Source organism: Ruditapes philippinarum, unplaced genomic scaffold (genome assembly GCF_026571515.1).
Source record: "Ruditapes philippinarum isolate M1 unplaced genomic scaffold, ASM2657151v2 ctg123_1_1_1_1, whole genome shotgun sequence".
In the NCBI taxonomy this organism is placed as follows: Eukaryota; Metazoa; Mollusca; class Bivalvia; order Venerida; family Veneridae; genus Ruditapes; species Ruditapes philippinarum.
This window is the reverse complement of record NW_026864861.1, coordinates 464,527-515,591: the sequence shown is the minus strand read 5'-3', so window position 1 is coordinate 515,591 and position 51,065 is coordinate 464,527. Positions and strand designations below refer to the sequence as shown.

Genomic DNA, 51,065 nt, shown 5'->3' with positions numbered 1-51,065 from the left:
CATGTCTTGATTGAATGCAGTGATAAAAATACTGACTTTGTCAAACTAATTTTATTTGCAATGTCATAATGAAATCCTTAAGTTATAGAAAGAGCATCGAAACACAAGGCTATTTGATTTGTATGAGGGGGCACAATAAGTAAACCAGATCAATGAGCATACTCTTTTTTTCTATATCTCCGACAGACACTGCGGTAACTGGAGTGTGGGTAACTAATACCTGCACCCAAGTTAATACACTGTGCATGTATGGGTATACGATTTAACTTTTGGCACATTACAATAGAAAAGTCTCTAAACTATGATAAAATTTAACATGCTAAATTAGTGTAACTGACTTGGATATGGCTATTATTATTTCTTTGGGTTATCAAAAGTTAGTCAACCAACAGTATAGAACCTTGTCAGACTACACGGATCATACAGGCTGACCTGTCTCTATACTGGTGGCAAAGGTTTATCGCATGATTCAAATAGGTTCAGGGTTTTAGAAAGGATGTTTTCGACAACATGATTTCGTGATTTTTTTTTATGAAAAAAATTATAAATATCATATGTAGAGTTTGGTTGTACAGGTACATGTGTAGTGCACAAGTTGAATTTGTGAATATGTTGGTATTTGAGCAATCTATGATTAATAGCTTATCATTTTGTTATTTGTTTGAAAAAACTTCTATCACAGTGTTCTGATATTTCATCTATGAACAATTTTTGTGAAAGAACATATTTTGTAAAATTGATACGTTTCTGTGTGTTTTCTTTTTTATCCCCATTATGGCCAACAAACTTTTTGATTAAAGTGAAATTATTGGTTTGAATATAATTAATGATTTATATGTTTTATAGGAGTTCATATAGGTGGCTTAATGGCTACGTGGTTAAGGTTGCTGAATAATAGAATTGCTTGCCCCTTACCATTGTGAGTTTGAAACCTTGGCAAGAACTTTGTATTAAATGATGGTGAGGAAGTAAGATACCATGCTAGTTTAGGTTGATGCTTCTTCTGAGGTACCGGCTCATGCCTGAAGGGGTCCTAGGACGAGAAGTTAACTTAAGGTTGCCAAATTAATTTGAGCCGTGTCATGACAAAACCAACATAATGGGTTTGCGACCAGCATGGATCCAGACCAGCCTGCGCATCCGCGCAGTCTGATCAGGATCCATGCTGTTCACTTACAAACCCTTTAACAAGTAGAGAAACTGATAGCGAACAGCATGAATCCTGATCAGACTGCACGGATGTGCAGGCTGGTCTGGATCCATGCTGGTCGCAAACCCATTCTGTTGGCTCATTACTTTTCCCTCTCACTGCTGAAGGTTTGATTCCTGTCAGAGACCTTGGATTCTTTTAAGTGTGGAAGCTGTCAGACTCGGTTCCAGAATTTTCGTGGTGGTTGTTCCAGCAAAAATAAAATAAAAAGGGCAGCTAAGGTCTTCATCCATCAGTAAATCTGGAATGTTGCTATAATATTAAGATCTTTACAGTGTTGGTGTCACATTCACAGAACAAAAGTCTTTTAAAATCTGAAATCCTGAATTACAAATTAATCCTAAAAACTTTCACTGTATACCACAGACATACTTCTTATGACTATTATTTCCTAGCCTAAAAAGGCTATTTTATATCATGGCAATGGTTTAAAAAGTAATTCATTATAATCCTTGTCCTTTCTTATGGCTGCCATTATGCTCATTGCACAATCCAGATACTCTGGAACTCAGAAAATCTGCGTATTTCCCAGCTAATCCCAGCAATACAAACTTTTACAGTTACAATTTGTTAAGTAAATCGATAATAAGTACAATGCCTTGACCACTCTAATGAGAACTGTTGCGCACTGTGGAGCTATAACGGTAATAGTTTGTACCTGAGATTAGATGTGAAACCCCACACTTGCTGAGTTCTAGATAATAATTTATTAATATCTATCTCGTCTAATCAAATGTTGTTTTTTTTCCGAAAAGCAAGAAAAACACAGAACATATCATGTATCGGTAATCACTTTTATCTATAAAACTTGTTACAATTTTAAACAAAATACAGCTGCTTTAACTCCTTATACATAATATTAACTCCATTTTGCTCATAGTTTGTAGCAACAAAAACATGTGTATGTATTCAATATTTATCTATAAAAATTAATAAATAAGTTTAAAAATAAATCCATTAACTATTATGACACGACATTAGTTTAATATATAAAATTTCTTTGCCTGATTTAATATAAATCAAAGCGGACATGACAAGACACATACAGTTTACAATGTACCAGTCAATCGTAACCGTGGCAACCCATCCCTGTAGAAGTGCTGGGGATAGCTTCGGAAAGTTAGCAAAGTTTTATCTGCCTTGTCAATACATTGCTTTTGTTTTGGTGTCAAAATGGACAGGGAATACAAAATGTATATCCAAAATGGCAGTGTCCTGAAAGCTTTTTATTATTTTTTATCCCCAATCTCCAGCATGGAAATCCAATGATCCAAGATTACTGTATTCGGACAGTGTTGTTTCAATTGACTAGTGCATAAACAAATACATGTACATTTGTACATTAAAGTGGTGCGCCACCAGATGAGCAAATTAAGATGGGAAAAAATCAAACTGAAGTTTACAAAAATACAAAGACATTGTATTAACAAACTTGCTTAAACATGTGATACAAACAAAACAATAGTGTTGAATTGAGTATTTGATCGCCACATTTCTACCCTAATACTAAGAGGTTTAATACTTGGCACTGTAAGGCCAGATGGTGATAACCTGTCTGCAAAATGAATCAAGGTTTCAAAAGCTTCAGCCAGAGGGCATCCTTCATTTCAAGGCCAATTATCACTTTCCAGCTAGTTTTACTCACATATAAAAGATTTTAATACACTCGATAGATTTAACAGTAGCACTTTTTTTAATCACGTTGATATTTCTGTAATTAAAATACCTATTTCGGCAGTTTCTACAGTAACTTCTACAGAGTTCCTTCCCTTATGTTTATGCAAAGTCCACTAGTAAATAAAATTGTCATATTCTTTAACATAAAATTTCAATAAATCCGTGTTTGTACAAATAACTGTTATATTCTCAAGCATTTCATACCATTTTACAGCTAGCTGTTTTGATGACATAAAATGTGATGTCACAAGACACACATAATCAGTTGAAATCATAGGCAATGTTGTAACTACATATTGCAACAAGCGCAAGCCAATATATTAAGCTTGCTCAAATAACTGTTAACTTGACACAATTTTCTTACTGTTTAAAACTAGTAAATTTCAAAGTCTGGAGATGTGATGCTTTAGGAGTCCACTATATGTCTGCACAAATATTATAGGCCATTGTATTGCTGACAAAAAAAAAACACAAGTTTGTCAGCTATTCCACATCCTTTAATAGATAATCTCTAATATTATGACTTTCAATGACCAGGCTCTCTGCTAAATGTTCATCAAGTTAGTCTGGGATGTAAAATGACATTATTATAAGATATTATGATCCAGAATTAATGAAAGGAAATTGTTTTCACCAAATTCAAAGTGGCATCAACCAATTGACAGTGTTTCGTAAACTACACCATGGAAATTTGACATGTGAAGGTCAAATGGTAAACCGTGGAAATTTGACATGTGAAGGTCAAATGGTAAACTGTGGAAATTTGACATGTGATGGTCAAAAGGTAAACAAATCTACACAATCTTATTTCTCCTCTTCAAAGGAGTGGGGGTTTCTTACTATGTAGAATTTATTACAAAAACTATTTTTTTAATTTAGCAGGAAAACGGTAAAAGACACAATACATATATAGATGATAAATAGAGCACATAGTTTGAACTCTGACCGGCTTGCACAGTTCTGTAGGGAGAGCTTCAGATTTGCAATCCAAGCTTAGGTGAGGAGGGACTTCACTGAGGTTTTTTCACATGACGGAACTAAAAATATTTTTTTTGAAATTATTACTCCATTTGATGTAGATCTATACTTAAAACTTATGTGCAAATTTCAGATCATTTGCGGGCTCTGTTTTTTCAGAATAATTAATATAATAGTGAAAAATGACCCAAAAATGAAAAGCGTTTAAATGTTTTTTTATCATCAAATCGGACTGAGAATAGCACAAACATATGATTTTCAATGTATTTCTTGTATATGTCTTGATTATATTTTATTGATATTTCTGTTTTAAGTGTTCCTGTTTTTCTATGTGAAAAAATAAAATTTAATGTTTTTAGGCTTATAAACCTCAGTGGAGTTCCTTTAAAATTCTCTTTGACAGCTGACCTTAGACGTCAAGTCATTTTTAGCTTGATTTTTTAAAAGAAAAATGTTTTAGCTATTACTACAGTCCTGGTGTCTGTTCTCAGTCCCATCCAGATATTTTTTTATTATTTCTTAATGATTTGTCTTCATACTTGGACACAACTACCCTTCAACTAAAAAAAACTAAATTTGACCTTGACTCATAAATGACCTTGACTTTTAAGGTCAAATTTTTTAATTTTGCATGAATTTGATAGACAAATAACACAGACTTGTAAGAAAAGTGTATACGATTTCCCAGTAACATTGCTACAGAAAAACTTCAACAAACTTAACTAAATACATATAGAATATAATGTAACAATTAATCCAATGAACTATGTTGGATTACACAAGACAACATCCCTTATATCCACTATTAAAATATTGACTAGGCCGATTTATAATTGAATCTCATCTCATACCCTTCGTGTTCAGCTAAATAAGCAGACCATATGTCTATGACTTTATCAAAGTATCAAATATTTTACCGAATGTCTACTGAATTTCTTACATAGAATTGTCCTGGTTCCATTTTTGGAACAGACCATTATCCATTTCGGGGATATCATTATGAAAATTTGAAATTGGTCAGTTGACGGTAAAAGTGCTAAGTCAGACTGCATTGACTGGCAAGCTGGTCTGGCTCTATAATGATTGCAAAGGATATCACTTTCAGTCCCTGCTGGTATTTGAGGCAAATTATTTTTCATGAACAATTCTGAGATAACAATTATTCACAATAATTGTATAAGTAGTGCTCAATACTCTAGCAACATTCCTTAACTGCCTGTCAATGTAAAAAATAAATACAGAACAACTTCTGCAGAACAGCACTCACTGAACAGCAAAGATTCTGGTTGTTGTTGACAGGTGTTACAATAGACAAGTTTAAAATATTATGAAGTATCACTTTGTACAAACATTGTAACTGTTGCTGTAAAAGGTTACATCATGTAGTTCAAAGTTGTTCTACAGAAGGCCACTCGGAATAGGTTTCACCGTACTACTGCAGGACAGGCATTCAGCAATAAATAACTTAATTTTATAAAACAGTGTTTTGATGCAGATTTCTTACAAAGTCTTTCTGCCAAGGAATTATCACATGTAAAATAAACCAAAGATTTTCTAATATTCTGGTTTTTACTCATCACAGTAGCTCAAGTCTGCTGGGTGATTTTATTCAACAATTTTCAGATTTTATTCATACTGCAATCTGATTATATTCATACAGGCCTCTGGTTTAATCCATACTGGTTCCACACTTTATTCATAGTATTTTCAGATTTTATTCATACTATTCATTTTGTTCATACTATTCTCAGATTTTATTCATTCTGTCCCCTGCTTTAATACATAGTGGTTCCAAAACTTTATCCAAAATATTGTCAGATTTTCTTCATATTATTCTCAGATTTTATTCATACAATCCTCAAGTTTATACTGGCTCCAAAGACTTTATTCATAATATTCTCAGAATTTCTTCATACATTTTCAGATTTTATTCATTCAGCACTGTGATTTATTCCATAATGGTTCTAAGACTTTATTTATATTATTTTCAGATTTTCTTCATACTTTTCTCATATTTTATTCGTTCTGTCCTCTAGTTTAATCCATAATGGTTTCAAGACTTTATCCATAGTATTCTCAGAATTTATTCATACTGACCACCAGTTTATTCTTTACTGACTTCCAAGATTTTATTCATAGTATTCTCACATTTTATTCATACTGTAATCTTACTTTATTCATTATCACCATAAAATATTAATTTTGCTGCAATAAGAAGTTGGTTGCCATGGAAACATCATTATTTGACATTTGAAGAGCATGTCTAACTTGATCCTGACTAAACCCCATCTCCACCATGTGTTGTACTTGTTCTTCTGATACTTCCATTTCCTCAACATCTTCTAAAAAGAGAGAATGGAAAAAAGAGAATGAAACTAAACTTAACATTATCTCAGATAATATTGGGAAACAAATTTTATTATTCATTTAATGACCTGCACCTTCCAACAAACAGATAGACGTATTTATTTTGCTGTCTTTTCTTTCGCACATTTCTCTGTATCTTTATGGACAAATGAAACTTTGGCCAGAATATGGATTTATCCTTAAGATAGTCTGACTGCAATGCTTTCCAGAAAAAAAATCTAACATCTGCCAATATCATAATAAATCAGTCATTTCCGGATCGTTATTTTTCACAATCTCAGTATTCAATAATCTTTAAACTTTTATAACTGGAATTTAGTACATAGCGATAAAGGATGAGCTATTGTAAATAATCTAATGCCCAAGATTTTGAAAAAATAACGTTCCAGAAATAATCGTAATGGTACAATATTGGCCGATGTTAATATTCTTTTTGGCGAGAAAGCATTACAGTAAGACTACCTTAAGGTATAAACTTCATAGTTAGATACAATACACCTTTGGTTGAAAGTTTCCTTTTGCCAACTTAATTAAACTTGAATTTTAAGATTTCAAAATTCATAAAATTTAACCATAAACATGTTATTTGACAAGAGTATTAGTGTTTTACAATTGTGCTTTTATTTTGTTTTGATCAGAAAAAAAAATACAATTTAAATACAAACAAAATGTCATAGTATAAAGAAACCAAAGTAATGTTAATAAAAATTTCTTCTGCGTGGTCACTGATTATTGAATTTTCTGTTGTTTTTTTTTTTGTAAAAACTGACCAAAACCTGTTATCAATTTTAATAAAATGATAACATGACACCTCTTATAAAGTATAAAATACCTTCTATTCTTTGCCGGAGGTCATCCTGATCATTGTTATTTATACCTCCAAATATACCGGGACCATTCACCAGGTTCTGAAAGTAGACAATAACACAAAATTGCTTGTTTTTACCTCAATTTAATCTTTATACATAAAACTAACACTTCAAAATTAAAATCTAGATGTTTCAAGTGTAAAGGAAGGATATGCAGTGGCATGTAGATTATATTATATATTGCAGCATACACATTTGAGGTAAGAATTCATTCAAAAACATGTCTCCAATTTCTATTAAGTCTCAGAGAATAACAATCATCTAAATTCTTGTCAATTTATAAGGAACCAGTGAATTGATTAGGAACCAGTCAAATCAAAAGGAACCAGTAAAGTTAACAAGTACCAGTCAAATTATTAGGAGCTGGTCAAATAACACTGGAATCAGTCAAATTATAAAAACAAGAGGGCCATGATGGCCCTGAAGTCGCTCACCTTTATATAGGCCCCCAGAGTGGGGTCAGTTTAAACCCAAGGGCTTTTATTTGAACAAACTTAGTAGACACCCAGTAGAAGATGTTTCATGCTAAACATCTAAGGTCTAGCTTGTTGGGTTTTTTAAAAGAAGATTTTTTTCAAGTTTTTTCTTTACACATATAGTTAAAAACAATGACATACCTGGGGCAGGGCCAGTTTTGACCCCAGGGCTTTTATTTGAACAATCTTTGTAGACACTTACTAGAAAATGTTTCATGCTTAATATCTAAACTCTAGCTATTCGGGTTTTTTCAAAGAAGATTTTTAAGTTTTTGCTATACACATAAAAAAAATTATAAGGAAAATCAATGTCCCCCGGGGCGGGGCCAATTTTGACCCCAGGGCTTTTATTTGAACAAACTTTGTAGATACTCACTAGAAGATGCTTCGTGCTTAATATCTAAACTCTAGCTATTTGAGTTTTTTCAAAGAAATTTTTTTAAGTTTTTGCTATACACATATAAGGAAAATCAATGACCCCTGGGGCGGGGCCAATTTTGTCCCCAGGGCTCTTATTTGAACAAACTTGGTAGACATCCATTAGAACATGTTTCATGCTAAATATCTTAGCTCTAGCTCTTTGGGTTCTTTAAAAGAAGATTTTTTAAGTTTTTACTATATGCATATAAGGAAAATCAATGACCCCCTAGGGCGGGGCCAATTTTGACCCTAGGGCTTTTATTTTAACAAACTTGGTAGACATCCATTAGAAGATGTTTCATGCTAAAAATCTTAGCTCTAGCTTTTTGGGTTCTTTAAAAGAAAATTTTTTAAGTTATTTCTATATGTATAAAGGGAAAATCAATGACCACCTGGGGCGGGGCCAATTTTGACCCCAGGGCTTTTATTTGAACAAACTTGGTAGACACTCACTAGCAGATGTTTCATGCCAAATATCTAAGCTCTAGCTCTTTGGGTTTTTTTAGAAGAAGATATTTAAAGTTTTTTCTTTTGGTTGGCATGGCAACCAGAGTTCTGCAACAAATTAAATTCTTTGAACAATTTTCAAAGGTGACCACCAAAGGAACATTCCTGTGAAGTTTGGATGAAATTGGCCTAGTGGTTTATGAGGAGATGTCATTTAAAGTTAAAGTTTACGGATGCTGGACGGCCGGACGCCGGACGAAAAGCGATCACAAAAGCTCACCCTGTCACTTTGTGACAGGTGAGCTAAAAACAGTCAAATGATTAGGAACCACTCAAACTATTAGGAACCAGTCAAATTAATAGGAACCAGTCATACCTGTGGCTGATGTCTGGAGTTCTGTAATGATCTCCATATAACTTGTTGTTCTAATCTTTCCATTGCTTCTTGTCTCTGTATTTCTACATTAAAAATATACAACAGTTGTGTTTTTTTTTTTCAGTTTTCAACTTTTTTTGCCTATCTTATACAACAGTACATGTATATAAATGTGAAAAACACCCACAACAAACAAACAAGCAAATATTGCGGAAGGTAATTTTAAGCAGTTCAATAAAAAGAAAATAGAAATGTTACAAGTGCCGAATACCCCCAACACACACTTGTCAGAAAATATGCTTTTCAGTTAATAATTTTGCACATAAGGAGAATGCAGTAGTTTATAGATAGTTTTCAAATGTTTTTGAATAATTTGTCCTACATCCATCAATAAAGTTTGGATTTGGAGTTTTCATGGCTTCTTATACCGTTAATACCTTCTATCTCCCTGAAATTTCTGCATTACTCTGTGAGATATATCTACGTACATAGTTTCATGTTGATACCTTTTATTCTTAGGTAATGTCATGGACAATGTTCAAAGTGTAAAAACGAACAAAGGGCAAGAACTCCAAAACAAGGGAAAGGAGAGTTACAGTACTTCTGCAATGCACTTCTTCAGTGAGAACTATCTACCTATAAAGTTTCAAAATGATATCTATTAAACATTCTGATTTATGTCCCGGACAAGAAATCTTCAACGGACTGCGCAACCAAGCAACCACCACCTGACGGTATACCCCCACAAACTTCGTATGCAGGGGTATAATAATACAATGTACAATGGAGTGTTATTCTACAGCCAACATAGTCAATACTGCTTAAATTTCTCTGTTTTGAGGCAAGAGATGATCAAACAGTTATCGGTATGTGGATTATCTTATCACAGTATATCATGATAATATATAGAGACTGCTTTACTAATTGCTAAATATGAGAAAAAGTTGCACAGATGTAGATTTAGTTTGCTCTCTTTTGTTAATAAGCTGATCTAACAAATCCACAAACGTAAAAGAGAAATATACAATTTGATAGTTGACTGAAAAGGCAGAGCTCACAGGTTGATACGTTACTCAAAACATGGGAGAAAACATAACAAGAGGGCCATGATGGCCCTGAGGTCGCTCACCTGCATATAGGCCCCCGGAGCAGGGCCAGTTTAAACCCCAGGGCTTTTATTTGAACAAACTTGGAAGACACTCATTAGAAGATGTTTCACAATGTTAAGCTTTTACTACACACATGTAATGAAAAACAATGATCTCATCCCCCTGTCCTCCCCTTCCCCCCCCCCCACCCCCCGGCAGGGCCAATTTTCACCCAAGGGCTTTTATTTGAACAAACTTGGTAGTCATCCATAAGAAGATATTTCATGCTAAACATCTAAGCTCTAGTTCATTGGGTTTTTTAAAAGAAGATTTTGTAAGTTTTTACTACACACATATAGTTAAAAACAGTGACACCCCTGGGGCGGGGCCAGTTTTGACCCCGGGGCTTTTATTTGAACAAACTTTGTAGACACTTATTAGAAGATGTTTCAAGCTTAATATCTAACTCTAGCTATTTGGGTTTTTTCAAAGAAGACTTTAAGTTTTTACTATATGCATATATAGGGAAAATCAAGACCCCCCGGGGCGGGGCCAATTTTGACCACAGGACTATTATTTGAACAAACTTTGTAGACACTCACTAGAAGATGTTTCATGCTTAATATCTAAACTCTAGCTATTTGGGTTTTTTCAAAGATTATTTAAGTTTTTGCTATACACATATAAGGAAAATCAATGTCCCCCTGGGCGGGGCCAATTTTGACCCCAGAGCTTTTATTTGAACAAACTAAGTAGACACACATTAGAAGATGTTTCCTGCTGAATATCTTAGCTCTAGCTCTTTGAGTTCTTTCAAAGAAGATTTTGTAAGTTTTTACTATATGCATATAGGGAAAATCAATGACCCCCTGGGGCGGGGCCAATTTTGACCCCAGGGCTTTTATTTGAACAAACTTGGTACACACTCATTAGAAGATGTTTCATGCTGAATATCTTAGCTCTAGCTCTTTGGGTTCTTTAAAAGAAGATTTTTTTAAGTTTTTACTATATGCATATAGGGAAAATCAATGACCCCCTGGGGCGGGGCCAATTTTGACCCCAGGGCTTTTATTTGAACAAACTTGGTAGACACTCATTAGAAGATGTTTCATGCTGAATATCTTAGCTCTAGCTCTTTGGGTTCTTTAAAAGAAGATTTTTTAAGTTTTTACTATATGCATATAGGGAAAATCAATGACCCCCTGGGGCGGGGCCAATTTTGACCCCAGGGCTTTTATTTGAACAAACTTGGTACACACTCATTAGAAAATGTTTCATGCTAAATATCTTAGCTCTAGCTCTTTGGGTTCTTTAAAAGAAGAATTTTTAAGTTTTTACTATATGCATATAGGGAAAATCAATGACCCCCTGGGGCGGGGCCAATTTTGACCCCAGGGCTTTTATTTGAACAAACTTGGTAGACACTCATTAGAAGATGTTTCATGCTGAATATCTTAGCTCTAGCTTTTTGGGTTCTTTAAAAGAAGAATTTTTAAGTTTTTACTATATGCATATAGGGAAAATCAATGACCCCCTGGGGCGGGGCCAATTTTGACCCCAGGGATTTTTTTGAACAAACTTGGTACACACTCATTAGAAAATGTTTCATGCTGAATATCTTAGCTCTAGCTCTTTGGGTTCTTTAAAAGAAGATTTTTAAAGTTTTTACTATATGCATATAGGGAAAATCAATGACCCCCCGGGGCGGGGCCAATTTTGACCCCAGGGCTTTTATTTGAACAAACTTGGTAGACACCCATTAGAACATGTTTCATGCTAAATATCTTAGCTCTAGCTTTTTGGGTTCTTTAAAAGAAGATTTTTTAAGTTTTTACTATATGCATATAGGGAAAATCAATGACCCCCTGGGGCGGGGCCAATTTTGACCCCAGGGCTTTTATTTGAACAAACTTGGTAGACACTCATTAGAAGATGTTTCATGCTAAATATCTTAGCTCTAGCTCTTTGGGTTCTTTAAAAGAAGAATTTTTAAGTTTTTACTATATGCATATAGGGAAAATCAATGACCCCCTGGGGCGGGGCCAATTTTGACCCCAGGGCTTTTATTTGAACAAACTTGGTAGACACCCATTAGAACATGTTTCATGCTAAATATCTTAGCTCTAGCTTTTTGGGTTCTTTAAAAGAAGATTTTTTAAGTTTTTACTATATGCATATAGGGAAAATCAATGACCCCCTGGGGCGGGGCCAATTTTGACCCCAGGGCTTTTATTTGAACAAACTTGGTAGACACTCACTAGAAGATGTTTCATGCCAAATATCTAAGCTCTAGCTCTTAGGGTTTTTTAAAAGAAGATATTTAAAGTTTTTTCTTTCGGTTGCCATGGCAACCAGAGTTCTGCATGGAATTAAATTCTTTGAACAATTTTTAAAGGTGACCACCAAAGGAACATTCCTGTTAAGTTTGGTTGAAATTGGCTTAGTGGTTTATGAGGAGATGTCATTTAAAGTAAAAGTTTACGGACGGACGGACGGACGAACACGGACGGACGGACGCCGGACGAAAAGCGATCACAAAAGCTCACCCTGTCACTTTGTGACAGGTGAGCTAAAAAGTAAAATAAACCATTGGATAGTAAACTCGAAAATGATTTATTTTTAAATCACTTATTTTATATTTTCTATAACTTTCAAAAGATTATGATTTACATGTATTCTAGGCCATGTAATTATCTACTTAAGAAATAATATATCAATAACATCAGTGTTTGGAGTTCGGATGTGTTAGAATGTACAATAAACAAGAGTTGCCAAAGGAGCAGTGTGGTGCAAGAGTGTTAAAAAAATATAGCAATAAGAGCAAGGGGCATAACTTTGAAAAAAAAATCGAGGATTGTCTCCCTTTTTGAAATGACATCCTTTATAACAACTAACATGTATACCAAGTTTGAAGTGTACAGCTTTTATAGTTTCTGAGAAATTGGACCTTAAAGAAAAGGTTAACCAACGCCGGACACCAAGGTCCTGACAATAGCTCCAGTTTCTTTCTTCAAAAAATCGGACCTAATACATAATTATAAGCTACTTTTTTTTTTTCAAAACAGACAAGCTAATAAAAAATGTTCTTATTCACATTAATAATGTATCTCTAAAATTACCAATTGTAGCTCCTATGTGTGTTGTATTTTCGTGTACATCTTTGGAGTTGAAAAGTCTGCCAATAGTATGATGACATAATCTCGCCAAACAATGTGGTACTTTAATAACTGATTGTAAGTGTAGAAAATTAACTCTCCATAAAATACCAGCCACCTGTTTGAAAGGAAATTACATACATGAAGTTAGCACAGTTTCTTGCTTTATAGTTCACTCTTGAAACAGCAAATATTCCCATTACAGCCTTTTCTGAATGTTTTGGGAAAAAGTGCTTACATGAAGCTTATAATATATCTGAAAAAATCATGTGGCATTTTTTGAATATAGAGAAATTAAAAAAAAAAAAAAAAATCATTATTATGTTTTGCACTGATGAAGGCATATTAAATTTAATTACTAAATGTTCGTGTTTGTGTGGCTTGTCTGATTATGAGAAATTAAAATTAGGATTACAACTACAGGTACTTTATACATGACATTTCAAGTTTAATTCTTGTGTATGAATATATTATGTGCCACTTCCTTGAACACTTAATTTTTCATATATAGTTGAATCAGTTTTGTTGTGTTTTTTTGCTTATGCCTGTCAGTCAGTGCCGTCTGACTAGGTTATATTTTCTCTATACTAGTAGCAGCTCAATTTAAGAACATGTCTTTTGTTTATTGAATCTCGTAAAATTCAAACAGAATGTTCCAAATTCAAAGCTGGGCAAATCCATTATACAAATTCAGCAGGTTAAGGAATATGGAAACTTTTTCAAGATACTGTCACTGCTCTTATCTCATTTACCAGTCATCTGTTTATTGACTTTTTCGTTCATCTTACCAGCTTACAAAAATGTATGCTTTACATAAGTTATTTGAAATGTGTGCATAACACCAGCCTATCATGTTAATAATTGTATTATTATTTAAAAGATGACAACATGATGTTAACTCACCAAGCCACAAATTGCCACTACTAATGACTCAGGTGAAGTACTGGCTGCCTGCAAGCCTAGGATATATGAAATAGATTTCCCCGTCATTGGCACACCCCATACATGTGAGAGTGCAACTCGTGGAATATCACAGAAAAATGGCACAAATAATGGATATATTATGCATAACCTGCAAATACATACAATTATAATAACATTGAGCATTAATTTTGTAATGACCCTTTTCATTGGATAATCATGGGGATTACATTAGCTATATACACAGCTACTGTCATGTTATGAAGTACATAATTCCATTCTTTCTCAAATAAAGGATGTTTTACATTATTATAAATTAATGAGCCGAGTCACGACAAGAGCATCATAGTGCGTTTGGGACCAGCATGGATCCAGACCAGTCTGCGCATCCGCGAAGTCTGATCAGGATCAATGCTGTTCGCTTACCAACTCTATTACAAGTATAGAAACTGATAGCGAACAGCATGGATCCTGATCAGATGTGCAGGTTGGTCTGGATCCATGCTGGTCGCAAACGCACTATGTTGCTTTTGTTGTGACGTGGCTCATTTGTTATAGAGATTATTGTCAGGTTATATGACCGTATATTAATGGCTGTTACAATAAATATGGAAACAATTATAATTTCTGCAAAAGAGAAATTTTCTATGCAAATTTAAACTTGAAACATGGGTCTTGATTTGTGACCTATAGTTATGACCCTGAAGATAGTGTTAATTTTCATTTAATTATGCATGGTACCCTAATTAGTTATGGAAATGAATGTTTAACCTAGAACATTGTAGGTTCACAAAAAAAAGTAATGTAGGAAAAAAACATGCTTGAGTTAATAATATACAAATATTTACTGACAGTAATGACAAAGAAAACAACATGAAAAATCGTGAAAAATATGTCAAACTTACGGTCCTGTTGGTAAAGGCTGTAAGGGTACTTCCAATTTCCGACACAAAAATACACACAACAACTCCAGTAATATTGTAAGCACTCCTGACCCTAGCAGATAAGACTGAAAATATTGTAATATCATTGAAACACTTTTTTATCATATTATTGAATCACTTTTTTATCAGTAAATTATTCCCCTTCAATACAATAATCTGCTAATATATTTTAAGTCTTTTCCCCATTAATATTACATTTTCAGGTCTCAATAAAAAGATTAAAATTTAACATGCTAGAACCGAAAGTGATCAGCTTTGCCCCCAGTACACAGACAGGCCAGCCTGCACATCCTTGTATCCTGATCACAGTTGATAAAAAAGGAAAGGCCTTAGCCTCTTGATTTCATGAAAAAATCATCTTTAAATTGCTAATTTGGGAAGTCAAAAAGCTGTGTAAGTTCAGATTTTTTGGGGGAAAACTGCATGGTTTTAAAGAAAATGTAAATTGGGAAAAAATCAGTGCCTCGGGCTCTATACTGGTGTTAGCACAATTACAAGTATTATGAAAAATTATCCTCATTACAAAACCAATATTTTCTTGTTATTTCAATTTATTTTTTTATCATATCAATTCTGATATTTTTAACTGGTAACTCTATTACAAAATAAAGTTTTGATATCTACATGTATAAATCTGATAAATTATAAGTGTAAAATAACAAAATAGAAAATTAAGAACTTACACTAAATTTTCTGGAACCAAATCTTTTTTCAAATACTCTAAAATAGTAGAGAAGAACAGAACAGACAAACAAATCTTTTAAATCCAAGAAAGCCAGCTTTGATGTCAACACACGCCATATCTGTAATCAAGTAAAACAGAAATTTGAAAAAAATCATCCAGGTATCATGTCAAATTATCAGAAGTCTAAAAATATTAAAATCTATAGTCTTCAATATAAATTTTACAGTAGTCTATGATGGTATTTATCTTTTGAAATACACAAGTAATTTATCTCAGCTAACAGTAAAATAAATGAGCATATTGTCACTTAGAGTCCTGATCATTTTTTATGGTTTTATATTATAATATAATGCTTAATGATTTATCAATGTTGTAAGTTCCATAAAGCATTATTTGTAAAGATATTACCGAATTTACATTTCATGTTAATAAATTATAAAGGGAGGTAATAAGAAATTTATTTTTATAAAGTCTAAGTCAAATTTTTCAATATGAAATGATTGAATGCATATATTTTAATGACGACATAGAATGTGGACAGATAATTGCAGTATATACTTTACATATTCATTGATGTTTATGCTGTTGTTAGGTATTAATGGAAATATTTCACAGCAGTAAAATCATTACTTTACCTGGTATTTATCAAACACTTGGCTGTGTGTATAGATAAAGTATGATTGGTGTTGTTTTAGTGGAAACTTCAGTAAAAATGACGAGCTGATTGCTGATCCTAGAAGAAACTTACACACTGGCGCATTGCCTGTAAAACAACAAATAATGATTTAAATGTTATAGATAATGCTACAGGAACATTTCTTCCTATAGTCATTTAAATTTTTCTGTTCACTTTATAATTATGGGAGAAAATGTGCAGTCAAGTAGCTCAGTTAAGTAGAGCTTCAAAAGACTTTTCAGAATTCTGAGAGCACAAGCTCTTGTATCTTTCAGGTTGAACATTTCTCACACCTTGAACAAGCCACCTTGATGGAATATAACTCTGATATTCCTGGGCATTTTCCCCTTCTATATAGCAGGGGACGTCATAGGGCTGCTTCCCTAAAGAAAAAAATTTAAAATCATGCAGTTTTCCCAAACAATTGAATTTACATCAAGTTTTTTCTCCCCCTTTTGGAAATATACTATGTAATTTCCCCAACAGATTAAGGGCAGGGCTGCTTCCCCAACCTGAGGAAAAAAAAGCCCTGTATTCTATCAAAGTTGCTTGTTAAGGTCCAAATGTCACAAGGTGATTATTAGCTAAATAATTTATAATTATTTTCAAATCGATTGAAATCAGTACCAATAAGAAATATGAGAACCCATTTTAAGATAGCATGTAAATATGAATTACTATCAGTGTAAATATGAATTACTTTCAGTCTAAATATGAATTACTATCAGTCTAAATATGAATTACTATTACTATTCAACTGTTTACTCATTGGGGAGAAAATTTCTCAGTACAGAGCTGAGTTTTCATTTTTTTATCTGAGACAACAGATGTGCTAACTTAAGCTATATCACCCAATTTTGCCCGGTCTGATCTGTTTTATTTCAGTGTTTTTTTCTTTATATAACTACTACCCTAAAACGGTACTGTTCCCAATAGAAAATAGACATTAAAATTCCCAATTTCCAATGTTTAAATTCCCAAAATGGCTGTTCAAAATTTCCCCAAGGCCAAGTGATTTCTCTGAAATCATTTAAATCTAACATATTCATAAAAATCATCACTCAAAAGTTCTACTTGGACAGTGGAAACTGTTACCTATCTTTATTCATGATGACTTATCTTATTTGTAGGTGAAAAAAATGCATTAAAAAAAAATCCCAATTTAAGTCAAAATAACACATTTTTTCCCAATCAGTCTGGTACCGGCACCATTCCCAAAGAAGAGAAAAAAAACGCTGTATTTAGGTCACGAAAATTGATGGAAAGTAACAAATCAATAAGAATACAGTCTAAGATTTTATCTACAATAAAATAAGAAGCTGAGTAAAATCTAGTCCTTCATTGAAAGACATCGCATTTTCTTTTTTTTACAGTTTGACGTTTATCGGAAAATGCGAATTTACAGCAGATTTGACCCATGTAAAATATAGCTTCATATCCGCTGTTACGTCTAATTATTTGGACTAGGTAAAATCATATTTGCCATATTAAAGGCCATGCCTAGTGTAACAGCACTAAACAATATGACTAGTGGATGGTGTAAACTGACATGCTATGATTAATCAACCATACTAATGTGCACTCAATCAACATTGTTAATACCAGCCACCTAACTGTAACTAGGCATGTTCTTAAGTAATGTCAAACTTTGATAATCACAGAGATGTCAACAACTAAGTTTACTAACAAGGAAAACATATAACCAAACTTAATGTACACGGTAACCTTAATTTTCAAAGTTAATTAATGTTGACAGTATGAGATCTTACTTTCTGTTACATTAAACACACGAAATACGATATGCTTTCGCAAATGGTAGAGAAAAGATAAAGAAAACTTACGAAATCCCACTGACACACTGCTGCTTGCAGACATTTTGGAAATTACCCGTAATATTAGCGTACTGTGAATGTTACTTTACTGAAAGCCTACTTGATTGGTAAATAGCATTACTCCGGACCTACGCGGCTCATCGAAAGAATCGTATACTGTATAGAAAAAGAATATTTTGCTCAAATTTGATTTTTACAGTGTTATCTTGCAATAAACATCAACAAAACTGCCAATATGAAAGACATTCAACCATTAAAGTTTCACCACATCAGATTATAAAAATATGACATTTAAGTAATCTCAGACTTCCCGGTTTCTTTAAACGAGTGCAACCGGTGTGCATATACATTCTCACGGAGCAAAACGTGAAAATGAATTTTTACAAAATGTGTGTCGCTGTTGGGTTATTAGCCCTTTTACACGCAGCATATTCAGCAGCGCAACGTAATGTATATTTATATCTCATAGTAGATTCATGTAGATTAATTTAGGGTATTAAAAAAATGGAACTGTAAATAATTTTTGAAACTTGAATTTTTATTGCAAACCCCTGGCCCGGCTGACCGGTGATTTAGCCTGTGCCCTTGTATCCCTATTTCCCTTGTTAGGAGGTGTATTATATGGAACTTCTTAGATCTACCTACAGACCACACATGTGGTTAATGTCCTGTCTACTGACTGGGGAGTGTTCTAGTCCTATAAATATGACGCCTGCAGGACAGGGCAGACCGTGAGACAGGGCGGACCGTGACTCGACACTAGGTGGACCATATTTTGGGACACGGCGGACCGTCACTCGAGACGAGGCGGACCTTGATTTAAAAAAGGTTTTTAATGTGTGGGTTAATGTAATAAAAGTATTAAATTATTGATGTTTTTGTTCTTCGTATTAACATTTCAATGCAAATATAAAGTAAAAATATAAAATAAGTTTTAAAATTCATGTGTAATTGTATATTAATTTGCTTTTGGTATTCTTTATAATATTTCAATCTAAACATTTCTATGTAACATATATATTAGAGTAGTTTAATACTTTTTTTTCAAGAAATTATTTGTAACTGCGTCAACTTACGCAGGTGATAATTGACCAATTATCGGGATATTACAATGTCATTGTTTGTATAAGGCGCTAACGCTGCTGATATTGATAAACTTTATTAAACAATAAGACACATAAAAACATATATTTTGTTGTAAAATACACGTTATAACAATGATAACGAATTACATCACATTAAAATTATTTTGCAATACAAAAAATAACAAAAAATGAAAGACATAACATTTTAAAGTCAACAATCAATTTATTAAAATTGACATAATAAACACAGACTTCCGTTATTAAAAAGGGAACACTGAAATATAAAATTTCTACGACAAAATGACACATCAAATTTTAAAACTTACTGTGTTTTTATTCCCCTTTGTATGCAGAAAATATTCAACGAAGAATGAAAATCTCAAGTAATTATTAATAATTTTTTTAAACAAAAAAGGCACAGTAAAAGAACCTTTTTAAATCAAAGCCCGGCCCGGGTCTCGGATTAGCCGTCCCCTTGTATCCCTATTCCTTGTTGGAGGTGTCCTATTGCTCTAGTCTGAGTCACAGACTCCCCATGGTAACGGTCCGTGTCTTCAGGGGGTGTCTGTCCAAATAAATATGACAACGCTTGAGATATTTTTGCTTCTGGGCTAGGGAGTGGTCCTACAAGTACAAATAAGATAGAATGATGAGCTCAAAATTTATCTCTTTGGCAAATACTCTGTGAAATTGCACAGAGGTAAATCATTATCACTTTGTGATTAAAAAATTAACCCTTCAAGTGTATGAGTGGCGAGGTGGCCTAGTGGTTAAGTTAACACACCAGACTAGTAATCTAAGGATTACTGACAGCGTAGATTCAACCCTGTGAGGGGCAGGCTTTTGTATCTTGAGCAAGGAACTTTTTAGTCATTGCTCAATACTGGTTGGTTCCAGAAACGGTTTCGTAAGTGTTTCAATAAGCTTAAAGCTTCCAACACAATCAAACTAAAATAAATTTGTATAAACTAAAGGCATGACTGGTGAAATGTTTGGGGTCCATACTTAACAGCGAAAGCTGAAAGCTGCTTATTGTGCCTTGATCTCATTAAACCTACATGTGCAGTCCGCCCAGGCTCTACTTTCAGCAGCTAAATTTTTTTCCATGTACATGTTAGGTTAATCCTTTAATAATGAACAAGTGTTAAAAATTTCATGTATGTTTTTTCTTTAATTTACAGATAGATCATACCTACGTCTCACAGAACAGGACTTTACTAGGTTACCATGGGATGTAAGTGTTTTTTAATTTTATCAATGTCCTTAATTTAAATATGTTTACCTTGGCCAAGGTCTTTCAATCTTCATGTACATGTATCTTCAAGTAGGGAAGTTTGACATCACTAGTAGATAGATTTAATGGGCAAGTCTTCTTGTATTTCAGTTGAATGAGAATTTAATGTGTGTAGAATTCATTTTTGTAAACTGTTACCTTGTATTAGATGTTATCCAGGACTCAGCAAAAGTGGGTTTTTCCCAGCTAAACTGTAGGTGCAAACAAACTTTTACTGATAAACTTCATGGTGCACTAGTCTACCCATCATAATAGATTAGTCAACCTGTAACGCTTATTTTCGAAGCTTTCAATGTAAAAGCTATTTGTACCTACGGATTAGCAGGGGAAAACTTGAATATTTCCGGAGTAAGTCTGTTGTTATCTTCTACTTTTGGCGAGTTGCTCTAGCTGCCCAGGCTTTATGAAGATACCAAAATACTCAAACCAAGATACAGTACTCTTCTAACAACCCATATTTATAAAAGTAAATACTGGCTGTTATGTAATAGGTTTATGTGTGTGAAATTTTGAATGATATTCTTCTTTTTTTTCAGATATTGATTCAGTGTATATTATCTCTTCTACTTGTTATACACGGTGTTGTACACATAGCTGGGTCTTTCAGAGAAATACGTGCCAGTGCTGACCTTGATCATAAGTATGATTTTGCCTCTTTGTCTTCAGTCTTTAGTTATTCAAAATATCTCTTATAATAAGAAATGTTTGTCATTCAAAATTCTTATCATTAAAGGGACTATTTTAACTTGTATGAATTGGCTCATTTTTGCTTTTGTTGGTTGAATATTATAAGAACAACAATAATGTGTAAGACAAAAGTATGTTCTATTTGATTTATTGTGATTGGAGTAATTTAACTTTCCATTTGAAGCATAGAATTTTGTTTTTTGTGGTTCTTTCTTTGAAATACTGCATTGTAGTGTTTTTAAAAAAGATAACGTATTTTGCTTAAGTTAAGGAAAAGGATTATTTGGTATATGTATGTACAAAGCAAAAACCAGTATTTGTGGAGTTGACTATTCAAAGAATTATAAGGGAGAGCTATTGAACTCACCCAGGCATCACCCACTCACATTAGTGAGGCCTTTGCACTAAATGGTTAAGTTTTTGCTCCAAAACTTCTAGAAAAACAAACAGCAACACTACATAACTAACTAGTATTACATTGGCAAATTTGTTTGTTTACAGAACATGGGATATGCTTGGTAACAGACAAGGATTTCTTTCATTCAATCACAGAGGGAAGGCTTTATATAGGGCAACATCGGATGAATGATGAAGAGATGATTTTATAAGAGACGTTTTAATGAGAAGTATTTAATACATATGTAGGAGATGACAAGGCAGAATTGTAGAGAATTGTGCAATATTGTAAGGAATTTAATTGAAAGATTCATATCTGTGCCATGCACAGTGATAACATGGTTGGTTGTCAAAAAAAAGAAGATAAGATATGCAAGGTACTGACTGTTAAATTTATAATTGTTGATAGCTTAAAATAAGCTAGAGAAGTAAAAAAGTATTGTTATTTAGGGTCATTTTTGGGATATCAGGGCACTAAATCGGCTGATCTTTTTTCAACAGTGTCAGAGTGTATTAGAGATTTGTTACTGAAAATTTTTAAAACAGCACATAAACTGTGGATAAATCCCAACATTTTTGTTTTCACTTATGAGAGCACTAGCTTCTGTTTGTTTACATAATGAAAACATGGTAAAATTATTTTAGAGAACATTATGAAAAATTAATAGTGTAATAAAATTCTCAGGAGGTATTAATTTAAAATGTGCCATCACCACATGATTATTTGGTGTTTTCCAAAAAATATAGAAATTTTATAATTTAAGTTATATGTTGTTAATCAGTGCTTTATTATTCCAGTTCATGTTTTTATGTCCCTGCATTTTTGGAATTTTTGGGAGATATTGCCTTAGTACTGTCAATATGATAGAGTGTGCTCAATAAAAGTATGACTTAGAACTCCAAAGTTATTTGACCTTAACCTTCAAAGTCAGATGTTCAAAATTTTAAAAATTTCAAAGTAACTTATATATCCATTCATTTTATCTATCAATAAATAGGTTTTGATTTTTTAATTTAAAAGGAAATTGCTCACAGATTTCTTCGTCAGAATGAAATAATAAGCAAGAGAGTGTTAATGTTTTCATATTTATGTTTTTGTATATTGTATCAAGAATGTTCTAAATCAGCTGTGTTTAGCTTTAATTTTTGTTTTGTAAATTCTGTCTAAACAGTGTAACATTATTCTTGTTTATCCTCTAATGTTATTCAATTTTTCTTTATGAATTTGTACTTAAAATAAATGGATACACAGACCTAGTGTGTTTTTGTCTGGTCTTTAGTAGTAACTGGTGCCGAGCTGCACTTAATTATCTTCACAATCACATGAATATCCGGAAAGTGCCTCAACAGTATCTGAAAATTGGGTCAATTTTAACCGGATTAAGAATGAAGATAATGGGTGTAAAAACATAGGTCATTTCCATCAAAAGATGTAAACCCAAGTATGCATAATGAATTAAAGATACTGTATGTTTTAATCAAGAATGTAACTGGTGGTGGTGTTGGTAGTTTTCACTTCAGATCATGGAAGTAAGCCACACTGAATTTACCAGAGCACAGTTCAGCCACCGCATTGTTCTTGGGCAGGCTGTCGAGATGTTTAACAGTTCTAGTTGCCTTCCCTTTCGCAAGGAAGGAAACTTCCGTACATGCCAGAGCAGAGATACAGTGCAAATGACCATAGAAAAGATTTCATGATAGATCACAAGGAAAGTGACCTGCGCTGTCTGGGAATTGAACCTGGGTTGCCCGATTCACACCTATTGAACTATCCATATGAATTTAAGGAAGTATAAAACATTTAAGTGAAATTTTATCCATTCATTTCTTATTGAAAAATTTCGCTTAAGACTATCGAAAATAAATTTCTAATTACCTCCCTTCATTTACATTAAATGTAAATTTGGTAATATCTTTACAAATAATGCTGTCTGGAACTTACAATATTGATCAATATTCATTTGAGCATTAATTTATTATATAAAACAAAAAAAATTTGAGTTACATGATTTTTAAATCACTTGGTCTTTGCCCTAATGTTTATGTCCGATGGCAATGCCGAAATTTGAAAATTTCTGAAATTGTATTTCACATAAACTGTTCTCAACAGCATTCATTTAAACATCATGTCTGTCAGGATAAACATTACCAGTTAGATGCTTTTAAGAAAACTAGAACTCTGCGAGTTGGATATGTAGCCTTGTCAACAGTATACCTGTAAGTTTAGGCATTAACACTGCTCTTGCAATAGTACATTTAGCTTTAATGGCATTTGAACTGATTTTAACAATGTTGCGTCAGGTTAAATAAAACTGTTATGTTATTAAAATAAAAATACCATGGAAAAGTTTTACACTGACAGATCAAAATGGAGGACTCTGTGATGGATTCTTCTGCATTGCACTTTAGGTCAATGAAAAAAGCTTGCATTACTGAGTTTGGATTCAATCAAAATTATAGTGACCAAGTTATTCTCTGGACAAGCCTATTAAGTATGAAAATTAACAAAGGGCAAAAACTCAAAAATCATGAAGGGCAGAGTACAAAGTCTTGTGCACTGCACTTTTTCTCAATAAGATCCATCATCCTATGAAGTGATCAAAGGGCAATAACTCAAAAAATAAGTGGAGAGTAACGATTCTTATACAATTGAAAGAGGCATGCAATCAACCTGACTTATAGTGACTGAGTTATGCTCCGGACAAGCCCAAGGGGATGCCACCAACAAAAGTAACCCTATATATTGCCTTTTTCATGGCAACACAAAAGCCCATCTTAAACAGCCTGGTCGCTCCTTTTTAGCTATAAAATATTTCAATTTTTTGCTCCTATTTTCGAAAATTAGGGAGAGCTATTGCACTCACCCAGGTGTCAGTGTTGGTGTACAAGTTGGTATTTCCAAAACTACGGTACTGAAGACTTCACACAATTATTTGAGAGCATAATAGGAGGTCTCTATCCAAGGTCTATAATTCTTACATGGATATTTACAGAATAATGACTGTTTTTGAACATATACAACTCTACATTATCCAGGCTCTTTTTTTTTACAATCAAGCACTGAAAGCCAAGCACTTGTTTCTTGTAGAACCATTGATTTCCTGTAAGACACTGACAAGCAATGTACAGCCAAAAGAAACTATTGTGTAATGAAGGGGCAAAATCAATCAACAAATACAGTGTACATATATACATCAATATTATTTATTTACTCGAGGTCAAGTTTTCATAATCATTATACAATCAACTTTACAACTAAAAAGATGAGTGCTATAAAAAGAGAATTGAAACATTTCTGGACATTCCAAAAACTTACATGAAAACTGAAACATGTATTTAAGTAATTAATGAAACATAATGTAACAAATTAACAAATACAGACAAAATGTTATTTTCAAATAAAAAGAAAACAAGCAGTTACAACATTAACATTGATGATCAATTTTTCGTATTGTCTTATAACTATATAATATACACTTAATCATTTTGACCAAATTTGAAGTACTGTACATGTGCATTTGTACCTCCAAATTTCAAAACTCGAAACACAAACAAATGTTTCCTTGTTTAAGGCCATAAACTAGAAATATATTGTATACATCACAGATGTAAAATATATATGTATATGTATCAAATGTAAATGACTTAACAATTTCTACCAATTCAATAATAACATGTGCCTTAGGACAAAATCCCCTTGACCAATTCTTGGAAATGGAACGAAATTCCTCGTCATGAAAATTTGAACAGTAACAAAAGCCCCTCGATAAAAAATTGGTTTTGATATTTTATCTTCTTCGTTTAGGCAGTATTTTATATGACAACTTTCAAGGTCAGATCAAAGGACAGTCGAATGCAAAGTTGAATTGGTCTACAATCAAGACGTATCGAGGTCTTTTACAGTCATTTTACTACATTGATAAGCTGTAACTTTTAACAAGAAATAGAGGTAAAATAAGGCTTTTTTCCTAACTGCTAAAAATTCCTAATAATACTAAAGAGTACTCCCAACAAACGTAACATTTTTTGGCATCTGTGACTATAAAAAATACAACAATTTCATTATTTCATATATTTATCATCACTGAAAGGGAATGTTTAAATCTGGCAGGCCTGTTTTTACTTTTCTCAACTTTCTCATAGTAACGCAAATTTCCCCATTTTAGAAGACACGACTTATTGCAATAGAAAAGGTTCACCGGCCACATATCCCATCCTTAACAAAATCTTTTAGACAGAGACAGTTTATCGTATTAACACTACAGGTTTTATTTAAGAACAACACAACTGATGTTAGGAGAAAGAGAGATCAGTGACACCCAATATTTTATCGCTTGAAATATTTCTGTCATCATATTCTAACAACATGCCAAATTTAAAGATATTCCATTGATTAGTTTTAGACTAAATAAAAACTCCCAAAATAATCCTTAAACATTACAGTTTCATTTTTGATTGGCTAAAAATAAAAGTGTGGTCCTCCGTAGCAGATTACTAAATTTAAGATCTTAATTTAGTTTTGACTTTACAACTTCACAATTCTCTTTTAGTTGTAACACCCCAGGTTAGCCAAAATCTTTTTTCCTGTTTCTGCGGCATATGACCTAAAATGTATTGGTGCACCATAAAACCAAATAAAAACAATTTTTTCCAATGCCTACAGCTACATATATACATGTACTTACAGAAAAACATACATTTATAGAAAACAAACAGTGCGCATAGACCAGCATGGATCCAGACCAGCTTGCGTAACCGCACAGTCTGATCAGGATACAAACCCTATTACAAGTTGAGAAACTAATAGCGAACAGCATTGATTCTGATCAGGTTGCATGGATGCGCAGGCTGGTCTGGCTCCATGCTGGTCGCAAACGCTCTGACCAAACGCATTATGTTGGTTTTGATATGGCGCTGCTTATATATCTAAGAAAACAAACAAAGTACATGTAACAAACAACACTGAAAACATAACAATCATAGTATCATAAGACAATCAGCAACACTTTGTTCTGGAATGCATATAAAATTTATGACCCATAAATGCACTTTTTAGTTATCAATAAATGAGCCGCATCACGACAAAACCAACATAGTGCGTCTGCGACCAGCATGGATCCAGACCAGTCTGCGCATCCGCGCAGTCTGATCAGGATCCATGCTGGTCGCTTACCAACTCTATTACAAGTTGAGAAACTGATAGCAAACAGCATGGATCCTGATCAGACTGCGCAGATGCGCAGGCTGGTCTGGATCCATGCTGGTCGCAAACGCACTTTGTTGGTTTTGTCATGACGCGGCTCAAATGATATATACACCTTATTTCCTGAACCATATATCATATATAATTGTAAATTATTAACGCCAGTGTTATACATCTACTTATATCTTATATAATCATCAATATCATTAACAACTTACATATTACTAAATAATACATGTACAAATTTCTGCACCAGATTCATATATTTTTTTTTGGAAAGAATAAAAAGATAAAATAAGCTATTAAACAAATATTCAGAAGAAAAAAAACTTCTTACTTACAAATGAAAATCTAAAATATTTGTTACCTTTTCCTATAATAATGACTGCTGGCATAAGAAAACATATCTTAACATAATTTACATTATAATATTGGATTACTAAAGAAATTCAATTCTTCAGAACTTGAAATAAATAAAATAACTTTTGAAATTTGCCCATTGTTACCTATTAATTTCATATTTAGCTTTAACATTTCCAGGATATTACAACTTTTTTATTTTTAACGTCAATGACAACGTTAACTAACATCATTTGCAAAATGACTTTAATCGTCGTATAATCATGCATGAATTCAATTATATAATACACAAAAATCATACTTTTTTATCTTCAATGTTACCTATTGGTAAAATAATGCCCTAAATCATTTTGAACACGCCAACAATTCCCTTTAAAAAAAAACATTAACAGTTCCACCTCTACAGAGCAATACATCTTTGGAAACAAAAAGTCTGGTTGTTGTAGAGAAGTCTTGCTTTAGAACAGATAAATGTATTGTGAGGTTAAATTTCATATTAATACTATTGTTGTTATAAGGTTATTGGTCTACAGAAGGTCGCACAATACATGTTGCACTATATCTACTTTTACAGCCTCTTGCCTCCAGATGAGCAAATAATAGTTCAAAGTCAAATTTGAGAAAAATGTACAAAGTTTTTAAGAAAAGTAAAATGTTTCAGAAAATTAGTGATAATTAACAGGTATTGTGCAATTAAATTAATGAATTAATGACCCAATTTGGCAATATATATATATCATCATCACTTTTCTACTGCATGACTGAAGCAGTATGGTTTATTTTTTGCATATTTTGACCTATTTAAAGGTATTTTTGGTAATTTATGTAGATTATATAGTACATGTATAAACTGACTGCGTAAATTACTTATTTTAATCACATTATCTTACTTTAAAATACATAAATTTTAAAGATTTGACTTTAGATTAGCATGAATCTGGAGGCATGCTGCTTTTATATTTAGCAATTTACACAATAACATAAACAAGAAGTGACCATGTATTTACTAAACTAACATGTTTCAAGAAAGCAATGTTTATGAATAGAAAGCATGTTTCTTAATATGCCCAATGCCTCCATTTAGATCTTGAGAAAAGTTAACTGGTTACATTGCTGAATTGTTAACTTAAAAAAAATAATCTTTTACGTATTTTCCAAAATAAAGAAGAAAGGAAATTAGCAAAAATAAACATAAATCTACAAACTTCAGGACAAACTGATTCCTTCAATTAAAACTATGTTTTACTTCCAATTAAAATTTGTTATCACTTTTCATTTTCAGATTTTTCCTTTGTTCAAACCTCAAAAGTAATAAATTTGAATTAAAAGCATTTCCAAATTATTTCAGTTAGGTGTCAGAATTTTTTTCCTTTTCAAACGTCTACTAATTAGTTATTCCAATATAAATAGTTTCATATTTTGAGGTGTATTATTTAATTACGGGTTAAAAAAATCAGCAGCTTTAATAGGTTATAGCAACATGTACCATTAAACTTAACAAAATTACAAGATTAAAAAATGTTTTTCTTTAAATGAACTAAAACTATATAATTATAGTTCTAAACCAAAATCAGGTAAATGTAAATGCTGTCATTTTTAAATGTTTCCATCTTATTTAGGCTTGTATGGCATTAAACAGATTGGGACATAAAAACATAGCCTTTTCATTTTTACCGTTATTTTCAATATCTTCTAATTTGATATAGTACTTATGTGCCTTAGCGTGCATTTCCACGTCTTTTTCATCCAGCTCTTCGCAGCATTCCTTGCACGTGAACTTGCTGTGTATTTCTCGATGGGTAAAATATTCAGACTCCTTATGGAATTCTGATAAGCAAATACCACACTGGAAAAAATTCTTGTGCTCTTTTCTGTGCAGAAACATTTTCTCGTCAGACCGGAAGTCTTTGTGGCATACGTCGCAAAAGTAGAGGCGAATTCCGATATTTCGTCGCTTTTGTGCGCATACATGATTAACTAACTCAATTTTGTCAAAACACCATCTAAGGCATGCTTGACACCTTGAGGTGCCTTTTACGGCATGAACATCTTTATGCTTACGTAGGTCATTCACATTTGTGAACTGCCGCAAACACAAGTCGCACTTCCGTAACTTTTCTAACGTATGTAGATACTGATGTTCAGCCAGGAGGGTTTTACTGGAGAAACAGTTTTTACATTCCATACACTGGTACTGCACGATAAACTCGGACGCATGCGCTTCTTTTTTATGCTCGGTTAATTTCTCCCTTGAACTGAACATGAGTGTACAGCGGGGAGCATTACACGTGAATGTTTCCCCGATGGCATGCTTAGTTTGAATATGCTGCCTCATCTCGTGCTGGGTAACACATTTGAAATTACACAACTTGTTCCCACAATTCAACCACTGCCGTGTTGGGGTCACAGGAGGGTGGGCTTTCCTTCTATGGTCTGCCACGTCTACCCAAGCTTTAAAAGTTGCTCCGCATGTGGAACAGAATGGCACCCCACAAGCCTGCTGATGTTTCTGCAATGCTGTTAAATCTGTAAATTTGTTAATCTTACATTTGCTACAGCTATATACTGTTCCACTTTTATTATGTTTCATTTTCTTATGTTCTAAATAAGCAAACCTATTTGTTAAAACAAATCCGCAAACTTCACACCTAAAAGTCTCCATCGCTGATCGTCCATTTTTCTTTTGTCCCGCATGTAATGCCTGTTGGTGAGTTAAAAACTGAGCTGCTGTATTAAAGAAAACCCCGCATAGCCCACATTCAAACAGACCCTTAATGTTACTTTGTGCTTTCAAACCTTCCATAATAAGAGGTGTTGATGCTAAATTATTTGCATTTGGGCTAATTTGAACTGGTTTACGCTGTAGGCAGCTCAGGTCAACTCCAGGAAGTAAATTCTGCAAAGCATTTGTGTAATTTGCAGAACCGGAATTACGACGAACTTTGTTATTATTCCGGTTGCCTCCACGTCGATAATCGATTTGATGATCAGCATCATCTTCGTCTTCCTCCTCATCAACATTGTATTCATCATCATCATCTTGCTGGACATCTTCACAATAACTTACCTGTAAAACAGGGAAAATAAACTATGTTATGCATACTATTCTTCAACTGCAGTAAATTCTACAGCCAAGAAAACACCTTATAGATGAATATAGTATAATAAACATATAATCATTGAACTACTTCAACCAGATATCAATCAAAGCAATATGTGGCGGCATGGCTAAATGGTTAACATGACAGACTACTTATCTAATGATCGCTAGCCACACAGGTTCAAACCCTGTCAGAGGCAAGTTGTTGTTTCCTTGAGCAAGAAACTTTACACTCATTGCTCAGTATTGGTTGGTTCCGGGAACAGATTCAAAAGTGTGTCTATAAGCTTATAGCTTCCTACACAATCCAACAAAAATAAATTCTGTATAAGCCAAAGCAAAATTATTAAAAGTCTAGTTACCAATGTATCCACAGGAGAAAACATTGTTTTTATCACTGTACAAAGCTGTGAATACGTTTTAATTCACTATTTTAAAGTCAATCCAAGAAGTTGAATAATGAAATCAAATTTACAGATGTCAACTGTTCAATATTTAGCACACAACTAACTTTTATGACACAATACAATGTTTGACCTATTCTCACCAAGACAGGATAAGGACAATTATAGGTGCTAATTCACTTGCTATGTGCTGGGGGCAGAGTATTTATCCTTCAACCATCTTTCAAATTTTATACAATGTAACAAAATCAGTACAGATAATTACAAAGGTGTTAATATGCTGATACTGTACACAATAGAGGTAAAATGACATCATTGAAACATAATGCTCCAAAAATTATCTCAAGCAATGGTGTAGAACATATTAAAGGCCCATTATGTTTCACTCTAAAGTTTTTGTACTTTATCCTACACTTTAATCAGTATCAATTATTGGTCAGCTGCCATCTTAAAAGTCATTCTTTCGAGTTTATGGCTAATTCAGCTCCATTTGACAGTGAAAAAAATACGTTTATCGCCACTTTAACAGGAACCATATAAAACTTACATTACAACAAAAAGGATTCCTTAACTTCCTCCACTTCATCAAAATGAGTCCAAATAGCCTAATTATATATCAGTCCAAACAGCCTAATTATATATCAAAATCCAACCACAGAATTTATTTTTCTTTAACTTATTCCAAAGATTATGTAAAAGATGCCAGAAGTTGAAGAACATACCTTTTTGCGAGTACGAAGTCTTTTCCTAGAGTAGAACTCTTTCTGAAGAGTTTCTTCTTTTTCTATTTCATCATTCTTTTTTGGCTTTGAGGCACCTAAAATATATCAATTATATTAGGAAAACAATGTTTTAATCAGTACAAAAACTATGAAAATATATATACTAAAGCTATTATCAACCTTTATAAATTACCATAGAACAAGAGGGCCATGATGGCCCTGAGGTCGCTCACCTATATATAGGCCCCCAGTTTAAACCCCTAGGCTTTTATTTGAACAAACTTGGAAGACACCCATTAGAAGATGTTTCATGATGTTAAGTTTTTACTACACACATATAATGAAAAACAATGACTTCACCCTCCTGCCACCCCCCCCCCCCGGCAGGGCCAATTTTAACCCAAGGGCTTTTATTTGAACAAACTTGGTAGACACCCATAAGAAGATGTTTCATGCTAAACATCTAAGCTCTAGCTCATTGGGTTTTTTAAAAGAAGATTTTTTAAGTTTTTACTATACACATATAGTTAAAAACAATGACACCTCTGGGGCAGGGCCAGTTTGACCCCAGGGCGTTTATTTGAACAAACTTTGTAGACACTTACTAGAAGATGTTTCATGCTTATATCTAAACTCTAGCTATTTGGGTTTTTTCAAAGAAGATTTTTAAGTTTTTGCTATACACATAAAAGGAAAATCAATGACCCCCGGGGCAGGGCCAATTTTGACCCCAGGGCTTTTATTTGAACAAACTTGGTAGACACTCACTAGAAGATGTTTCATGCTAAATATCTTAGCTCTTTGAGTTCTTTAAAAGAAATTTTTTAAGTTTTTACTATATGCATATAGGGAAAATCAATGACCCCCGTGGGCGGGGCCAAATTTGACCCAAGGACTTTTATTTGAACAAACTTGGTAGACACTCACTAGAAGATGTTTCATGCTAAATATCTTAGCTCTAGCTCTTTGGGTTCTTTAAAATAAGATTTTTTAAGTTTTACTATATGCATATAAGGAAAATCAATGACCCCCCCTGGGGCGGGGCCAATTTTGACCCCAGGGCTTTTATTTGAACAAATTTGGTAGACACTCACTAGAAGATGTTTCATGCCAAATATCTAAGCTCTAGCTCTTTGGGTTTTTTAAAAGAAGATATTTAAAGTTTTTTCTTTTGGTTGCCATGGCAACAAGAATTCTGCATGGAATTAAATTCTTTGAACAATTTTTAAAGGTGACCACCAAAGGAACATTCCTGTGAAGTTTGTATGAAATTGGCTTAGTGGTTTATGAGGAGATGTCTTTTAAAGTAAACGTTTACAAGCTCACCCTGTCACTTTCTGACAGGTGAGCTAAAAATTAAAATAACAACAATTGCCATTAGGTATCAAGCAAACAAGCTAGATTTCACATATCTCTCACCAATATTTTTGCTAGGAGCAGTTAAATATTTAGCATATATATAATCCTAATTATCAGAAAAAGGGCTTTCTGTTGGAAAAATTGCTAAAATCAATGTGACCGCTAAAATCAATGTGACCACAAATGTATTGAGTAAAGCGCAGCAAAGCAATATTTATGACTATTTTTCATACCTGGTTTGAGATTTAAAAAGGACAGGAATGATTGCTGATGAGGCTCTTCTTCTTCCTCTTCTCCACTATTTTCATTTTTTCCATCTTTTTCTGTATCTTTTTCTTCATTCTTTCTTTCCTCCATTTCTCCATCATCATCACCATTCTCAATAATAACAGGATCATCTATACTATCTTCTTTGTCTGGTGTAACTCTGCCAATAATAACAATATCCAAAATTAAAACCAAAACAGGGAAAACAATACAGGCTTTGATACATTAAGCAGTAAAGTGTTCCGAGACCTTTCAATTAGACTGAATATATTTAAAGAAATTCCACTGAGGAATTCCAAAAGCCTAAAACATTAAAACTTGAATTTCTTACATAGATCAGCTGGGGCACTGAAAACAGGGATGATATGCAAAAAATAATTGAGAAATATACTGTGTTTTGTGCTATTATTTAGCACTATTTTGGATCATTTTTAATGATTAGAAAAATCATTCTGGAAAAATGGAGTGAGCAAATGATCTAAAAATTTGCTAACAAGTTATTAGGTTAGAGCTTCATCAAATGGAACATTTAGTTTGAAAAAAATATTTCCAGTCCGCACAAAGTCATGTCAAAATTCCTTAGTGGAATCCCTTAAAATACATTGTCCCATGCAAAAAATAAATTGGTGAGAAATTTACATTATCATGTTATATAAGAATTAAGACAATTATCTGCTTGCATATAAAAAGTTATTATAAACTGCTGCCAAATTAGCAAGCAAACAAAATTATTCACTCTTTCCCCCCTACCTGTTGGAATCTTCACAATTAGTTATTTCAACATCATCATCATCAACTTCCTTCGTCTTCTTCTTTAGACTGCCCATCAATGACATCTTCTTCTCTGGAGGTTTCAAAAATAGCTTCTTCTTTTTTTGAGCAGGTTCATGCTCTTCTTCCTGGAAAAGATTGTATTATACAGGGCTGCCAACAGCAAATTGCAAAATCAGCGGAAAATACGCTGGGGGTCAAGGGGGCTGCGCAAGCCCCCTTTGTGGGTCCAGGGCAGAGCCCTGGTGGGGGACCAGGGGGCATAGCCCCCGGAAGCTCCTGGATTCTGATGATTTGGTATGCCCTAAAATCAATTTCCTGGACTCTAAATTTGACAAATATTCGACATTTTGACAACAGACAAGAGCGACAATGTAAACTGTAATTTGATTGGTTACTCTAAAATAGAATGCCGGAAAAGACTCGATATGACCAATGAGAAAAGTGCTTACAGACGTACCATAGGCGGCTAGCGTAACGATAAAAGCCGAAGCGTGCCAGTTTTTGGGTACTGTATAAAATATGACAAATGAATTTATTGTCTTTGTCGAATTTACATTGATCTAAAAAATGACCCAGGAGCTCACGAAATCCGCAGATTTCCGCGGATCCGCGGAAAATCGGCAGCCCTGTGTATAATATCTATAAATATAAAAGTGTTTTATTCTTGTTCTATGCTGCAGCCATGAATAAAAATCTTTTTTTTTTTTTTTTTGTAGATCATCAGAAATTTGAATAACTACCTATTGGCATTTTAAAGCTCATCATTAATTATTTGTTTCTTTTGTTTTTGGTTTTACGTCACACCGACACAGTAAAGGTCATTTGGCGATGTTCCAGCTTAACTGGTGGAGGAAGATCTCAGGTGCCCTTCTGTGCATTATTTCAGGCACGAACGGGCTTCTGAGTAGAACCACAGACATTCCGTAAGCTAGCTGGATAGCTTCCTCACATGTCAGAAAGAATCCAAAGTCCCTGTCGGGATTCAAACCCACAGCGGTGAGGGGCAAGTGGTTTGAAGTCAATGACCTTAACCATTCGGCCGCGGACTCCCCTAAGCTCATTACTAAAAGGGTCACATGATCATTGAAGTTACATGTATGTAACATAAACAGTAAAATGTAATTACAGTCAGACAGAGTCAGCTTAAAAGAAATCTAGGAGTGTATCACTGTTGATACCAATTGTCAGACTATTATGTTAATAGAAAGTGTGGCACCCATATTCATTTGAGATGAAAATTTATTTATAAAACAGAATATACTTTCAAATCTGCTAAGATCCCTAGCTTATTTCCAAAGATGGTAAAAGTATCAAAATCATCAAATATATGTATTGTACATAATAAAACAGATTATTTCTAAACATTCCTTTCTATCTTATTTCTACACATATGTATATAAATGAAGCATTTGTTTGTATCACAGCAATGGGCACTGATTGTGTAAGCTTTTTAAAATTTTTTTAAACATGAACATTAGCTCAACAAATTTTTTAACAACGGTTTTTGTTGCACATTGGCGGCCAGTAATCAATATCAGTTTGTAAAACTGACCGGTCTGGCAGTCGAAATATTGAGGCTTACATATTAAAACATCTACCTTATCTTCAGTGTTAGAATTATCTTCAGTAATTTCTATAATATCTTCCGTCTCATCGTGGTTTACAATTGGGGCTTCAGCTTCCTTATGTTCCTCATTCTTCTCCTCAATCTGTACATCAGGTTTGTTGTCTCCTGATTCATCAAGCATAACCATTTCTACATCATCTTTTTCAAGGGTTTTTTCACTTTTGTCTGAAGGTTCCTACAAATAAACGGAAATACTTGCCTGCAGGTTATTGTTTCTCATTTTTTATCTAAACAGTTATATAAATATAAAGATACCAAGGAACTAGACATAAAAACCAGAAGAAAATTTTGAAAATTATATGTAACCCTTAGCCTGTCGGTAGAGTTGGGTACCGCCAGAAAGAAAATACCACGGTATACCACGGTTTTTTCCTAAAAACCACGGTATAAACTGGTATACCACGGATTTTCATTGTATGCTATAGGTTAATTTTTATCCCTAAAATAAGTATCAAGGTAGGCTGGTATAGAATTTCAAATATTTAATTTAAGCAGATCTATAAAATACAGATTAATCAAAGCACCAAATTTAAACTTTTTTTTAAATCAGGTACTGTTTGGCATGTTGAACAATCAATAAATTAATTGGTCATGGATCAGTTCTTGTGGGGTTTTTTTATTAACATTATTGGTCTCTTCAACATTTAACAAACTGTTAAATAAATTGCATAGTTAAAAATGGAAAAATAAACTGTTTTTATTGCTTATTGATTAATAAAATAATAGGTCAAAATGCACGTTAGCTGATGACAAATATTTAATTGTCGGTTAATTTTATAAAAAGAGTCCCAGCTGCTAATTGTATTTTTTAATTGCAAAGGGCTAAGTATTTAATTAATCCGTGTCAAAAACAAAAACAAACATGTACCCAAAAGCAAATTAAAAATTATCACATTAGAAACAGCTGACCATGTTACTGCTTAATTAATAATTCATTAGTTGAACGACCAGTTTCTACGCCGTTCTAAATTAGTTAATTGCCCATGCGCATGCAGTAAGTGCATGACGTAAGGAAAACCCCTAGCCTGATTGGTCGCTCTTTATATAAATACTTAAAATAGTAATGGCAAGGAATCCCTCATGAATTATCAATCTTTACGATTAGTTTTGTAATCAAATAAGCGATATTTGGACAAGTAAATGTAAGTCGACAATTTTTTGCTTCTTCAACTGAGATCATGCAAAGTCGACAATTCCTGGCTTACATGCGTAAATTGGATAAAGAATTCAATTTTCGCTAAGAAATATCGAAGAATGATAATAGTCGGCGAAAGTTGTTTGCTAAAAGATTAACTCAAAGAAACAATTAACATATACAACAGAAAAAGTATTTTTAATTTAGTAACATTTTACGGATCTGTAATTGCTTTAAATTAGAGCTAAAAAAGTACCGGCTTCCAGGTCGTGTACCGCGGTACGTACCGCAGAATGTCTCGGACCCGTGGTTTACCGGTAATAGTCACCGGTTAAACCACGCACCTCTACCTGTCGGATTCTGCTTATTCTACAAGCTCAAACCAATATCAACCGAGACATCCATGCTTGCCTGGTCATGAATAGCACTGTTTGCTATACAGCCAAATTTTCCTGGTTCTGTCCACGTTGAACTATGGACAAGCCCATCTGAGATACTGAGCTAAAGTATTAAAGTAAGCTAGGTAATGGCCAAAGGAGTCAATCAACTGCAATCAGATTACTATGTGTAACAATAAACAAATACGATGAATACCAGTTTTTACTTACATCGTTTATAGCATTATCTCTGTTCTTAGTAACATCATCAGGACAAACTCCCTCGATACTGTTTACAATATCTTCAACACTATTAACTTCAGCAGTAATCTCCTCTTTGTCACTAACGTCATCTTTAACTTTATGATTATTTCTACTTTCATTCAGATAATCCTCGTCGTCTTTCTCGTGTTCCGGTGTTCTCAGAACACCATCATCATTCCCCTGGTTGTCATTGGCCGGTGTAAATTTGGCGATCTCAAAACCTGGAAACTCGTCTCCGGTGTCCATCAAATCTTCAAAGTCTAGTGTTCCACCGTCATCCATCTTTAGTCACAGTGTTTTCTGTTGGATACCAATGTTCAAATTTTCGCTGATTATCAGACAGATACTGGAGAAGGCTGAAGCTATTCTTGGCTTTATGTCATACCCTATAACAGAAAATAATATGTTTAGTTAACTAGAGGATGCTTTTGTAAAAAAGCGCATGTCTCCCCCACTGCTGAGAATAACTGTGAATGGAAACAGGAATGGAAATGGAGATAAAAGAACAGAGTATATAAAACCAGACAACTGATATATCACTGATATATCAATAATAGTTAAATGTCCTCACTGATAAGAACTCTAGTTATCATCCGGAAATGAGAAAATGAACCAATGGTCACTGTGACCTTAACTCTTTGAACCTACTGACCCATAAAACAAGAGGGAAATCATCTGCTCAATAAGACCAATCATTCCTATGAAGTTTGAGGGTTGTAGGTCTAAAGGAACTCTAGTTATCATCCGGAAAGGAGAAATTTTCCAACGGTCGCTGTGACCTTGACCTTTGACCTACATCTGACCATTGAAAAACAATAGGGATCATTTTGATTAATAAGACCAATCATCCTATGAAGTTTTGAGGGTTGTAGGTCAAAAGGAACTCTACAGTTATCATCCGGAAATGAGAATTGACCAACGGTCACTGTGACCTTGGACCTTTGACCTACTGACCCCAAAAACAATAGGGATCATCTGCCTCTATAACACCAATCAATCCTATGAAGTTTGAGGGCTGTAGGTCAAAAGGAACTCTAGTTATCATCCGGAAACGAGAAAATTGACCAACGGTCACTGTGACCTTGACCTTTTGAACTACTGACCCCAAAAACAATAGGGATCATCGCTCAATAAGACCAATCATCCTATGAAGTTTGAGGTCTGTAGGTCTAAAAGGAACTCTACTTATCATCCGGAAACGAGAAATTGACCAACGGTCAGTGTGACCTTGACCTTTGACCTACTGACCCCAAAAAACAATAGGGATCATCAGCTCTATAAGACCAATCATCCTATGAAGTTTGAGGGCTGTAGGTCAAAAGGAACTCTAGTTATCATCCGGAAACGAGAAAATGACCAAACGGTCACTGTGACCTTGACTTTGAACTACTGACCCCAAAAACAATAGGGATCATCTGCTCAATAAGACCATTCATCCTATGAAGTTTGAGAGCTGTAGGTCAAAAGGAACTCTAGTTATCGTCCGGAAACGAAGAATGGACGGACTGACGGACGGACTGACGGACGGACGGACGGACAGGGCAAAAACAATATGTCTCCCCCCGAGGTGGGGGAGACATAATTACAAACACTGACCCACTATAGAATTATTTTGACAGAAGTTAGAACTTGGGTTAATTATATTCTTTTAGAAAGGAAGAGCTTTTTTCCCAGTAACAATAAATGAAATGCAATTGTGTCTTTAATTTTTTAGGGATTAACATCACTGTCAATTTTTAGGGGTGCAGTAGATGTCGGTTCGGTAACTAAAGGGGTCCAATCATTTATACAAAGTCAAAGTCCAGAGCCCAAAGACTACTTTCAGCAGTCCAACACTAACCCCTTAATAGGCTAGTGAAAATGCCTGATCGGGCTTAAACATAAAATATCATATTTCTAAAAAAACAAGAGGGCCATGATGGCCCTGAAGTCGCTCACCTGTATATAGGCCCCCGTAGCAGGGCCAGGGCTTTTATTTGAACAAACTTGGTAGACACCCATTAGAAGATGTTTCATGCTAAACATCTAAGGTCTAGCTGGTCAAGTTTTTTCTTTACACATATAGTTAAAAACAATGACACACCTGGGGCAGGGCCAGTTTGGACCCAAGGGCTTTTATTTGAACAATCTTTGTAGACACTTACTAGAAAATGTTTCATGCTTAATATCTGAACTCTAGCTATTCGGATTTTTCGAAGAAGATTTTAAAGTTTTTGCTATACACATATAAGAAAAAATCAATGACCCCTGGGGTGGGGCCAATTTTGACCCCAGGGCTTTTATTTGAACAAACTTTGTAGACACTTACTAGAAGATGTTTCATGCTAAATATCTAAACTCTAGCTATTTGGGTTTTCAAAAAGAAGATTTTTAAGTTTTTGCTATACACATATAAGGAAAATCAATGTCCCCTGGGGCGGGGCCAATTTTGACCCCAGGGCTTTTATTTGAACAGACTTAGTAGACACTCACTAGAAGATGCTTCGTGCTTAATATCTAAACTCTAGCTATTTGAGTTTTTTCAAAGAAGATTTTTTAAGTTTTTGTTTTACACATATATATAAGGAAAATGAATGACCCCCGGGCCGGGCCAATTTTGACCCCAAGGCTTTTATATGAACAAACTTGGTCGACACTCACTAGAAGATGTTTCATGCTTAGTATCTAAACTCTAGCTATTTGTTTTTTTTCAAAGAAGATTTTTTAAGTTTTTGCTATACACATATAAGGAAAATCAATGACCCCCGGGCGGGGCCATTTTTGACCCCAGGGCTCTTATTTGAACAAACTTGGTAGACATCTATTAGAACATGTTTCATGCTTAATATCTTAGCTCTAGCTCTTTGGGTTCTTTAAAAGAAGATTTTTTAAGTTTTTACTATATGCATATAGGGAAAATCAATGACCCCCGGGGCGGGGCCAATTTTGACCCCAGGGCTTTTATTTAAACAAACTTGTTAGACACCCACTAGAAGATGTTTCATGCTAAATTTCTTAGCTCTAGCTCTTTTGGTTCTTTAAAAGAAGATTTTTTAAGTTATTACTATATGCATATAGGGAAAATCAATGACCCCCTGGGGCGGGCCAATTTTGACCCAAGGGCTTTTATTTGAACAAACTTGGTAGATACTCACTAGAAGATGTTTCATGCCAAATATCTAAGCTCTAGCTCTTTGGGTTTTTTAGAAGAAGATATTTAAAGTTTTTTCTTTTGGTTGCCATGGCAACCAGAGTTCTGCATGGAATGGAATTCTTTGAACAACTTTGTTAAGTCTTCACACAAGGAACATCCCTGTGAAGTTTCATTATGATCTGCCTTATGGTTTCAGAGGAGATGTCGTTTTAAAAGTATGAACAGACAACGGACGACAGACGACGGACGAAGAGTGATCCTAATAGCTCACCCTGAGCATACGCTCAGGTGAGCTAATAATTAATATGTTTCATTCTCACTTGTTTTGTTTATTAAGCATTTACATATGATACAAATCAAAGGTTATCTTTTATTTTCTTAGAATTATTTCCCTTTTTCCCATTTTCTGGAAACAAAATATCTGAAGTTCATAAAAATTATGTTGTAATGAAAAATTCTTAATAGAAATGTGTCTAACAACTTCATTTTGCTCTAGATTATTGCGCCAGTATCTTTATTCTATATATTTGGATTAAATATTCTGTTTCTGGCATTTATAGTTTGACAATGCTTTGACACTGAACATTATACTTTGAAGTTTTCTCTGAAAACTGAATGAAATGTATGCTGACAGGTGTTGGCGCAATGAATTAGAGCATAAAGAAGTTATTTAACCTACTTTGTTTTACACTTCGCATATGTAACATATATTTTAAGGACTTCAAAAACTAGAACTATCACTAAATGTGATTAATACCCCCACAAGACTGCTTCGGAAATCAGGATGTTACTAGTAACAAGAATTGAAATATAGAGTTATGGTTGTGGGCAATTAAAGATAGTTGTGGTTCTTGTATGTTGCATTTCCTTTCAATGTGGTTGGCCATTGATGAAGTTTTATTGAATTACTCTGTAATAAGTCCAGAAAGAGAAGGAAAAGGAACAAAGGGCAATAACTCTATAAATACTGAAGATGGAGTTATAGTTCTTGTGCACTGCACTTCCTCTTATTGTGCTTGACCATTGTATGAAGTTGTTTCGAATTCCAACCAGTACGTTTTAAGTTATGCTCCGGACAAGGAAAAGTATCAAAGGGCAGTAACTCTGTATTTTGTAAAAATGGAGTTATGGCTCTTGTGCACTGCACTTCCTTTTAATGTCCTTGACAACTGTATGAAGTTGTATTGAATTCCAACCAGTAGTTTTCAAGTTATGCTCTGGACAAGGAAAGTAACAAAGGGCAATAACTCTGTAATTAGTCAAGATAGAGTTATGGTTCTTGTGCACTGCACTTCCTCTCAATGTGCTCGACCATTGTATGAAGTTATATTGAATTCCAACCGTTATGCTCCGGACAAAAAAAAGCAATGGAAAAGTAACAAAGGGCAATTACTCTGTAATTAGTCAAGATTGAGTTATGGTTCTTGTGCACTGCACTTCCCCTAATTGTGCTTGACAATTGTATGAAGTTGTTTTGAATTCCAACCAGTAGTTTCCATGTCATGCTCTGGACAAGGAAAAGTAACAAAGGGCAGTAACTCTGTAATAAGTCAAGATGAAGTTATGGTTCTTGAGCACTGCACTTCCTCTCAATGTGCTTGACCGTTGTATGAAGTTATAATGAATTCCAACAATTAGTCTTTAAGTTATGGTCCGGACAAAAGAAAGCAATGGAAAAGTAACAAAGGGCAATAACTCTGTAATTACTTTAGATAGAGTTATGGTTCTTGTGCACCGCACTTCCCCTTATTGTGTTTGACAATTGTATGAAGTTGTTTTTAATTCCAACCAGCAGTTTTCAAGTTATGCCCCAGACCAGGAAAAGTAACAAAGGGCAATAACTCTGTAATTAGTCAAGATAGAGTTATGGTTCTTGTGCATTGCACTTTCTTTCAATGTGCTTGACCATTGTATGAAGTTATAATGAATTCCAACAATTAGTCTTTAAGTTATGGTCCGGACAAAAGAAAGCAATGGAAAAGTAACAAAGGGCAATAACTCTGTAATTACTTTAGATAGAGTTATGGTTCTTGTGCACTGCACTTCCCCTTATTGTGTTTGACAATTGTATGAAGTTGTTTTTAATTCCAACCAGCAGTTTTCAAGTTATGCCCCGGACCAGGAAAAGTAACAAAGGGCAATAACTCTGTAATTAGTCAAGATAGAGTTATGGTTCTTGTGCATTGCACTTTCTCTCAATGTGCTTGACCATTGTATGAAGTTATAATGAATTCCAACAATTAGTCTTCAAGTTATGGTCCGAACAAAAGAAAGCAATGGAAAAGTAACAAAGGGCAATAACTCTGTAATTACTTTAGATAGAGTTATGGTTCTTGTGCACTGCACTTCCCCTTATTGTGTTTGACAATTGTGTGAAGTTGTTTCTAATTCCAACCAGTAGTTTTCAAGTTATGCCCCGGACAAGGAAAAGTAACAAAGGGCAATAAGTCTGTTATTAGTCAAGATAGAGTCATGGTTCTTGTGCACTGCACTTCCTCTCAATGTGCTTGACCACTGTATGTAGTTATATTGAATTCCATCCATTAGTCTTCAAGTTATGCTCCGGACAAGGAAAATGCAACGGAAGTCTGGACCGACCGACCGACCAACCGACCACCGGTGACTCCTATATACCCCCCCCAAACTTCGTTTTTGGGGGTATAATTATGTGTTACGAAAACATGAAAAAGGGGAAATAATTCTCACAAAAGTAACAGTAACCAATATTTTTCTTTCAGTTTATGTCAAATATTATTCTCAATATTCAAACAAAGTTTAAAAGAAATATATTTATAACTTTTCTAGAATGTTATGCCCGATTGGGCATTTTCACCAGCCTGTTTAATAAACAAGTGTTAGCTTATTAATTATTATACCTTATATATAACAAAACGTTTTTGTACTGCAAATTTAAAAAAAAAAAAAAAATACTTTTTATGATGTTAAGCAAGATTTGTGAAGCCAGCATTATATTTTTTATGCATCCATTGGCATAAGGATTCAAGAGCTTGAGAATTGTGCTAAAATTCAGGAGAGTCATAGCCTAAGGTCTTCAGCATACCCGTTTATAAACTATGACATGACGTGAACGCTGAAGACAACCCCATCAATCCACCAATAATCGTGCCAGGAATCTAAAACGCTCGTATTTATTCATGGAACATGCCATGAAGTAAAGTGAAGCATACCTTGATAAAACTATATATAATCTGTTGATAAGGCAAGGATGGACAAATAAAAATCTTATTGCGAACAGAAAATACCTTGGCCGCCATATTGCCAAAATGTTTGACCACGTGATTACGAGATTTACCTTTATGAACCCATGTGTTTCAAATATTTTTATAAATTACTTTTTTTTAAAGATACTGAAAAAGGTGATTTACTGACTTTTGTATTCAATAAAATCATATTTAAGTACTAAAAAATTAATGAAAATAAATAAAAACATTATCTTGAATCTGGAACATACGCAGGGCTCACACTGGCTCAAATAAAATAATAGCCAATAATTTCAACTTAAAAAAATAATAGCCAAAAGTTCAGCGGACTATTCACGAATTAGCGATTAACAACATAAGCAGTTGATTAAATAAACATTACATTTATATCTTTCAGTTTTATAGGATTCTCAAAAAAACTGATACATTTGTGTATATTGATAACTACCTTTTTTTAAAAGAACCACAACTTTAATTGTTATTATAGAACAGAATAAAAACGTTATAAGTAGTATAATTACTGTATAACAATAATATTAAAGATTCATTACAACTTTACATAATGCTGTTATCAGACAATTTTTGTTTGTTTGTTCTTATCAAATTTTGTCAGCTATAACAACTGTAAATTTCCACATTTCACAGAACTGGAGTAGATCTAGGTCATATTAGCCTATAGAAATAACAAAAGTTTGCAAACTTATTCACAGAATGCAGCCTTTTTTCTGAATAATTTACTGAAAAATATCATCATCACCAATGTAATACAAATTTTCTGCCATAGTAGTAAAGATTTTTAAACAGAACATAGCTGATTTCACCTTTAAATAAATATCAAAATTATCGGTGTCGCGAAAATATGTGACAATCGGATTTTTCCTGTTTTCTGAAGAAATATTCACAATTTTGGTTGTTGTGCAAATAGTAGTTTGAAAGTTAATACTTTTTAAATATTTTACCATTGTTTTCCACTGGCGATTTAGTCAAGTAGCTTGAAACAAAAAAAAATCAAAATTTGCAATTACTGCAATTCACGGTAAATTTTGGGTAAGTCAATATCAAGTTTATCAATTTTAAAACGATTTTTGTGGCTAATTGACGGATATTTGATGGCTATTATAAATGCTGGACATTATCTTTACAGTACTTATACAATTATACATCTCGCATGTATTTTATCACCTCGGGCAATATAGTTGGCAGCACGTGACCGGTAAAAAGTTGACACTCGATTAAATAAATACACCCCGCTGGTGTTAATTGGGTTCTACTGCATTCATTATCGATTTAACACCTTATATAAACACTGTTGGAAGTAAAAAATAATCGCCAGATTTTGTAGCCAAAATGCAAAAATAATCGCCAATCTTATAAAATAATCGCAAATGGCGACTATGGCGACCGACAGCGTGAGCCCTGCATACGATACATCCCAGCTTGAATAAAAATAGCGAAATCATGTCAACAAAGATGTTCTAAATATACATGTAGTACAGGACTCTATTCTAATCGGTTCCCGCGAATGACGTCATACGAGGTCTCGCGTGGCACCTAAATGTCATGGCCGACTGTAGTCGGCATAATTGATGTTTTACAGTTAAATAAGCAATTTTAATGATGGTATTAATATTTTGATACTTTTATTGGTGTAGAATGATATTAAAATGATTGTTTTATCGTAAAATGCACAGAAATTGATTGTGTCAAGTGTATAAAGTTGCAAGTGAAAAATAAGAATAAATCAACATATGTTATTACAATAAGGTTTCGTAACGGGTCTAATCCAAAACTTAAATGCCACATCAGATGAAAAACTAAAATGTTAAATAGCGGCTTATAAAGTTTTGGAAGCCAGAACTAGGAGAGTCAGTACAATCTAATGAGCCCTGCGATGATCAAATAATGGTAGCAGTGGAAATCCTTAAACTCTAGGTATCAAGTCAGCACACTGGTGAATCATATTTTTAGGTTATTTCATAAGTTACTTGTAAGATTTTGAACCTGACCCGGCTTTATTAAAGTCAATACAAACCAGGGTTTATGTGGAACGTAAATAATTTATATTCATGATCAGGGCAATTATTTGACAGCAGTTACCTCCCTTCATACCAACTTCGAACATGTATAATAATGAATTTATCTACACAAATAATGAAATACACTGGTGACTGAGTCTTTAATATACATGCCTAAAAATGAAAAATACCGAAAAAAGCAAAACAAAAAAAGTTTTTTTTATATGTCAATTATGAACAACTCAGGCGTGACGAGATAATTTAGTCGTAAGACAAATAAGTGATTCGCAAAGAAATTGATTGCAAGCAATGTTTCTAACGAGTTGTATTTATTTCATTACCTCTCACGACCATTTGCAAGGTTATAACATTATGCAATGCAGATATATCAGTAAATGAAACTATAATCGAATTATGGTTACTCTGTGTATCAATATGGCGGACGCTACACGTTAAAGTCAGAATGTAACCGAATAGGGTTGGTACCTAACAGAAACAACGAAGCGCAAGAAGCTGAAGAACCAGCTTAATTGAATAATAACATATTACCTTTATATAATATTTTTTTTCCTAGTTGTATGTAAGCATCGGTGGTTCAGTGGTAGAATGCTCGCCTGCCACGCGGGCGGCCCGGGTTCGATTCCCGGCCGATGCATATTTTTTCCTAATTACGCCTGCCAAAAATTTTTTTTTGTGTTTTGTTCAAGACATTAAAAAACATAAAATTTTAAAACATTACAAAAATCAAGTATGGAAAAATAGTAAAGAAAGAGAAAACAGATTTTTTTAGAATTTATCTCCCACCATATGTCCGAGCCCTGGATAGGTTAACCAGACATATGCCCTCCTTATCCCTCCCTTAGCCCTCCAAACTGAATGTGAAAATCTATGGGTCTAAATTGAAATGCAAGGTTCCAAACCACTGCTTGTAGGTTCTTACTACAAACCTAAAGAAAATGACCCATATAGCCTGGATGAGTTCAATAAATCTCTATCCATGGCTACCAAGTCAAATGCAACAGTATGGGTAGGCGGGGACTTCAACATGCCAAAACTTGATTGGTCAAATGTTACTCCAACCCCGGACTGCAAACTTCAATCACATTATAGAGATTTTATTAACATTCTTTTTGATAATAACCTTACCCAATTAGTCAAAGACCCAACCCGAGAAAACCATATCTTAGATCTGTTCTTGACAAGTAACCCCTCCATTGTAAACAGAGCCAATGTAATCCCAGGTATCAGTGATCACGATGCTGTCCTGGTCGACACAAATACCTCCGCCCGTATAAAGCTCCAAAAACCACGTAAAATCCACCTATATAATAAGGCAGACTGGGACGGTCTTAGGTTACATATGTCCAACCTTCATGATTCTCTTGCCAGGTCAAAAAGTTACTCCAACAAATCAGTGGAAGAGTTATGGCAAACAATCTCCAGCTCAATTGAGGAAGGGGTCAATACTTTCATCCCATCAAAATGGTCATCCTCCAAAAATAAACTCCCCTGGATCAAGGTCAACCTCAAACGTCTATATAGGAAAAGGGACAAAGCCTACAAGCAGTACAAGGGCCATAACTCAAATAAATCTAGAGAAAAATATCTCAGCATTAAACATCTCTGCAGAAAAGAAACTAAGTTAGCCTATCAAAATTACTTGGAAGATATACTAAACATTAACAACAACATCTCTGAAGAACATGAACAAACACAAACCAGACCAAACACCAAAAAGCTATATTCACTATTAAAACACTCAAAACAAGACTCTTTTGGCATTGACTCACTGAAAAAAACACAATAAACTGTATACATCAGATCAAGACAAGGCAACAGTACTAAATGAACAATTTCAATCAGTCTTCACATCTAAATCCCTCCTTGCTGATATGAAAGTACAGGATCAGGCAGATACAGGTAGAGAGGTTCCCCACACATCATTTAGCCCCCATAACCCCATGTGTGATATTGATATCTCTGTAAAAGGTGTTGAGAAGCTCTTAAAAAACCTTAACCCCCATAAGGCTGCAGGACCTGACCAAATTAGACCCATAGTGCTGAAAAATACCAGTAAAGAATTAGCCCCTATAGTGTCCAAACTTTTCCAAAAATCACTGCAGTCCAGCACTCTACCAGACATCTGGAAAATGGCGAATGTGGCCCCTGTCTTTAAAAAAGGTAGCAAGTCAGACCCAGCAAACTATCGCCCTATCTCTCTTACCTGTATCTTGTGTAAAACCCTGGAACACATTGTCTCCTCCAGCATAACAAAGCACTTTACTAGATCAAACTTGTTCTATGAATTGCAGCATGGTTTCCGAGAAAAAAGGTCATGTCAATCCCAACTATTAATGCTTATAGATGATATCCTACAGTCAGTAAATCAGAGAAGCCAAGTAGACTTAATCCTTCTTGACTTCTCTAAGGCCTTTGATATGGTCAACCATGAAAAACTCCTGTATAAGCTGCATTTCTACGGTATAAGGGGTCAAACTCTTAAATGGATCAAAGGTTTTCTTGATAACAGGTCACAGTCCGTGGTGGTAAATGGCTCCACATCCAGCTCCACACCAGTCTCCTCCGGTGTTCCCCAGGGCTCGGTCCTCGGACCTCTCTTATTTCTTATATACATCAATGACCTTCCTGAATATGTCCAATCCTCTAAAGTCCGCCTATTTGCTGATGACACGGCCATCTATCTATCTCTGACTGTCGCTTCTCATTCTAGCTTACTGCAACACGACTTACACCAACTTGAACAATGGGAGACAAAATGGGACATGCAATTTAATCCATCAAAATGCACAGTTATCCAAATCACAAAACGAAAAACAGTCATTCCAACACAATACCTTCTACATAACACCACATTAGAAACAGTCTCATCTGCAAAATACCTTGGTATTACAATATCAAATGATCTAACATGGAACAAACACATAAACAACATCACAACAAAGGCAAATCAAACACTTGGTTTTCTACGCCGAAATATCAAGGTTCACTCAGAAAGGTTAAAGTCAACTGCATACAAGACACTTGTTAGGCCCCAGCTCGAGTATAGCTCCACGGTCTGGTCCCCCTACACAGGAACTCTCATTGACCAGATAGAGTCTGTCCAGAGAAGGGCTGCTAGGTGGGTCAAACATGACTTTGGCCGTATGTCGAGTGTCACTGACATGTTGACTTCCCTTCAATGGAGGCGCCTTGACCTTCGGCGTATTGACCAACGCCTGGTCATGTTTCACAACATCTTGCATGACCAGGTGGCTATCCCTTTCCCAAATTATATCGTCCCTCTTACAAGATCATCAAGAACATCCCATCCCCATGCATTCCAACAAGTCCAAACTAAAACTGACTACTATAAATATTCATTTTTCCCAAGAACAATAGTCCACTGGAATGCTTTACCACCTGATATCATGAACTTGTCTGGCCCCGAGTTCAGTCTGGCTGTTAGCCGGATTGAACATACGTCTCCCTAAAATACCTTCTCTATTTTTAACCTGTTTTTAACAATTTACTCATTTCCATTACTTTTATATTCTTTTATTTCAGTTCTTTTACTAACATTCTTGTCAGTTGACGCGCGTCAAGTCTAGGTCCCCAGCAGGGGTTTGACTATATGGAAGATAGATATCCCTACGTCAAAAACAGGGTTTCCTCCGCCTTAATTTCTTCTCTCATAGCATTAAATCCCTAGCTGCCCAACTGCATGCATGCAGTGGTAGGATTGCAGTATTAAATATTAGACCTGCTCCCGGTGTTTTTAACCATTTTATCATTTTGTTTTCTTCTTTCGCTATTAAAATTTTAACTTTGACAAGAATACATTCCAAGTCTCACCTTCCTGGCTGGACTATTTTTCTTTACTAACAATCCGAGACGCATTTCAGGTCAGTTCTCAGTGTCACCATGGGTCAGAATATCAAACCCATTCCTTATGATAAATGTGATTATTTTTTCCAATCGAACTGGAACTCACAAGAAATAACAGGGTTTAGCCAATGCATACACGATTCGTTCAGCCAAAATACCTTTAACAACATTCAATATAACTGTAACGAAGACCAAAATGATCTAATCTAACTATGGAAAATTTAAGTCAGAGAAATACACAGTCAGAGAGCAGCTATGTGAACATAGAGTACTTTAACCCCGACCTTAATAGGGGAAACGTTTTTAATTGTACAAATTCTTTTTACCATAGGAATACACATACTTTAAACAGTTCCAATTCAAGTTATTTTCAAAAAGTCATTAGAGAAAAGTTATATACATTAATTATACAAAAATGCAGACTGCCTCACAAAAGAAACAACAGGAATTGGAAGCACTTATTAACGAAAACTATTTCGTCTTTATATGTGTTACAGAATTATATAAAAAAAAAATTAAGTATTGACTATACAAATGAATTGATCTGCATAATTTCGGGATATGATGCATTTGTTGGCGGAAATAACAACAGGGATATAATTATATATACTAAAAAGAACTGCGTGCATCAAAATTATATAATGTTAACGACTTCAAGGAAACACTTTGGATTTTTATAAATGACTGGATCCTTTTCGGGTGTATTTATAGGAGTCCAAACTGTGAGGTAGCAAATGTACATAAAATGTTTGATATGATGAATGAAATGTGTAAATTGAAATGTTCCCATTTTATAACTGTTGGTGACTTTAGACTGGGACAATAATTATGTTGTGTCTATCGAATGAAATGTCAGTAGAATCGGTGTTCTTAGAATGTATAAAAGACATATTTTTGTACCAACATATGGTAAGAAGAAGAAATAGAAATTTTTATTTAACTTATACATTTACATGTATCTCGTTATACATCAACTAGTAATACATATAAAACATTTTGTCACGGTTGGTATTCAAATGAAAGAGAATAATTAATGTATCAGTTTATAAAATATGGAGAATCAGCTCTAATAAGTATGAATCATGATTTTTTTTCACTAATAAAGTGTCTACAACAGTGAATATAATGAACATTGTAATAGTCTTATAGTCTATAGGATATGCATCCAATAAATCATTTCTAAATAAATTTGCTAAGTTATAAACCGTATCTATTCAATACCACGTGACAACATGTAAAGTACCTTTCAAATATTTTTTTTCACTTCTTTTAATATATATATATTATAAAATATTTTTCTGGTTAGCTTGAAAACGTTAATTTCTAGTTGCTTGCTAAAATGTGCTTTAAGTGCCAGTTTAAATATAAAAATACTTATTTTTGTCCGTTTTTCTTTTGCCTAGTACTTATCTGAAAATTGTCTTATTTAGTTGCATTTCTTATTCCTTTTTCTTTTTTTTTCTTTTTTTAATGTTTAAACTAAATCTTGCAATATTCTTACTTAATAATTTACATGAAATAGCTATCCTGCAATATATGTTTGTGTAAATATCATTTTGTTATCTAGGGAGAGGACCTATATAAGTTTTCTTTCGTTCTAATCCCTTTCAATTTATGTAACAATTATATGCATATA

The 51,065-nt window shown here is 34.1% G+C and overlaps 3 protein-coding genes and 1 non-coding gene across 4 annotated transcripts; 2 read left to right on the top strand and 2 right to left on the bottom strand.

Annotated features, from left to right (window-relative positions):
* Positions 1–4,086: 4,086 nt before the first annotated feature.
* On the bottom strand, positions 4,087–18,249 carry LOC132727079 (ubiquitin-associated domain-containing protein 2-like). The gene is made up of 9 exons (XM_060712492.1): positions 18,131–18,249; positions 16,249–16,376; positions 15,612–15,731; positions 14,890–14,993; positions 13,967–14,135; positions 13,028–13,181; positions 8,821–8,903; positions 7,065–7,140; positions 4,087–6,207 (listed from the first exon to the last, which is right to left on the bottom strand). Exons 1-9 carry the CDS (start codon positions 18,162–18,164, stop codon positions 6,062–6,064), a joined length of 1,014 nt encoding a protein of 337 aa, XP_060568475.1. The 5' UTR covers positions 18,165–18,249; the 3' UTR covers positions 4,087–6,061.
* A 165-nt stretch (positions 18,250–18,414) lies between these two features.
* Positions 18,415–22,837, top strand: LOC132727080 (ER membrane protein complex subunit 5-like). Its single transcript, XM_060712493.1, has 4 exons — positions 18,415–18,566; positions 20,388–20,440; positions 21,037–21,140; positions 21,689–22,837. The coding sequence occupies exons 1-4, from the start codon at positions 18,494–18,496 to the stop codon at positions 21,774–21,776; spliced, it is 318 nt and encodes a 105-aa protein (XP_060568476.1). The 5' UTR covers positions 18,415–18,493; the 3' UTR covers positions 21,777–22,837.
* A 5,027-nt stretch (positions 22,838–27,864) lies between these two features.
* LOC132727082 (zinc finger protein 37-like) lies at positions 27,865–46,009 on the bottom strand. Its single transcript, XM_060712494.1, has 7 exons — positions 45,886–46,009; positions 37,143–37,561; positions 35,371–35,574; positions 33,749–33,897; positions 32,965–33,158; positions 31,373–31,467; positions 27,865–30,213 (listed from the first exon to the last, which is right to left on the bottom strand). The coding sequence occupies exons 2-7, from the start codon at positions 37,455–37,457 to the stop codon at positions 28,762–28,764; spliced, it is 2,409 nt and encodes an 802-aa protein (XP_060568477.1). The 5' UTR covers positions 37,458–37,561; positions 45,886–46,009; the 3' UTR covers positions 27,865–28,761.
* A 119-nt stretch (positions 46,010–46,128) lies between these two features.
* Positions 46,129–46,199, top strand: Trnag-gcc (transfer RNA glycine (anticodon GCC)). Its single transcript has one exon. It is a non-coding gene; the product is annotated as a tRNA-Gly (tRNA).
* The last annotated feature ends 4,866 nt before the right edge of the window (positions 46,200–51,065 follow it).

Excerpts from the sequence above, each read along its gene's own strand:
- LOC132727079 (XM_060712492.1), bottom strand. The coding sequence starts at position 18,164 with ATGTCTGCAAGCAGCAGTGTGTCAGTGGGATTTC. Across the intron at positions 16,377-18,130 it reads CAGTGTGTCAGTGGGATTTC|GCAATGCGCCAGTGTGTAAG; the intron begins GTAAGTTTTCTT and ends GTTGTTTTACAG. Across the intron at positions 14,136-14,889 it reads CAGCCTTTACCAACAGGACC|GTTATGCATAATATATCCAT; the intron begins GTAAGTTTGACA and ends ATGTATTTGCAG.
- LOC132727080 (XM_060712493.1), top strand. The coding sequence starts at position 18,494 with ATGAATTTTTACAAAATGTGTGTCGCTGTTGGGTTATTAGCCCTTTTA. Across the intron at positions 18,567-20,387 it reads AGCATATTCAGCAGCGCAAC|ATAGATCATACCTACGTCTC; the intron begins GTAATGTATATT and ends TTTAATTTACAG. Across the intron at positions 21,141-21,688 it reads AGTGCTGACCTTGATCATAA|AACATGGGATATGCTTGGTA; the intron begins GTATGATTTTGC and ends GTTTGTTTACAG.
- LOC132727082 (XM_060712494.1), bottom strand. The coding sequence starts at position 37,457 with ATGGATGACGGTGGAACACTAGACTTTGAAGATTTGATGGACACCGGA. Across the intron at positions 33,159-33,748 it reads AATTGTGAAGATTCCAACAG|AGTTACACCAGACAAAGAAG; the intron begins GTAGGGGGGAAA and ends TATTATTGGCAG. Across the intron at positions 31,468-32,964 it reads CTTTTTAAATCTCAAACCAG|GTGCCTCAAAGCCAAAAAAG; the intron begins GTATGAAAAATA and ends GATATATTTTAG.